We start from the raw sequence: 71,466 nt of genomic DNA on the forward strand, positions 1-71,466 counted from the left end.
CACACAAGAACAATTTATTTCAATCCAGGGAATACCTTTAAGCCTTCCTCTGTATTTGGCTATTAGGAGCAAATTACATCTTGCCAAAAGAATTAAATGTCTCTGGGATTTTTTTTATAGTAACCAAATAATTAGTGACTAAAGGAAGTTGTAGGGATATAGCCATAATACAAAGGAGAACACTTTCTGTATGAATCAGTAACTCAGATCAATCATGTGGTAAAATTGCTTCTGTAATGTTTTTAATAGGTGATCAGAATAGTAATTAAATAGATTATCATCTAACGAAAATCCCAGTTCACACAATTTGCCGAAAAAGGCATTAGCACTTGATTCAGTCCAGTTACCTTTATTGGCATGTAATTAGCACTTGATGATAAAAATAACTTTTGCCTCATTAGATGTATTAGTTGACTCGGAGATTTTAGTAAGAACATTTTTAACCACATCTTAATGGCATATTTCCATGTGAGCACAGTTCAGTTTCTAATCTAATTACTGAGTTGGAGACACAACTGGGAATTCTCAAGATGGCTTGGAAGAAGCTAGTTTGCAGCCTCTCAAGATCTTTAGCAACTGCATGCTGCCATAATGGTGCCCCATATAGGGTTGCAGGTAAGATCTTGGAATTGTATAATTTGAGAAATGCTGGAAAAGACTACCTTTTGCAAAATAATTTTTTTCAAGGATATGGACAAAAGCTGAAAGCTATTTATGACATGTTTTAGATGACTTTTCCGTGCTATTAGAGCATCAAAATGGATGCCCAGATATTTGTAAGAATGAACTTGTTCAAACTCCATTCCTGTCTTCCCAGGGTCTCCTAACAGCAGTATTTTAGATTTATTGTGCTCCATTTCACAATAATTAATAAATTGATTGATTTGTTTTCCTAAACCCTGCCTAGTCAATGATAGTAGTAAGACATTGTCAGCATAAAGCATTATGTTAATTTGATGGCCCCATAACAATGGAGCCATTACATTCACTTTTGACAAGAAAGCACTCAGATCATTTAAGCAGAGTGCAAAAAGTGCTGGAGACAAAATGCAACCCTGCTGCACTCCTTTTACCACAGGTACACTATCTGTTAAAAGACCTTTCCTCAACCACCAGACCTGTAGAGCTGTGCTAGTGTACAGTAATTGAATTAAATACAATCAGCATTCTGAAATTGGATACTTTTGTAGCTTGGCCCACAACTTTTCTCTACTTATAGTATCAAATGCCGATCTTAAATCAAAAAGGCAGCATATAGTCAATTCACCTTTAAATATTTCTCAGCCAAATTATCCCATTATACATTATAGAAAAGCCCTTCCTGAAGCCAAATTGTTCAGGTCCCAAAATATTGCAATTGTCCATCCAGGACATCAATTTGAGTTCCATATGCATGACATACAAATCGCCTAGCACAGAGAGCAAACTAATACGCCTATAATTGTGGAATCTAAGCAACTACCCTTATTTTTGTAGATGGGTACCACAACTGATGACTGCCAATCTGCAGGGATTTCACTTTTGATCTAACACAGTGAAAAAAACAGCCAGAAGCTAAGCCCACCGAGTGAGCCTGAAGAGGAACAGTTCAGATGGGATGCCATCCGGACCTGCAGCCTTTCCAGGTTCTAGGTGATGAATCAGTCTAAGAACCTCATAAGGTTCAACTTCCTCCCATATTTCTGCAACTGAGGCTAAACTATGTTTCAACTCAGAGATCTTGTCACTGACCTCTCAAATAGAAGGTAGGCCACCCAGATTTCTGGAGAGATTTCCTCTTCACTTTCAAGATTTTTTGATTGGGTAATTATCCAATTTTAGCCACATCAGTCTTGTGTGTCTTTGGTTTTTTCACACACAATAGCCTCCTATAAAGTTGTTTCTAACCTGAGGTATGATGGTGGGTACAGCAAGTTTTCATTCTTAGATACTTCCTCTTGAATTTTGATTTAGCCTTCTGACATGGCGATATCATGCCATTTCATCTTTCCCACCCTTCTTACAGTTGCAACATGTTTCAGAAACAAGGTCTGAAACGCTCCCAGTCATTTAGTCAGTAACTGACCTAAATTTTGCCATGTTGTGTGATAATTTCTCTTTTGATGTCATTTATACTGTCATCAGTATAGGGGTTCCACAGCACATGAGCAGTACAGGGGTTCCACTTGTTATACCTGTGATATAATGGCCTACCAATTTGATAAGAATTGGAACACACTTTTTGTTCAACTGTTACGGGGAAATGACCTTGATACAGCTGATCTGGCCACTGAATCCATGCCCCAGTAACATCAAGACTAGACTATGGTAATGTACAGTAGCCTCCCTTCAGAGTCAACTTAGAGAGTCCAGCTGGTGCAGAATGCCACAGCTCAGCTATTATTGGGAGCTAGATGGAGCAGACATATTACCCCATTCTGTAGTCATTCCATTGGCTGCCTATCAGTTACGGGGCTCAATTTAAGGTTCTGACTATCACATACATCTTTCATGGCCTTGGTACCTCATATCTGCAGAACTGCCTTTCTCCCTATGCTCTGCCACAACATCTTCAGTCATCTGAGCAGATTTTTCTGCAGCTGCCAACCTGCAGATGGGCAAAATCAACAACTGCCTATACATGTGCCTTCTTGGTTGTGGCCCCGACCTTATAGAATGGCTTGCCAGAAGAGGTCCAGAAGACTCTCAGTCTCCTGGCTTTTCACAAACTACAAAAGAGAATTGTTCAGGAGGGCTTTTCTACACAGGTAATAGGGTTGTACTGTGTAAGAAAATGGTTTAGAAGGATACTTGAATAAAGGGTTAGGGACTATGGTCTATACTAACGTGCATAGTCTGTTTTCTGTTGCTGCCAGTAGGATCCTACTGTGTAATTTTTGCATCGTTTAATACATCATGTTAGTACTTATGTTTTGCTTCAGCTCTGTTTCAGATTTCTGCTTGGCTTCCAGAATTCTACAATCCAAATACTATTGCATTGTTTATTGGATGTCTCACCATGTTTATTGGATTGACTTACTTGGTGCAATTTGCCTTGAGTCCCAGTGAGAAAGGTGGACTATAAATTATGTAAAAAAAATCTCAAAGTAGAGTTTCTTTGTCTAGACAAGAAAAGGAGCAGAAAGGATGTGGAAAGACTTTCCCTCCTGAGCCTTCAGTTTCCAAGGCATTCCTATGGGCCTCTGCTTTCAGGAGAAAGGCAATGAATGAAGGGTGTGGGAAACATATAAGGCAGACAGAAGCCCTTGGGGTTCACTGTGCTTGGATACGAATCTGTTGCAGTCGGAAGCATCAGCAGCCATCCTTATGCTGCTGCCAAAGCAATTAAGCCCACATACATCCTGGATATCCAAGACAAGCAAGGAGTCAGTGGACAGTCCTGGACTCACGTCAACATGTCCAAGGGATCCTTTTGTGGAAGAGCTCCACTGAAAAGAGACTAGCTTTTGGGAGATCCAAATCTTTCCCTGATAATTTCTCATTAGGTAGCTCACTTCACAGAGATCAGATGTACTTCCTCCCGATGGATCAGTCTGGGACAAGGTATTTGTCTGAAATAAAACCAGGGCTATTTTTGGACAGGAACGCACAGGAACGGAGTTCCGGCTGGCTCCCAAGTTGGCCACACCCAGCAGGAATTCATTAGCATAATAGGCTACACCCAACAGCAGAAACTCATTAGCATATTAGGCCGCCTCCCTGACAGCACAGCTCATTAGCACATTAGGTCGCACCCCCATGTTACCAGAAGTGTGGTCATCCAGCCACACCCACCTTTTGCTTCTTATTCTGTTTACCTTGTTTGTTGTCAAAAACACTTCTGGTAACATGGGAATGCGGCCTAATATGCTAATGAATGGTGCAGTCAGGGTGTGTGGCCTAATATGCTAATGAGTTCTGGCTGCTGGGTGTGGCCTATTATGCTAATGAGTTCCTGCTGGACTTTTTCTACAAAAAAAGCCCTGAATAAAACAATCAGAATTTGCTACAGTTTTTGTACTGTGATGCCATGGATGGCTGGGGATAAGGTATGCCCTAGTTTCTGAGGGATCCAGGCCCTCAGTTATAGGTGGATTTCTGTGGCCACTCCTTCTGGTAACTCTACCTCTGCAACAGTTTTTATGACTTTTGCTTTTGGCCCTAGCAAGGAATATGTGTCTGGAAAACAGTTGTTAGGCTGTGCACACCAATGCTCCTATCCTGTGTCTTTTGTATTCTTTCTGCCCCTTGCTGCCCTGGTACTAATTTTCATGGCATATGTATTTCCTCCTCCTCGAACTGCAGGCTTTATTTATTTACTCAGTTCTCACCATTCAAAATAATACTGCATTTGAACAGACTTACCCCAATGAATTAGATGCCGCATTCCAAAAATTCTACAGTAAAAGGAAGGGATGGGGCACTTGAAGTGGGATTATGAATCTGATCATTCGGAACTGTCAAATTTGTACTACAGAAAACAGACAAATTAATTAGCAGTGCAGTTCTATGCAGTTTTGCTGCAGTTTAAGTACATAGGCTGGAATAACTACATGTGACATAGTAGTAAAAATGGCCCCCTTTCCTTACTCATTGTTTAAATTACACACAGGAATAAAGGCCAGAGGTAGGAAAAGGGCAGCTCCTCGGTAGTGCCTAATGGAATGTTTAACATTGCTTCAGGGTAGGTCCAATGGCTCAGATTCAGCGGGTTGTATCCAAAGCTTCATGAACAGATTTCTGTTCCCACAATGGGCTTTTCTTATTTTCTCCTCCCCACTACAGCCACTGTGTTCTCCTTCTGTGCATGGAAGGGTCATCGTGGGATAAAATAATGTTGTCTACCTTAAACTTGCCAAAAGACATAATAATGAGTCTACCTACCAATGAGGTGTATAAATACCTCTTGCCCGTTTCTCCCTCCCCCCATCTATTTCTCATGCTTGTGTGACTGTTGAATCTAAGATTATCTGGGTTCTTTCAGATTTCGATTCTGATGTTACTTTTCAAGTGGCATGGTTTTTTGCAACTTTGTTTTAATAATGTAAGTTTGGTTGCTCTGTTTCAGCCCCTGTAACTTGACTTTAGAAGGAAGGAAAGAAAAGTGCATGGAAAGGGTTTTTGCTTGCAGAAGACCTTTGGATATATTTTTTCAAAAGAGTACAGTAATTAAAGAGAGGGTCAGGGCAACAGCTGAGCATGAAAAGATTTACCTTTTTGCCCAGACTAACAGCAGGAAGGATTGCACCTTTAAAATGAGATACAAGCTTTTACACAAGAAAACACAAAAGCAAGGGGTGACATTAACAAAACAAGGGGTGACATTACATAACACTGCTTCATCTTTTTAAAGCAATTACTGGTAGTTTGCTTACACCACCAAAAGTTAGTTTGAATGAATCCTTTGAGGAAGGAGAACTGAGGTTGTTGTCTAGTTCTGCTAAACCAGATGGAAAAGGATTTTGCAGAAGGAGGCCAGAGGAAGGAGATTTTTCTTAAGAGCTGAAAATGGTCTGCCAGAGGCATTGCTTCCCAAGGTGTCCACACATTCTTGTCTCATACTACTGGCCCTGTCAAATAGGTTTGCCAGACCTCAGAAAAGACATAATAAAGGGAGAACTACAAGTTACATTATTGTTCTTCTATAGTACAACAACAGAAGCTATGTTTTAAAGGGCAATACCAGCATGTGGGGAGAGAGCCTATTTATTTATGCTGAAAATCACCTCCCCCTAGCTGCTTTTACTCCCACTGGGGAAAATTTCCCTATACATTTTCCTTGGTGGGAGGAAAAGCAACTCAAGAGTGAAGAGCATACAGCAGGAAAATAGCCCAAGGGAGAACAGTTAAATAACCCCTCATTGCCCACCAAAGTCTCCCCCTTTAAACTGCAGCCCCTTTGGCTGTGTTGTTGTTTTTAATCTGGAGATATGATAATATAAAGGTAAAGGTTCCCTTGCTCGAAAGCCAGTCGAATCCGACTCCAGGGTTGCGGTGCTCATCTCCGTTTCAAAGCCGAAGAGCCAGCGCTGTCCGAAGACGCTTCCGTGGTCATGTGGCCGGCATGACTAAACACCAAGGCACACGGAATGCTGTTACCTTCCCACCGAAGTGGTACCTATTTATCTAATTGCAATTTCTTGCTTTCGAACTGCTAGGTTGGCAGGAGCTGGAACTAGAGACGGGAGCTCACTCCGTCATGCGGCAACTCGGGTCTTGAACTGCTGAACTATTGACCTTCCACAGCCTGCAGTTCAGCATCTTAACCACTTGAGCCACCGCAGCTCCTAGTATGATAATATAAATACATATAATTTAGAGTTTCACCCAAATAACCTTGTGGTACCATAACAAATTTATTGTGCCAGAAACTTTTATGAGTTTAAACCCACTTCATCAGCTGCACGAGGTGTTAACATTCATTTGCCGGAATCTCTCTCCCCCTCCCTCGCCCCTCCCTTCCTCCCCATACATGGGTTCCAAAAAGAAGGGCAGGGAGGGGAATCCAAGAGGCAGGGGTGTTACATTATTTTGTTTACAGATGTAAACAAGATTCTTCTATTCATGCCTGTGTCTGTGTATGATGCCAACTAACACTTCATGCATCCAATGAAATGGGCTGTGCCTCCTGAAAGCTAACACCACAACAAATGTGTCAGCCTTTAAGATGGCACAAGACTCTTTTGGCTACAGCAGACTAACACAGCTTCTCCTCTGGAATCTGAAACATTATAAAAAATTTCCAAACCTGATTGCCAGGGTCATGAACGGGATGAGTGTACACATCACAAACAACAATCCCTCTTTCAAACTGCCCTCTTCTGCTGGGGAGTGGGGAGGGAATGATTTGTCTTCAGCTGGAAGTGGTTTATGACAGAGGATGACGCACATGTACCACAGAAACATGGAGGAACCCCCTTAATGACAGAAAAGCACAGTCCGTATCACGATCCTTTTGATCCCTGGAGGGTTTTGACTTTTTGACGCCTAATACCGGGAGAAGGTTGTACTCTGGCAGCTGAAGAAAGAAGGCCATGGCCCTGAGAAGGATCACCAGCCAGTAACCTGTTCTGCAGGGTGGGAGGGGGAAACCCTGTGCCCGAGTGGGAGGCAGGCTGAATGCCTTACAGTAAGAGCTGATTGCAGCCGTCGCAGCAGCAGCAGCCATGAACTTTCCCAGAACCCCGTGCCAAAGACTGAGCCTCTGTTAGCAGAATGCGAGGTCAGAAGGGCTCCGGCGCCTCATTCCACCCCCATTGCTCTCGCAAAGGATGCCCAAGAATGGACAATGGGAACAGCAAATACTGGGGTCACAGCGCTTTAGCAAAAGGAGGCCCTTCTGGGAGTAATATCGCTTGAGTGTCTGCATCTTGCCCCGACAGCGGTGGAGAGCTGGGCCGGAGTGTGTGTGTGTGTGTGTGAGAGAGAAACGGGTTGAACTGCGTCCGCTCGCCACCATCTCATGCTCGCTGGCTCTTTTCGTGTAACGGATCTGTCCCAAATTAATCCAAGGAGCCGGAAGAGCCCCTCAGGTACCCTGGCTTTCCCCCCCGTCATGCTGTCTAATTACGCAATACCTTCTCCCCATCAGCAGGACACCTCTTCTCCCTTCCACAGGCTTAATAGTTTGTGCGTATGGGGTGTGTGTGTGACCTTGCGAAGGCATTTCTGCGTGGGCTGTGGCCACGCAACGCGTACGTAGACGGGTGTCCTTTTGCAAGAACAGTCGACGAGGATTAGTTCCCCGATTAATTTTATACACCCTTCTGAAGACCGTTGCAGTTCCCAGACCCCGTGCACAGCTGAGCCAGCAAAGGGCCGGCAAATCCCTCCGCTCCGACAGTGGCGGGAGAGTCGCGGGCGAGCAAGGCAGCGTCTCGTGTGCACTTGACTCGCGGCCAAGAGAGAGACGGGCGTTTGTCTGCCCCACTTGTGGCTTTGTCCACGTGGAGCCGCACAGCGGGATCGTGGCCAGCAGTCGCCTGAGGATCCGAAGTCCAGGCCGCGTGGCTTGGCTTTGAAGCGGCGAGCCCTCTTCCTCTCCCCTGCGCTCCGCTCCTGCCTTTCCCCTCTGCTGGCTCTGGGCGTGGGCCTGCCCCCTCCCCTCGCTCGGCCCCACCCGGGACTCCTCAGCGCCTGAAGCCTCCGGGAGCCACTTCGGAGCCAGCTCCACCCCTTTGGTTGAGTCGCCGGCGCTGCGGGCTGGAGAGCGCGCGCGACAGAAGAAGAAGAAGAAGAGGGGTCGTCGGGAGGGTGAAGGGCTCCAGGGGCAGGGCTAGCCGGCTACGGGCGAAAGGCGCTAGCACCGCGGACCTGACACTCGGCGGCGGTCTGCGGGGATCCGGAGCGGAGCGGGATCTGTACCCTTGCCCGTAGACAGAGGCAGCGGGACGCCAGAGAGGCGCTCCTCGAAGAGGATCCGGCTACCAGCGTCCCCCCTTGGGCAGCGGCACGAAGAGAGAAAGGGATCGTCGCCCGAGCTGGAGAAGCAGGTGAGCTTCGGCTCCTTCTGCACCCTCTGTTTAGTGGAGGGACGTCCGACTAGACGGCCTGTTGCAAGCCAACCGCCGGGAGGGAGAGTCACGCCAGACTCGGCACCGGAGGCGGGTTTAAGTTCTCCTTTGTTGTGTTGCGACAGTATAAGATGTGTTCCTCTACTAGGGCTCTAAACTGCGGAGAGGGGGGCGGGATTAGCCACTTGGGACTGGGGTTTCCACATGTTGCTGGCCTGGAAATACTGAGACATCCAAACCGCCCCCACCCTAACCCTGTAATGAACGTGGAACAACTTTGGTCCTGAGCCTGGCTTTCATCTTCACTTCAAATTAGCAAACCCACACCATCCAGTTTAGATTGAAAATGACAGGCAAAAGGCACACTCTAATCACCTTGATTGGGTGAATAGAGGACCGGTGAAAATGTGTAGAGTAGACATACTAGTTTGCTTTAACAAAACCGGAGAGTGCTCCCTGAGCAACTTTCTAAGGAATATCTGGTGCCAGGATGAGAGTTTTGTGTGGAAGGATTATGGGCGATTTTACCCCCCCTCCCCCCAAAAGCAAGCTGGGCAATACTTTTTTGAAGATGGACCAAAATAACACAACAACAGTGTGCAGGCTTTAGAATTTTTTTTATCAGGCTGGATGTTGGGAGTGGGGTGGGTGAACAGATAAAAAAGATTTTTTATATCATGATCTATAGATTCATAAACTGGAAGGAACTTCCCGATTGGATGGAAGCACCTTCACACCCACAAACCAAGCATTCCCAGTGTTGTATTTAAGGTGTGAAAAAGCTGGAATAGAAATTAGGATTCCTAGGTTCCAATAGCACCAGAAGGGAAACAAAGAATGTCTTGAAGGTGAAAGGAGGCATTAGAAATCCACATTCCCCAGTTCATTTATTGCTTTTGGCAGGGCGGTTGCTTCTAATGTTTAATAATGTGGATGTGGAAATTGGAATGGTGTGTTTTTGCCCAGGTTGAGAAGAGAGAGTGGGTCTAGCGTGGCTAGCAAAAGAGAGGATGCACCACATTTCCTAGGCTTGGCAGGGGGAGGGGTGGGTCTCCTCTTGCAGGTGACTCACCAGCCCTCAGCTATCATCAGGTGCACAAGAGAGCAGCCTCCAGTCAGGGGTTCTAATTGCACCCATCCCATAGACATTTGTTAGAAGAGTCAAAACGGCAGTATATTCCTCAGATCAGGATTTCTCCCACAATATCCAGCCCAGATATAAAGAGGCTAGGTCCATGCTGGATGAGAACATATAATTTGGGGATGGGGCGGGGGAGGGGTGTTGAAGGCTTAGAGTCCGCTTCTTTCCTTTCCTTTTGTCAACTCTGCCTTTAATTTTCTGCACCATTGAATGGAACAGGGTTGGAAAAGGAGTGTGCATGATTTAAAAGAGTTTTAATGTGCATCACTGCTGGGTCAAAATGAACTCTTATAGTTGCTGTATAGCTTTGCTGTCTGATTAGGGCAGGGAATTATTAAACTACTGATGCCAAATCCACAGTTTAAAACCATTTAAATGTATAGTTCACCCCACCCTAATATTCTGATACTTGAAAAAAAGCATTTTTATAAAACTTCATGTGCCTGTGTGGATGACAAGATATCGTGTTAAAATAATTGAGGACAAGGAATATGTTGGGAGACAGACAATAGTACATTTCAGAGATTAAGGTGATTTGGAAGTGAAAATGCTGCATGTGATATATTCACGCATCTTTCTGTCTGCTAGTTAACGAGGCTTTCAAGGTCGTGTATTCTTTCAGATGCCTGCAAAACTATCAGGCCTGAAATACAGAAGAGACAGTGTGATGAAAGAAATAGGAGGTCACATCATGGAAAGGGATGCCTCCTTGAACCGCTTTTATCTCTCTTCAAAACAAGTGTTTGTCTCAGTTCTCAGATGTTGCAGGAAACTTGTCTGGTACAACCGAACACCTTCAAAATGTCCTACTTCCATGCTGGGAAAACCTCTAGCCACTAAGGAACTGGGGCTGTTTCATTATATTAGCTCACTGCATGTGGATTGGCATCCCTTGCCTGGTTTGTCTCTGTGATGATTGTAAGCAACCAAGTTGATATAAATTTGAGGTGGAAGCCAGTCCATGTCTTGAACTGATACATACAAAGTTGATCTACACAGGGGGACAGGCTGAAGCAGCCTCCATGGGATAAATGGCTTTGTTAGCCAATCTCTGGCAGCCAGTAAAATGTCTCCCCCCCCCCAATGCCTCAATGAACTAAACTACTCCCCATGTTTTTGGAAGGAGAATAATGAGACTCTCAGCCTGTGTAATGGGCGGGCAGCTGCGTGACGAGGAGACTCACACATGCATGCAATGTGGCTGAGAGGGAATATATTTCCCTGGACCTGAAAATGTGAGAATTTAAGTGCTGGATTACATCTGGCAATAAGAGGGTGGGTTTTTTTGGTGGCTTTTTAGGGTTAAATCCTCACATTTGAATTTCAACTCAGTTAATCAGACTGAACTTGGGTCTGGCATGCCTGCAGCATCAGGATTTCATTTTGCATCAGCAAACGCCAGTGAAGCACGTGCCCTTATGCCTAATATGGGCAAGTTCTTTGGTCCACAGAGTTTCTTTAATTACACAGAACATTGCATAACAGAAGCAGAGCCAGTGTTGCATAGTTTGTTCCACTTCAAGATTTGCTCTAGAGGCATCTTTTACTTACTTGCTCTGTCGCCCTCCCTCTCTGTAGAGGGGATGGAGGCTGAGTAGGCAAAGAGTGTTGTCGTACCAGCTGAATTCTGTTCAGCTTGTCACCCAGGCCATGTACAGTAATAAACATTTACAGGCTTGCAATGTTTTTTCTCTGGCTTCATTCCTCAGCAGTCCCCCAGCTTTTGAGTCTTTTATTTAAAGGAACAGTGTGCATATTTTTGAGCTGCTAGAGAGAAAATGTATGTGGCCCGTATTGTTAATGAAGATGTGAAAAGTAGCATAATTTCAAAACATACAGGTTGTGGCATCTGGAATGGTTTACTTTAAAAACAGGTGGCTGTGAGGCTGTGCCTAATGCCACGGCACTGGATTTCTCAATAGCTCAGCAGAAGACCAGTCAATTATACAAAACTTTGAAGTCTTCAGAATTTTGCTCTGCTTGAAAACAAAGTCCTGCTTGTTGGTCTGCCTCTAAGCTTTCTACCATGTATAAAGAAGGTATTTTCAGGATCTCAGAAATACTACAGGAAAGGCAAATTATAATGTAACTTGTTTTGGGGGATGACGTAGCTCTTGAAAAAGTGCTGGCCATGGGGTTCATTAGTCATGACTGTGTGGCTTATTTTTGGCACAGAAAAGGGTAGCTGTAACTTTGCGGGGAGGGGGTCAGCAAATATAAAGACATCAACTGCAATACAGTGCCTCTCACCCAGACAAATGAAGTAGCTAGTTATCTCTGATGTGGCACTGTGGAAGCTGTGGTGCCCGTTGGATGTGTTTCCTGGCTACTGCTGGATTCTTAGATTTTAGGTCTTGCGTGGAATAGAAGAAAAGGGACTTTCCAGTTGTTCCCTACCAGCAGAATGGCTAGCAAAGTGCTGAGAACCTCTCATGCTCTTGCATTGCAGCCATATGCCCTCAACTTGGCCACAGACGCAGCCTTTCTATTTATCTGGGCTTGGCAACTTCTCTTTGAAGCCATACAGGGTGCAACACAAAGCGAAGAGCGTATTTCCCCAAAAGCCAGAAGTTGATCCCAGGTGCAGGGGGTGCTTCTAAAGATCCCAGGAGGCTGCAAATGCCTATCAGGAAGCAGCTAGCTCTGTCAAAGAAGGACCCTTGGTCTGGATACTGCCAACTTTCTGTGGACATCCTAACATTTGGGGACCATGCCTCACTCCCCTGTGGCAGCAGTTTTGTGGTGGCGTCCACTGCCATTTTTCAAAATTCCAACTGTGCCTGCATGCTTAATGTAGTCAGATGGAGACTCCAGCCCAAATCTAGCAAGTGCGAAGGAAACATAACATCCCTCAGTTACTGGAATCTGTGGGATCATTCTATTGCCCTGCGGGCCTGTATGAATATGTCACAGTTCCATCCTTTAGGGGGCAATGATGGGCCTCAGAAACCACTGCCATTATAACAATGTGGATCCATTAGAAAAAATCCAGATACAACTGCAGTGCAATATTGGGATCAACTACTTGAAAGCTTTTTCTACTTTCTAAGATTCTGGCTTCTCCTAATAAAAGTTAACTTACTACTCTTGATAGATTCAGGTGAGTAGTTGTGTTGGCCTGAAGCAACAGAACAAAGTTTGAGTCCAGTGGCACCTTTAAGACCAATAAAGTTTAATTAAACTTAAATTAAACTTAATTAAACTTTGTTGGTTTTAAAGGTGCCACTGGACTCAAACTTTACACTACTGTTGCTTTTGGATGCCTCTAGAGGGCAGTGATGGACATCATATATTCCCTCAATCTGGAGCATAATTGTGGTTGTGTGGAACAAAGCTGGGGAAGGAGTAGGCAGCAGTGTGGTAGGCACTCTGAGTCATTACTATCAGCTGGGGAAGGAGTAGGCAGCAGTAAGTGTGGTAGGCACTCTGAGTCATTACTATTATTGTGCCTGATTTCTGTCAAACACTTCCATTCCTAGTTGCAACATTAGGTATTATGCAATCGGAAAAGGATCCCTGTTGCAGCCCCAGTATAAAATCTCTGTCAAGACAATGTCAGGATAAGAGGCCAGGGTTTCACCACATTTTGTATCACTGAAGCAGCCTGGCTTTCCAAATTCAGTGTCAGACCTCTTGTTAGGGAGCCAAATATTGTGTCTCTGTTTGTATGTGTAGGTTTGTACTGGCAGTAATTGCGCCTGTCTCACAGGCAGAAGTGACGGCCAAGGCACTGACACAGCCAGACAGGACTTTTTACTCTGCCCAGCCATATATTCAGGGACAAACCAAACATGATTGGGACCTGGCTGCTATATGTATTAGTTCACATTTCTTCCTGTTCACATGTAAAGCAGTGATAGGATGGGGAGACATTTTGTTTGTTTGTTTTATAGAAAACAGAACACACAAACAAGGGGAGCTAAACTCTGCCCCATCTACTTCTTCATGGCAGGCTGTTGCTTTGTGATCCACCCCTCCCCCAATCTGTCTTGTTCCTGAGCCTGGCTAGGAGAAAAATGCTCCGTATGGCAGAGTGCAGTGAAATAAGGAGGGAGAGGGGGCAGGGTTTAGCTCCCCTCAGCTGTTTGTGGTTAAAAAGAAAAGAAAAGAATAGAAACCCACCCCCATTTTACACGTAATGGGAAAACACTTGAATTAAAAATCGAGAATCAGTGTGGTATGGTGGTTATAGTGTCAGATTAGTACTGGGGAGTCTCCATTCATACTGTCATGAAGCTCACTGGATAACCTGGGGCCAATTATTCTTTCTCAGTCTAATCTCACAGGGCTGTTGTGAGGTTAAAATAAAAGAGGGCAGAACCATTTATGCTACTTCAAGCTACTTGGAGGGAAGGTGGTATAAAGTGTAAATAAACTTAGATCCTTCTCATCAGTGTAGGAAAATAGCAAGGTATGATGTAGCCCTAGCTGAAGGGTTAACAGCGAGGGGTAATGAATGCCCTCTCAGAATTTTTCTCTACTTCTTACATCCCATGGCAGCCTCTGTTTGGTTTAATTTTTGATACAAAAATTATGTGAGCATAAAAACAGCCATGGCGGTTCAGACCAATGATCTATAAGAACATAAGAGCCCTACTGGATCAGACCAGTGGTCCATCTAGGGCAGTATCCTGTTTCTCACAGTGGCCAACCAGATGGCCACAGAGTGCCTATAAGTAGGGCTGCCAACCTCTGGGTGGGGCCTGGAGATCTTCTGGTATTAGAATGATCTCCGGACTCCAGAGATCAGTTCAGCTGGGGAAAATGGCTGCTTTGGAGGGTAGACTCCACAGCATTGTACCCTGCTAAGTTCCCTTCCCCTATAAGCAGGGCCCAATAGCCAAATCCTGCCCCTGTTGTTGCCACGCAGCAATTGATTTATTATTTATTACATTTATGAATTGTCCAATCCCTACTATTGTAGGGCTCAGGGCGATGTACAACATGGTAAAAACATTAAAAGTATAAAATGAATACGAACAGTATTAGTATTAATACATTAATTTAAAAAAATATCAAGTGGCAAAAATTACAGCTTTCTCCCATTTCCAGACTGTGATCACCTCGTGGGTTTGGGGGAGGAACTAAAAACAGTCTGAGGAGAAGGAGAATAAAAGGAGGAGGAGGAGGAGGGTGCCAGCCAAGATGTCAACCGTCGCTGCCCTCAACCAAAAACCTGGCAGAACATTTCTGCCTTACAGGCCCTATGGAATGACATAAGATCCCTCAGGGCCCTGATGGTGTTTGGTGGAGAGGTACAGCATGCCTCTGAACATGAATGTTTCAGGTGGGTGAACCTATCTTCAGTGAAAGTTTGCAACCCACTTTTAAAGGCATCTAAAGTAGTGGCCATCACAGCATGCATCCGTGTGTGTGTGTTCTGGTGGTAGAGGAAGCTTTTCATAATCCAGGCTGTTTGCACCCTGTTACTTCTGAGTTTTTCACAGTTGCCTTGGGATTGGGAAAGAACAGCATTGGCTCTTGTCCCGCCCTGTATCCGCATTAATCTTGCACCTCCCACTGAGAGAAAACAAAGAGAAGGCAATTTGCCTGCTCAGGGCCTTTCTTGCCAGGATCAGCCCATTCATGCCACAGCTGGAGACGGATTCTTGCCAGTGCAGAAATGCTGATTCCTAATCCTCCTCTCTCCTCCTCCTCCTCCTCCTCTCACTGGAGAAGACCCTGATGCTGGGAAAGATTGAAGGTCAAAGAAGACGGGGACGGCAAAGGATGAGATGGTTAGACAGTGTCAGAGATGCAACGAACATGAAGTTGAGCAAACTTCAGAGGACAGCGGAAGACCATGGGGTCGCGAAGAGTCGGACTCGACTGTGCGACTGAACAACAACAAAATCCTCCTCTCTTGCTCCCACTTCCATCCCAGGACAAGGAGAGAGAAGCGGCTGGATGCACACTATTCCACAGGCAGCATCCTTGGCATAAGCCTGCAGGTACCAGTGTACCTCAGTGCTGGCATCAAGCAGCAAGATCTGGTATGGGGAAGGGTTTAAGGCTTCCTGAAGGTTGTGAAGGAAAGTGAGTGGCAGTAGGAATTTGGGAGTTCCGTACTGCCTAGTGGGCATGTGAAGGTGGGCCTCTGAACTGAAGAACCAATGGGATCCAGTGGCACCAAAATGCTTAGGTTGGCTTTGGTTGGAATGAAGCCTCTCTGTAGCCTATGGGAATCCCATTGGGATCAAGAAAAGAATACATATATTCTGATCTCCTGTTCCTGTGCTTTAAGGCAGTACAGGGGTAGGCTGACAGCTGATTTTAAGCCTTTTGCAAGAATCCCCATGGACTACCAAGGAGCTGTAAATTTACAAAGCAAGAATGTGTAGTCAGGATCTTTTAAGAGTTAAAACGTAATCAGTCTGTGGCAAGTGGTCCTGAGTGGGCACTCTTGCTGAACAAAAACACCTTAGTCTTTCAGACCAAGGTTAATTATCCCAGCAATCAGCAGGCACTAAGTAGAACTCTGGAAATAAAGCCAATTGTGCCTCCCTGGGCTGTCCTCCCTATTGATAACAAGAGCCTCTTCTACTGGATTCTTCCCTGAAAGAATTCTACAGCCTTTTCAATCCAAGAGTATCTGCATTTTGCAGCCTAAAGCATGGGCATTCTCACTACAGAGCAGAGGAAGGTACCCCCTTGCCCAGGAGCAGAAAGTGATAGCACTGCCTGGCCTCTTTGCATTCTTTCAAGTGCTGCAGCACAGTAACTTGAATGAATTCTAATTAGGCATCTCTTGAGAGGGAAGATTGCTTTCTTCACAATCAGAATACAAAGCCCTTCTCTACTGAGGCTTGGAAGATTTCTCTGTTTGATAAAAATTGGTTTGGGCTGGGACACCGCAAAGGGTTCTTCTGCACAGGAAAGGCAGAGCCCGTCCTGGCCTGTACAGATCCAGCCTGGACAATTCTACCTTGTCTGGGATCTTCTCTAGAGTCCATTGCATATTGTTTAAGAGTATCTTCCCACAAACATTCAGGGGTTACAGCCAGAGCCTATTCTAGGCAGCTGGGGGGGGGGGAATCCCACCTTAGCTAAATATTGCTTGAATCAAACCACCGTATGAGGGGTTGGGGTCTTCTTTTCTTCTTTATTCTGTATAGCTTAACAGACTCCCTGCAAAGGGAGCCCTGTGCCCACGTGCTGTCTGGGACAGGATTCATTAGTTGACACACCAACCATGGAGCAGTTACCCCAAAATCCCTTGCGCTTCACAGAGCTTACATGACATCTCCATAATTGCTTTAGAAAGCTGGCATCAGTACATTGCCAGAGATGCAGAGAAATAATTGCAGCAGACAAATGGGCTCCAAGGTGGCCATTTTTCTGTGGAAAAAGAATAGGTTGGGGAAGATTCATTCAGGGAGAATGCTAAAAGGATTGCAGTAAATGAAGACATGGGAAAAGGGGGAAGGGGCCTGTATGGGAGCTTGGCTAGAAGCCGTGCTTTTTCACACAGGAAGAAAGTTTAGTAGGGTAGTTTTTGTTTATGTCTTGTGCACAGTGGGATAGAACTATTGTGGAGCCCCAGGATGATGAGATGGATGATACCTATTGCAGTCCCAGTGACTTGGGGGGTGGGGTAGCCTGAGAAGAGGATCACTGGACTCTGTCTATACAACTCAAAAAAGTCATGCGTGCAAGCCAAAGAACTAAGAATAACAACACGGCTGTTTTAATAATTTGGGGAAAACGCCTAGGAAAGATAATGCCCTTGCTTTCAGAGTAGTAATTGGATCCCATCAGGTAGCAAGATATCAGAGATGCACTTCCCTCATTCTTTCTTTGATTAACTAGAAAGCCCAGAAGATCCATAGGGGCTGGCACAGAAGGCTCGTAGCACAGCCGGAGGAACAAAGTAATACACAGAGAGCTGTCATCATAAATACGCTGATATAAGTTCACCGTGCAAAGCACATGCTCAGCATATATGAGTAGTCACGTTTCATCTACAGTGAAGGCCTCACAGCAAGACAGAGGCCCTTCCCTGATCCTGGAAAGCATGGTCCAGGGCATGACCCTGGTCAGAATTTGCAGTACCGAACTAGATGAACCTTTGTTCTGGCACCATATATGGCTGTTTCTTTTTGCTCCACATTCACTTCTCCCTAAACTTGGAATTCTTTCTCCTGCTGCCTGCCCCCCCATCCCTTTTCCCCTCTGGTTTGGCAGCAGAGTTTCAGTGGGAGCTTATTCCCTGATTAGGGTTCAGTGATCATTGTTGAGGATACAGGAGGCCCCTTGAGTGCCAGAGTCCTCTGAGGAGGCAGAAGAGGCGGGCCTTCCCCTCTCTTTCACAAGCGGTCTACTTGCAGTGTCTCACCTCCTTGATGTCCTCCTTGGGCAGAGCAAAGAAGCCAAGATTAACTTCATTTACTGGCTTCTGATTCATCTGCTTTTTTTCTTGGCCTTTTCCCCTGTCACCTCATGGAGCGTTCTTTCTTCTCTTTCACTACTTCCTACTCTTGGAATTCTTTCCCCTGCTATCCGCCACCCTCCTTCTCTTGTCAGGAGGCCTCCCCAAACATCTGGGCTTTACTTTTATACGCACCCCCAAAAGGAAAGCTCCCTTAACTTGTGGCCGATTTCTGCTTTTTAGAAATAAAAATAAAAAGTGTGTTGCTTTATTGGCAATACATAATGTGTACACACCCTCCTCTCCTTTTTCTGCCTTCCAGTCCCTCTTTTGGCTTGGGGACATATTCATTTGTTGTGCAATGCTCAGTTTATTATAAGTCCTTTAATCTTAATAAGGATTCTCTGTTTTTCTACATTTTTGCCTTGGAACTTTCATTATCCAAGCCTCCAGATGTGTCCGTCTTAGTTCTGAACTGGTTTTTTTAGACCCTGATCAGGTGGCTAAGGCTGAACAAGCTGAAGCTGAATCCAGACAAGAGAGAGGTAATGGTGGCTGGGAAGGCTGATATTCTAGAGGAACTGAATCCCCTTGTCCTAGATGGAGTGGCGTTGGCTTGTTCAGAGTTGGTTAAGAGCTTGGGGGTGCTCATGGACCCTACCTTGCAGCTAGCCCCTGACAGTAGACTGGCTGCCACATGCTGAACCAGTTGTAGTTTCCAGGTTGTCTTCGAGGGTAGCCCCACGTAGAGTGCATTGCAGTAATCCAACCACAAGGTTACAGAAGGTTGGATCATTGTAGCCAGACTGGCTGAATCTAGGTAATGTGAGGGTTGGTGAACCAGATGCAGTTGATGGAAGGCACTCCTGGCCACCTTGCTATCAGTTGCTGTTTGACGTTTGAACTCGTGTTAAGACTGAGACATAATTTTTTTTCTTTTTTTGCTGTTATCTGTTGCTCTAAGACTCAAACAAGAAAATATTGGAAATAAATTTAAATAAATATAAATTTACAATTATATTGTAAATTTTGTAAATAGCTGCAGGGAACATATGCTGTCAGTTTTGAAAGAACTACATAGTTTGTTTCCAAGTTCAGTTCAAGGTGTTAAAGCCTTTCATGACCTGGGACCCACATATCTGAAGGACCATCACCTTCCATATGTCCCTGTGCACCAACTGCAGTCTTCATGTAGCCATATATTGGCTACTCCACCACTTATTGTGGTCCAGCAGACATGGCCCAGAGGGTGGCCCATTTCCATTGTGGGGTGGCCTCCCTGAGGAGGGGAGGGGAGCCTCCTTCGTGGACAGCTTCAGGAGGCATTTCAAGGCCTCCCTATTTGCCAGGGCTTTTGCCAGGGTTTAATTGGCAGGCATCTATGGGGGGGGAAAGAGATTTGGGGTTTGTTTTTAATTGGAACCATTTTAAAACTATTATTTCAAGCTGCATTGAACCACAAGGAAAAGTTGAGTAAAAATGTTTTAATAAATAAACTTTGTCCAAGTCATAGAGTGGACTTGGTATTATCAGACCTTTCTGCTTGAGCAAGTATTTTGTGTCTGAATAGGCGCGAATGCCGGGCGGATTTAAAGGGCGCAGTCAGACGTGAACATCTGGGAAGCGCCCCGCACCCGTCGGCAACCCGTTTTGCTCCGCCGCAGAAGTGGAGTAAAAAGACACCAGGGAAAGTCCATCAATTTCCCGTTTAAGCGCATCGGGAACAAATGGCCAAACCCCCCCCCCGACTCACCTGCGGTTGTGTCTGATCACATGGTGGCAGGCTGCCCCCACAGCTTCAAAGGACTGTGTGATCACACAGCTGCAGGTCAAATTCCACTGGGGAAAATAGCCTCGCTTCCCCCCACATTATCTCGCGTGTCTGACTGCCACCAATGTATGTGTATACAGACAGCAGGCCATTTCTAGTTATGAGCCATTTTTTTATTATTAATGCTGGCTTTTAAACCTAACCACACAAGGTGCTGGGAATCCTTGAATGGATCCCCGGATGCATATTTTATTGCCAAAAATAGCCATGGGGGACAATATGAATTGGGATGATGGAGATGGATGACTTAACTCTTCCCTCTGTTCCCTTTCCCTGATTGGAAATGCCCTCCCATCTAGTTAAAGCCCTGAAAAGGGAAAGAATAGGCATAATATAAGTATTTTTCTCTCCCGGAGTTTAAAGCAGTCTGGAGGAAAATAACGGGGAAGAGTTGGTTCCCCCTTCCCCAGTGCCACAATCCTGATCCAAATTGAGCCAGCTACTTTTTGCAACTGCAGTATACATCTGGAGAGCTGATCACAGATCCCCAGCGGCATCAAATGTTGTTGTCCATAGTTGCACAGTATAAATGAGTAGTTGCTGTGGGAGCAGAATCTAAGTTTCCTGCTGCTTTTATTACCAGACAGCATTGTGCGGCAGATTTGTTTTCCCTATAAACGTTGTGGGTGGGTAACATTAAACAATCGAAGGTCCTCTAGATATAGGGCTGGATCCCACATATCATTTCCATTCATGTGGGGGGGAGATGTTTGCCAACTTCCCCCTCATGCTTTTCCTCTGGGAGCAGCAAATGGGGGGTGGGATTGGGGGCAGCAGGAGGAGGGAGAGGTGGAGAAGATATGCTTGACTGGCAAAAGGATTTTCGGCAGGATCCAAGCCACAGATTGTACTTGCATTAGCCTGAATCACATATTCCTCCTATTTATTCCAGGCAGTCATATTAGCTATTTAAAATATATTTTTGAAAACATTCTTCTGCCCTACCCTTATATCCCATTACGGGGCTATCTGCAGCTCTGATATATCAGCACTGCTCTGCTGCAGAGACTTAACCTCTTAGTCTCTGCTAATCTAATGTGTCCATTTGAATGTATCAGCTGGTCAAATAGTCAACTCAGTTATTGCAAAACTGCACAGCAGTAAACCAATGTAGGATAAAAAGACCCAAACACCTCTGTGCAGTTCCTGTGTGGCAATCTGTTGATGTGCAAAGCAGAGGAGGCTGCCAAGGTTTATTCTGGCTGCTGGCAAATGGAACTGTATTTTAAATTGGGCTGTGCGTTGCTGTTGGACATCTGATAGAGAGGGAAATAAAAGCCTTATGGGCTGCTAGAGTTCTCTGCTGATAGTACTGTAAGTGAGAAGCAAGCAGAAAGAAATGCAGGCAGCTTTCGTCGTTGAGCTTTCCAATTCTGGATTTTTTTGTTCCTGTTTTGGATCTAGAATAGCCTCATACTTCAGTGGGGTTTTTCTTGGGCATGCAACTGGTCCTCTCTGTTGCACCCTAGGACATGGCATTTCAGGAAAGGAATGGTGCTGATCTGGAGAAAGCAGTTTTGGCATGACAACACCTGGAAGGAGGACTGTACCTGCAGCTATAACAGTATGGAGGAACTGCTGCTATGCCCTGATGGGTGACCGCACACGAAGCAGCTGCCATATGTTATGTCACAGGGCTAGTCAAAATGTTACAACCTCCATAACCTCATTCAAGGTTCCTGGCATTGGCATGGAGCCTCCATATGACGTGGGGAATGCACTGTGGTAAGTGCAGAGAAGCCATTGTGTGGGCTGTTTGTATGGATCTCCATCGGGGAACCCTCACATGTAGACTGGCGCTTTCATGCAGTGGCTGAGTCAGTGGAGTTTGTTTTCTGGAAGATGTAAATGGTGAAGCCCCTCATCAGTGAAGCCTTTCAACACATACTAAAGGGTACCTTGTTGATTTAGTCCAGTTTCTTCCCTGAATACTGCTGGAGTCTAGGAGGCAGGAAAAGGAACAGTGGCACAAATTTCTAGGGGATGTAAGGTAGGGTGCTTCTAGGATTCTGGATCTGGAAAGGAAGAATGGTCTGTTTTATTACTATAAATCTAACCTTGACTACTCTGAACTGAAATTCAGGTGGATAGCCTTGTTGGTCTGAAGCAATAGAACAAAATTTTGAGTCCAGCGGCACCCTTAGGGTTGCCAAGTGTATCTTCGCCGGGACCGGGGGGCTCCCGGCCGGCGTCTTGTGCGTGCACGCACGTCACCCGGAAGTGACGGAAGGACGCCAGGACGCCAGGCACGTGGCCCCGCCCCCAGCGTGCCCGACGTGTCCATGTCACTTCCTGGTGACACGCACGCAGGGGTGGGGTTCCCCCCGGGGCCCGATTCTGTGGCGGCGGAAATCGGGCCTCCAAAGCGGGGGGTTACCCGCCACCTGCCCCCACTTGGCAGCCCTAGGTACCCTTAAGACCAACAAAGTTTAATTCTGGATATAAGCTTTCATGTGCATGAAAGCTTATACACAGAATTAAACTTTGTTGGTCTTAAAAGGTGCTACTGGACTCAAACTTTACTCTGAAGTGAGACAGCTCTCTTCTGAAAAGACATTTGTATCTGGGCTTGATTTCACAGATATTGACAAAGTATTTGGTTGGCTACCTCCATGTCTATTCCAATACCAGCTATTGTGGGGCAAAAAACCCACTTATTTTGGCTTGCAGGGCAATCCTAAACAGAATTACACCCTTCTAAGCCAAGGGTATAACTCTGTTTAGAATTGCACTATTAAACTGCTAAATTTACACTGCTGCAAAGATTGCAGCAAGCAGCAAGTTTAGTCTTCTCAAAAATTCTTCCGCACAGACACAGTTCTAGTAAAAACTGACTGGTATCTGGATATCCTCAGCTGGACAGAATCTCATTTGTACCTTTGGGTGTCATAAATTGCAGAGAGATGAGAGCTACAGCTCATTAAGAAAAATCATAGGGGTTCTTGGCTTTGTCTTACCCGAATCACACATTCCTCTGGCAGCCCGGTTCTTTATGACAGCGGTAGCACATCTGCCATGCGGTTTTATCCCTGCACTTTCCCACCATGTTTTGGAAATACTGAATGAAACATTTCTTTGCCATTCATTCTTTGTCACTACCCACTGCTGTCTGGGATGTACAATGGTTTCCTGGCTTACTTTTTGGGTAAGATTTTGGTAAGGTGGGTAGCTGTGTCTGAGGTTGCGTGCATGCACACGAAAGCTTATATCTTAAATAAAACTTTGTTGGTCTTAAAGGCGCCACTGGCCTCAAACTTTGGGGGGGTTTGCAAGAGTTTCTGAGTTGGGCAATTCATTTCCTTATTCAACAGGGGACATTGTTATCACCAAGTCTATAGGTCCTATATAGAAAAATAGATCCTTCATATAAAAATTCCAGGAAAACATGGTTGATGCTAAAATAAAAACTCATATTACCCAGTGACTAGTCTGAAGTTACTACTTCTTTGTGCACTTTGCCTGTGTCTGTGTTGTAGAAGAACAGTGAAATAATGGACATATTTCTGCTGAAAAAGATACTTTGCTCACCACAGTGCATGCTGATCACTGATCTGATCATTGGATAGAGTAAAAATAGCAAGTTTGCCTCATGGTTCACTGTTAGTACTTAATAAAAAGAAGAGCACCTAAGTGTGCAATATCTCTTCCAAACAAGACATTAACCCAAAGTCCCCCGGCAGTGTTCACACTTTCAGTTCCTTCCAGCCTGTCCTCACAGCAACCTTGCAGAAGCAGTTGGCTTGCATCCAAAATGTGGTATTCCGCCTTGGTAGTTCATTGTGCTCCACTGTTCTCATTGGTGTTGAAGTGCAGATGTGGCAGCAGAAGGCAGGGAGTGTATCTCAAAAGCTTCACCTTGAAGAGGGACCCTGATGGGGCTTTGGGCTGAAGATGAAGATGTCAGCTTGCCAGATAAATGTAGGAAAATAACTTGCAGCCGCATCTATGGCAGTGGTGGCGAACCTATGGCACGGGTGCCAGAGTTGGCACTCAGAGCCCTCTCTGTGGGCACACGTGCCATCGCACCAGCCAGGCCCAGACCATCATTAAAGTGTCAAATTCTCTGCCAAATTTTAAGTAAATGAAAGCATTTGGGATTGCTTTTCTTACTTTGTTTGGATCATCTTAAGTTAATGTATGAGTTGTTTTTTCTAAAGTAAAACCTCCGTATTCAGGTTAAATTGCTGTGCTGGCACTTCGCGATAAATAAGTGGGTTTTGGGTCGCAGTTTGGGCACTCGGTCTCTAAAAGGTTCGCCATCACTGATCTATGGAGTGCTGTAGAGTTCTGCGGAAGTCTTTGAAAAGTAAGGGACCTTTTGGACACTGCGGGAACATTCATTTTAGGATCCCTTGATCCTGTACCTGCCCACCCAACCTGCAGCACATTTGAGAAGACCTTACCAAGTCATTCATTTTGTCTTGGGTTGTGACAAGAAGCAGAAAATGGGAGGGGAGGGAAACCCAGAGGAGATCAATATTTGTCTAGGGTCCCTCCTTCCCCCTTCTAAAGCAAGCTGAGTTCCCCCCCCCCATGCCTTCTCCTTTCCCCTCCCACACAAGGGACTGTTGTAACCCGATCTTGCGGATTGTCTCACTCTCTCATCTCTGCCTTTCAGCCACCTGAGGTTCAGAGTCCAGTGCTTGCAAGGGGGAAGAGGCAGCAGCTGCTATGATCCAGGTGTTGGCGCTGCTGTTGCTGGCTGGAAATGAAGCTACGGCTGCCAGTACTAATCCTCGCTTGAAGCTCTCCTTCCAGGGTAAGTAGAAAACAAACAAGTGGGGGCAATAGATGGGAGTAGGTACGTGGGGGAGAGTTTGCCGCTTCATATCAGAAGTGTGAACTCTGGATTAGTTCTGTTGGGGATTTTGGTGGACAGGTTGTACCAGTTTGGAGTTTAAGCAGGGGTGGAGGCCTGGATGGGATAAAGGGAGATCTGTCAGTGAGTCTGCTGCTGCTTTTTTACACTTTTATTTGCAGGTGCATAATCTCAATTCAGATTGGGACATAGCACTGAGGAGGAGGGTTAGGCCCCTCTCTCAAGCCATTTTTACTGTTTTGCATGTCACTGCAAGTTCTTTGCAGCCCTCTTGACTGGTGTTTTTTTTGCAGAGGGATAACTGTAGGCCCTTGTGCAATAGCTGTACGCCCCTCTCCTCCGTGCAGACATATGTGTGTGTTTGTATGTGATTCAGGGAGAAAAGTTGAATCAGAGGTTCATACCGCTGCAATCCACAGTTTAAAAAAATAGCATGAGTGTGCCAAAATCAAAAATGTTGTGAGGATAATGTGGGGAAGGAGATCCTACTTGTGCCGACCTGACCACCTGACAGGATAGGCAGGACAAAAACCATATAGACAGAATAGGTAGTACCTCTCAGGGGACAGGACCATTACTATGATGGTGTGAACAGTTCTTTTGCATGGAGCAGATCTCAGGGAGATGGGCTGTGACATAATAAGGAAAACTGTGTGTGTGTTGGGGGTGTGTGTGAGATGGAGTCGGGAAACCCCTGAAATAAATTTGACAGCTACCTTTTATTTTAAATGGAGTGGTTGCATGTTATGTTCCATTTGACACAGTTCATGTTTTTTTCTTTTCTTTTCTTTCTGTGACACAACAACTAATCTTTGCAAAGACACACACGGGCATGGAGAACTGTAGCCCCATCCTCTTGCAGTTAGGGTAGTGACTTTCCAATCTGTGCTGCAGGGGCAAGGAAAGGTGCGATAGAAAGGGCAAGACCATGGCTGTAACCTGGATCAATTCTGCTCTTAGAATAGTGTCTACACTTGTGTAAAGCTGGAGAACAATTTTCCTGAAGTCAGCAATATCACTGCAAATCTACGTGCTGATGTCACTAACTTGCTCTCACCTGTTGTGCGTGTAAACCACCACCCATAGAGAAAAAAGAAGACAGATGAGGTCTAACAAATTTTCAGTACTTGGGATTGAATATTTGTTCATTTCTATATTACAACACAGGTTAAGGAGTGCTGATAATATACTCCTTTATATATTATTTATAATAATGTCTGGAGCATATTTAGTCTTATCAGGCCATTGGGGTGTCGCGCAGCGTTTTTGGTAGTATGAACCAAGTCTAGTATGCTAAGTCTAAACCGGCTGAATCTGGATTACTGCAGCTGTCAGATAGATCCTAGAGATCTTGGTGCTGAAGCTTACACACACCGACATTGGGGGGGGGGGGTTTAGTCCTTTTTATTTTGGTTAATTCAGAATTTTATATTTTTTTCTGCTTTATTCTTCCCCCCCAACTCCATGATGCTTTGTTATCATCCCCAACTCCATGATGCTTTGTTATCATCCAGCAATCTGTTAGACCTAATGAAAAGTTGAGACTTCTCATATTTGAGGTGTTTTCTCCAAGCTGCTAGGCAGCACCTTAAGGTTGCTCAAATAGCTTGTACAATGTTAAGTCTTTGAATGCTCCTGACCAGGTTCTTCAGTGGCATGTGGTCACAGAGATCACTGAAGGAGATGAGGCAAAGGGATGTTGTCCATGTGAGTGGGGAAGGGTATTATGATGAATGTTCAGGAAGGAATTCTGGATTGTTTTGTGAGCATTTCTCCCAACTGGGCTTACTTGGAGAGCATTAGTCACTCTTCTTTTATTCCAGTAACCTGTTTGTGACATCTAAATATAACCAAGGCAAGGCTAAGATCACCAGATTTCATTCTTGCCTTTCAGCCCCTAAAGGGATACTGCCGACTGGTTCTTTATTACTCAAGTGAATCAGAGACCCAATATAGAAGCCAGAAAAATCTGTGCCTCCTTTTCTTTTGAGCCCATCTGTTTTTTCTTCTGCCACTTCTATTGTTGAACTAATAGCTAAAGCAGGTCATTGTGGGTAAGTCAGCTATGTTCAGAATAACCACAGAAGAGAATGTTTACATTCAAGAAGCCTTTTTATTTATGAATGACAGAGAAGCAGAAGAGTTTAGGGAACTGAAGAAAAGAAATTGCTCCATTGGCTTCTCTTGTCCCAGCTGTATGGCAGAATCCATTCCCTTTCCATAGTTAAATGATGTTGATTCCCTTGCTATTTGAATAAAGAGACAGGGATGTACAGTGACAAACATCTGTCTCATTATAGGTGTCATTATCTCATGGCTGTAGTGTTAGTTAAAGTAGGGTTAGCAAAGCTAGTGCCTTTCCATTACCTAGCTGTAATTTGTGTGTTACCAAAATTGTGACTCGAAGCCAGGTTGTCTATGTGTATCCCAACCATCACAGCCATGGGAAAATCTCAGTTTTTTCCAAAGATTGGAAAAAATGAGGGGGGGGTCACCTTCCTAGGAGCCCCCTAAAGTAGACTACCAGCATTAAGATACCACTCCTATGGACAATTCTGATGCTATATTGTGTTAAAGGAGTGACTGTACTCAAATCCACTCATTTTACCTGTATACATTCCAAACTGCTGCTTGGAATGGTTATACTGGTTAGGGGCTGGACCTAATACCCCCCTGAAAAGGGAACGAGAAAGTACTTTTATTTGGTCTCCCCCTCTACCACCACACACTGTTACATTATTTTTAACCCGCTGCTCCCTTCAGAGTCCCTGGAGTGTCTTGTGAGTGACATGGAGAGAAGAGGAAATCCTGTAGATAACCTTATCAGAGTCCAATAAGATAAAAAGCCATTCCCAAGAAGGTACTAGATAAGGCTTCTCCCTCCCTTCCAGTAACATACTTGCCCTAGTTCTCTTCAAGTACTTTCCATTTCCTTGAAAATTAGTTCAGGATATGAAGAATGCAGAGGAGCCCATCCTAGAAGTGAAATGTTAGCACACAGATGCATAGATTGTTAAGGTCAAGGTCAATGCACGTATTCAATCAATGTGCTAATTTGCATTAAGGCTTGCCACACTCCTGATAGGGTTTAGTCAATAAATGTGGGAGCATGAGAATGATACTTCCTTTCAAAGTAGGGTTGCCAGGTCTTTTCATCGCTCCGGCAGGAGGGATTTGGGGGGCATTCTGCCTCAGGTGCCATTTCAGAAGGGTTTAATAATAAGACAAGATGGCTCCTGTATTTTCCCTCAAGTTCCTGTGCTGGATCAAAAGACTCAACAATTGTCTTTGACAGGGTGGGACAGTTTAGGTTATTAAGACAAAGAAGACATACACGCTACCTAAGGTCAACTCGGTCATTGAGAGGAACTAAAGTTTTAGTTCCCTCTAAGCTCTGGAGTCTTGTGAGCAAAAATTCTACTTTCTGAGCTACCAGCATTAAAGTTGTGAGCAGGTGATTTGGCTACTGTATAAATTAGTTTGCTCTGGAGCCATCCTTCCTGAGCTAAGACAAAAATGTGTGAGCCGGAGGCTAAAAAACTGTGAGCTAGCTCACACTAACTCAGCTTAGAGGGAACACTGCCTGGGAGTAGGAAAGAGACAGGGGTCCGTCACAGCATTGTACCCCATTGAAGTCCCTCCCCTCCCCAAACCCTGCCCTCCTCGGGCTAAACCCCCAAAATCTCCAGGAATTTCCCAACCCCAGCAACGGGCAATTTTTTTTTTGCTGGGGGGTTACTCTCTGAATTAGACATAGATCTAGTAATACCTCATGACCCTGGTTCAAGCCTAGCATAAAACAATTTTTTGTTGTTTAAAGTAGACAAGGCAGGTAGGGACAAGAGAATCAGGTAAGGCATGGTTGCTGCTTAAGGCTAGGCAGTATCAGATTATCCTGTCATTTGTGGTATAGTCAGACCTGGAGAACACACAACAGAGAAGGAGGTCAGGACCATAGATGGTGCTACTGGACCAGAAGGGTTATGCCAATGAAGGCCCACACTTTGGGGCATATTAGGCCACACCAGTCCTGTGCACACACGGTGCAGCACCCCATGCGCCCAAGATGGGCAACAGCTCATTAGCGGGTGGATTGCTCCCCTGCCAGCCACTTTCTTTCACTTCCCCACAATGACTTATTTGTTCCTGCCGCCGCCAGCAGATTAGTCTCTGTGGACAGAGAAAGGGCCCTTTCTCTGTGCAGATGCCTGTTGTGCTGGGAGATTAATGTCACGCTGCTGCTGAGGCTGCTAACCTGTTAAAGCTGGTGGGGCCGATTGGGGCGGGTGGGCTTCAGAGGGGGGTCTGCAACAGGCTGAAGATTGGATTTGGACAGGGGAGGGTGAGGAGGCAAGATCAGGAGCATCTCCTGGACATCCAGCCTCCTTCCTTCTAACCGCGTTCATGTCATACAGACAGAGCATGAGTGTCAACAGGAGTCATGGGATTATAGCCGCTGTTGCCATATATTTTCAAAACAGCAGCACCCTCTGGAACACAGAGGGTTCATATCTGCCTTTTAGGTTCCAGAGAGGGTTGTCTTCTGTGGAGCACACTGGATCTGGAGGGGGGGGGGACTGAGGTTGCCTGTTGGAGAGGAATTCGAATGGCTTTACTTCCTGGCCAGGTTTTATTTATTGCAATGGGGGTTGCCCTGTTAGTTTGTCATTGTAAAATACAAACAAGAGTCCGTTGGCACCTTAAAGATAACATTTATTTCAATACGAGCGTTTGTGATTCACAGACCATTTCCTCAGAGGCCGGTTTCAGATAGGGTGTGGTGTGTATGTGTGTAAATTTAAATACTGTTTCAGTAGTAAGCAGTTTGATTTATTTAGATTTGTCAGCAAAATAGGCTGAGCCGATTATTTTTAGGCATCAACCCATTACAGAGGCTGTGATAGCACCATTATTAGGCTCCTGGTGCACCAAGGCCCACAGTGCTGAGTTCAGCGAAGTGACAGGGAATCTTGCTTCTTTAAGGCACTTGCAGGTCGAATAAACAAGAGGGTGTGAAGGGCTCAGAGGCCTAGTGAGGGGCCTTGCCTTGGCCCAGGTCACACGAAGGTCATTTGCAGAGCCAAGATTTAGATATGGATCTCCTATTGGCTATGGCCAGAGTTCAAGCTGCAATGTTAGTTCATTTGCTTTGTGAAAGAACTATCCAGTATAAATTGTAGTTTTGCCAACTAGCCATTTTCTTAAATCTGACTTCAGTGTGAGGGAATTTTTTATTCTTTCTAGGCTCCGACAGCAGCATGGATCTACTGTACCCATCAAACAGTACATCAGTATTAACAGAGCAATTAGTACAATGAAATTGGCTGTACTGTACAGATGTTAATATTTCTTGGAATGCATGTGTGGAAACTGTCACTTTGAGCTGTCTGTAGTTGTTTGTTTATTTTAGCAGTTAGGAGTCTCTTTTCTGTCTCTGTATACAAGGTAATGTGTAACCAATTAAAGGCAGATTACAAAAGAATAAAGCAATCACTTCAGTTTTTGCATTCTTTATTTGTGTTTATTTGGCTTCAGTAATCCTTTCTAGTTTTGCTCTGAGAACTCAAATGGAATCTCTTCCCTGAGGCTGCAGTTCTCCTTCCATCTCCTCCCTCCCTCTTCTCTTCAGATCTTCGAATGCGCCATGGACTGCGTACCTATGAGCTGGAGCGCTCTTGTTGCTACGACTCACTGCTGCTGGATGAAGAGAGAGGACGACTTTTTGTGGGAGGAAAAAACTATCTTGCCTCCCTGAGCCTGGACAATATCAGCAAGCAGGACAAGAAGGTAAGGTGCCTCTGCACTGTTTGGGGCTTGACACCCAAAAAAGGACAGGGCTCCTTCTCAAAAGCAAAAGACGTTGAGTTATATCGTCTTTCTTCAACTCCCTTTTGAGGTCCTTAGGAGCTCTTTTTGCTATAAAGAAGTATCAGGAGGGGGGCATTTTTTTTCTCATCGTGACAACAGATCTAACATTCCTGTCTGCTCTGTGAAATTGCCTTTAATAAACTTTCCTGGTTAATGGAGTTAAATGGGGCGGGAGAGAACGTGGGTTGAGACGGCTGACGCCCTCACTGCTGGGCTGTGGATGAAAGTTGCATTCTCATCCCAGCAGGAGCAATGCTTTGGGGACATAATACATCTTCCTTCCTTCCACAGCATTTGTTTGTATGTATGAAGGCTGGCAGAGCATGGCTTTCTGCTCTGAAAGGCTGCTGTCTGCTTCTTTGCTGCATGGCTAACAGCCTTATCCTGTGAACAGATTTGATTTCTTTAACTTAAACAGAGTTTTGTGCCATGAAGTGACATCTAGTTTGTGATAAATGAGCTGCAGGCCACCCCTCACTGCTGGGGAGCAGTGGCGTTCGCTTGTTCTGTTGTCCCCTGATGGTGCCCCATCTGAGGCTCGGATGGAGTGCTGGTACAGCAGGAACCGTTGGTTGCCACTGCACCAGCAAGGTGTGGGGAAATAGGGTTAGATCCAGCAATGCGTGATCAGAAAGGAAAAGGTACTTGGCACAGTTCCACTTGGTAAAGTAGTAGTGCAGCAGCTGCAGCAATACATAGTGCTTTAATCTAAATGGGCATATGGAGCAAAGGAATGTACAACATATGGTTCACATGATTTCATTTAATTTGGCTTTGAAATTATACCAGAGGAAATACCTTGCATTATGTCCTGAGCATGCAGAAAAGACAGTGGGGATAGAATCACTTTCACTAGCGCAAGTGGGCAGGGAGTGCTTCTGTTTGTGCAAGGACTGCTGCAAATGTAGAAACCTTCCATGGGATCCCACCCAATAGTTGGTCTCAGTGTGTGGGTTCATTGGATCAGTCTTTAAGGCATGGAATGATCTTGAGGGAAGAGTGCCCTATAGGACCAGGTTACTAGTGTAAACATATCTGGTACTCCTTCTAGCAAAAGAAAATCAATCAGTGGTGAATTCTGGTGTTCACAGTATTTGCTAGGTTAGTACTGGGGATATTTATTTGTTTGAAACATTTCTATGCAGCCTTTCTACCCAAGTAGGGTCCCTATGGTGGCAAACATCAAAATATTAAAACATTCCTACATTATAACAGCGTCTAAAATATGTGTCTATAAAATATTTAAACAACTCAATAAAACATATAAATACGCATAATGTCATAAGGGAGGAGGGCCAATAACAGTTAGTAGGGGAACGCCAAACAAAACAAAAAATTCTTCACACACTGGTGGAAGACAATAGTAGAGGAGAGAGTTCCAAAGTATTGATGTCACAACCGATAAGGCCCTTTCTCAGATTGCCACCTGTCTAGCCTTCGAGGGCAGAGGTACTTGAACCAGGGCCTCCAAAGCTTACTGGAGTAGAGGGGTAGATTCATATAGGAGTAGGCTGTGGTTAAGGTATGCTGACACCAAGCTGTATAGGGCTTTAAAGGTCAATACCGGTACCTAGAATTGGGCCAAATTGGGAGCCAGTATAGATGGGCCAAGACTGGCGTGGCATGGTCCCTACAACCCAATCCAGTCAACATTCTGGCTGCAGCATTCTGTACCCAACAGTAGCTTCTGGACAGTCTTCAAGAGCAGCCCCATACAGAGTACATTGAAGTAATGTAGTCTAAATGTTACCAGGGCATGTCCCACAGTAACCAGATCTTTCCCACCAAGGAATAGATGGGCCAAGACTGGTGTGGCATGGTCCCTACAACCCAATCCAGTCAACATTCTGGCTGCAGCATTCTGTACCCAACAGTAGCTTCTGGACAGTCTTCAAGAGCAGCCCCATACAGAATACATTGAAGTAATGGCTGCGGTCACACGCAACATTAGCCACGCAAGAGATACGGAAGACAAGCGGAGTTTCCGGTCGCGATCTCACCAGCACATCTGGGAAGCGTAGCGCTTCCGTGGCACAACTGAGGCTTCCTGCCGAAAAAGCGCAGCAAAAAACTAGTACCTTGGAGGTACTAGTTTCCAGAAACTGCGGGGCAAGGGCGGGCGTCTGATCGCGTTTCCGGTGGTATCCGGCGCCCGCCCATGTCCCCTTGCGGAAAAGGGTTTTTTTCCCCCACGTCTCCGTGGATGCGCACACGCACCCAACGGAGCATGCGCATTCGTAGTGTACACAAAAAAAGAAAACCAGTTCGCCGCGCCGCGCGCTTCTTCATTGCGCGCAGGCGTGTGTTGTGATCGGCACCTCTCCCTTGCCATGGAACCTCCACAGTACCTCCACAGAACCTCCACAGTAGGTCTGATCGCTTTACTGCATGTTAGTTTGCCCCGGGGCAAACAGCCACACTTCTCCTCTGCAGTTTCCTGCCCGTGTGGCAGGGGCCAATGTAGTCTAAATGTTACCAGGGCATGTACCACAGTAACCAGATCTTTCCCACCAAGGAAGGACTGCAGCTGAGTTACCAGCCAAAATCGATGAAAGCTGCCCCTGGCCACTGCAGCCACCCCAACCTATAAACCCATTCCTTTAGGGGTCGTGCAGCTCCATCCAGAACAGGAGGTATCCCAGTTCCTGGGTCAAACTCCCCACCACCACAAGTAGGTGTCAGGAATGTATTTCAGTTGACTTTGTGGCCCAGCTTAATTTGGTTTAGAATACTAAGAGTTCGAGAGCTCTAGGTCTAGTCCTTGGGGCATACCCATCAACATCAAATATAATGGCCCCTTTAGTCACTATGCCACGGACTCAATAGCAAGAAGACCTGGAGCCATGACCAAAGGATATCAGGAATATAAGTGTGTGTTGGTGTGTGTGGGGGGGATCTTTACAGCCTGTCTCCTGTAATGTTTCACTTTCATCCTCAAAGTATGATGAACAACTACACTAACATACTTCATTTGCTAATTATCTGCCTATTCTCTGTTCCTACAGATTTACTGGCCGGCGCTTGTAGAGTGGAGGGAAGAATGTAACTGGGCAGGTAAAGACATCAATGTAAGTGAACCCAGATGGGAAATCCTCTGTTCAAGCCTTGTGTTAGCAAAGGGCACAGAGTGAAGGAGACACGAGGCATTCGCAGATGTGATGTGAGTAGGGTGCTTACGGGGGGAACAGACCAACCAGTTCCTTATGGAGCAGCTCAGAGAGGTTTAACTAAAATGGAACCCCGATACTACTTACTGAAAGGCCTGATATTCTAGCTTGATCCTTCCCCTGGTTTCCCCCCGACCTTTCATTGCAGCTGGGGATCTCAGCACCTTGCAGGAAGGAGCTCCCTTTCACAGGAAACTGTTTTCTCTGTCCCCAGTCTTGCCCAGAGCCCCCTCATGTCCCAACCCTGTGAGGCCCCATGAGGGCTGAGAATCATGTCGCTGTAGAGGGACCGGTTGGTGCACTTAGGGATTCCTGCTTAGCAGCGACCCATCCTGACCTTCCGGGAGATAAGAGGATGGTTCCCACCACTTTTGGCAGGAGGAGAGATGAACCAGGACACATTCAGATTTGCTCCTTGATAACTGTGGAGCAGCATGAAGAAGGGTCTCGGGCACCTTGGCTATAACTCATACAGGTTTTCTAGGGAGGAGGCAGTGCTGTGTCAAGTTTGGAAATACGAGCTTTGTGAGCTGAGGGGAGGGGAAGATGGTTCTCTCAAAGGCTGTTTGTAGCAGCTCGAAACTCCCAATGCCAGAGTTCAACATAGCCTGCCTGCTGGTCTCTGTAATGCTGCTCCAGGTCTTGGGATGGCTTTACCTTCTAGGTGAGGGCAGGCTTTGAGAAAAGATTCACTCATCCAAGTCAGAAGGGAGATGTTTGGCTTGAGGACTTTAAACACATTTAGAGGGTCAGTGTTTCTTAGTGGCACAAAGTTCAAGTCCAGTGGCACTTATAAGACCAACAAAGTTTTATTCAAGGTCTACGCTTTCGTGTGCATGCACACTTCTTCAGATACATTGAATTTTCTTAGTGGTTAGGGGAAGGGTAGGGCACCTCCTTTACATGCAGAATCTTCAGCAGCCCTGGTAGAAAGGATCATGTGGTAGATGACCTCTACACAAGACCCTGGAAAGCCATTGCAGGCCAGAATGCACAATGCTGACCTTGAGAGACCAGTTATCTGACTCAGAATCAGATGATTTTGTAAGCATCAGTCTGTTGGACTGAGACTTGGGTTCAAATTCCCACTCAGCCATAAAACCCACTGGGTAATAATGGGGCCAATCACTCTCTGTCAGCCTAACCCACCTTGCAAGGTTGTTTTAAGGATAAAAGGGACCAGGGGAGAGCCATGTGAACCACCTTGAACTCCTTGGAGGAAGGGCAGGATGAAAATGTAATAGGTAGGTGGCTGTAATGTCCTGTTTGAATACCTCTGAGACCCATAGTCCCAAGTCCATGTGGAGAACTTCAGCCCACTCCAGTGTACCATGGTTGGGGCTGATACATGGCAAATATGGGCTGTACTGTTCAGTGGCTGGCTCATTACAAATGGTGCCCAAGGGGAAGAAAGACCTACCTTGCCCTAGGGCATGGCTGGTCAGGTGCTACATGGCCAGTTAGGTGTTGCGGCATTGTGCATGCTGTTATGAATTGTTACTGATGCTTTGAGCACATTCAGGAGTCCATGAAGAAATGAGATGAAATTATGATTGCTTCAGTGTCACAATTAATTAATTATTTGTTTGATGAACAGTAGCTAAGTAAGAATGAGAACCCCCCAAAAAAAGTGTCTTGTGTAGCAGAAGCAAAGGATGGGAAATGGGGGGAATGAGGCAAGGAGTGACAAATGAATGGTCTAAGATCGCTGGAGCTCTGTATGTGTTAACTGCTTTCTGCAGCACTAAGTCAGAAAGTTGTTGGGGTGTTTGGCACCAGGAGCAGTGCCAAGACAGGAACTGCTCAGCGCATCAACCCCATTGTAAACAGAACCTACATGTTTTGTTTTTTTAACTAATCCTGCTACTTCAAGTGAAAGAGCAGCCAAGCAGTGACAGTACAGTGATGCCCCCAGTGACGCGGTGGCAGAGCCAAGCACTGAATTATGGGTTCAATGCAGTGTCAAGGCACTGGTTTTGTCTCACCAGGACCTGACCCTGTTGGGGGGGGGGGTGTACCTCATGCTCTGCTGAACACAAGTAGGTTGTGAGTGGTATGGAATGCAGCTGGCCAGAGCTCAGAGTGCTAGGTGAGGAAAGGCATCAGGGAGAAATTTCTCTCTGTGATGGAGGCCTGTCTCCTTTTGCTCCCCCTGTCAACAGCTCCTGGTGCTTTTATCCCTCAGGGTAAAAGGGCAGGACACCAAAGAGCCCCCGAGGTTGTTTGTCTTCCTGGGCTAGCTCAAGAGTGATGATAGGGATGTGACAGCCCCTGGGCCTGTCTCTTCAAGGACCTGCCCAGCAATGGGAGGGAAGTTTGGCAAATGGTTTAGCCCCCAAGGGCTGTTCTAGAAAGCACATCTCTCTGTGTGTGTGATCATGAACACGCCCCCCCTCCCCAGTGAATCCCAGGAAAAACCAAACCCATCCCCTTCATTGACACAGTCACAGTAGTGCAGGTTTGGACATTCATACAAAGGGACTATCAGCAGAGGTAGTTCTGTGCAAAAAATAAAAAAGCCGATTTTTCCAAGTGTGGGAAGATCCCGCCGGATTTGTTTTCTCCCCAGCAGCACATTCCATGCCGAGTGCAAATCCTTCTGCCTTCCTCCATAGAAGGCATCTGCAAAGAATGGGAGTAAATAATGGAGACACCCCCTTTGTTGTGCAAATGATTGGGAGGCAGAGCAATTATCATCACAGGAGCAAAAATCCCAATGTATCTTTAGTAGAAAAAAAAGTGTGTGTGTGGTGTGTGTGTGTGTGTGCCCAGAGCCTCAGTGAGCAGCAAAGTGCTGGTAAGGCTGCTGCAGCCTGTAGGGAAGGGGCATGTTGGCTTTAATAGGTCTGGGAAGGGGTCCAGGCTCTTTAAGAGCTTAGCTGCCCTTATGGTTGAAGTTCATTTAAATTCAGTGATACAACTTGACGTCACTGTCTAGGTTAAGCATTACCAGAGTGTAAGCTGCAAGATCACACTTTCAGCTCCCCATCTGAATAGGCATGTAAATCAAGATGGAAAGCCAGAGCCAAGAGTTGGGACGCCAGAGATTTCTGGCTGTGCATTGAAATGAGGGGGAAGGAAGAACCTGGTAGGTCTGAGGCTGGCAGAGACAGAGGATTGGGGAGTGTTTTGTAGAAGGTGGCCCAGCCATTTCCTTGGTTGTGCATTTACCTGGAGCAGCATTCTGTGTCAGAGCACAGGCACTCAACCTGTGGCTTGCTTTTGTCCTTATAACCTGGCCTGTCTCATGCTGCATGGCATGAGACACACAAACTCACTGTTGGCTTTCTGCCTTGTTCTTCTGTTTGTGGGGCATGACACCAGGGCCGTTAGCTACTCATGTCTGTGATGGATGGCTTGAGAAATATAGACACGGGGAGGCTCAGCAGAAGCTCAGTGGTGCACGTCTGGGAGAGCTGTTGAAACAGCAGTGCTGGAACATCTGGCCGGTGCCTGATGCATTGATCCATCAGTGTTGCATCTGACTCATTTCCCTTTTCCATTTGCTGCACAGCTGGGCGGCCTGACAGGACAAGGGAGGCCAAACCCTTTCAGTTTATGAAATATTGTCCCCATTCTTGGGTTGCATCTTCCTTCAACCTAAATCAGAATGCTAGCTATTAGGTGTCAGAGTCAGCACCTCTTGCTCCCTAAGGAAGAAAACCGGATGGTTTCTCCAGACGGGAAGTCCTGCTTACTCAGTAGGAACAAGTGCAAGAGTCTGGATAACCAGGCTAGCCTGATCTTGTCAGATCTCAGAGGCTAAGCAGGGTTGAACTTGGTTAGTACTTGGATGGGAGACCAGCAAGGAAGTCCAGGGTTGCTATGTAGAGCCAGGCAATAGCAAATCACCATCTCCTGCCCTTGAAAACCCTGCAGGGTCACCATAAGCTGGCTGTGACAAGACAGCACATTACACACACACAACACCCGCAAGTGCAAGGTGACAGGCCGTGGGCTGCAGTCTTGCCTATAGGCTACAGAGATTTCCATAGGAGAGAAAAAGTAGGGACATTGTTGATTTTAGAGGATGCCACTAATTATTCCTGGTTTCAGGGTGCAACAAGATTTGATGGCAGGAAATCTGTGAGCTGATCTCCCAAGGCTTTCGTAAAGAGTTAACTGTGGCTTTCTTAAAGAGTTAACTGTGGCTGTGGAAAGATGGCCCTGTTGGGCTCATGATGCTGCAAAAGGGGGAGGGGAGGGTAACCCTTTGCCCTCACATCGTTTCCCTAGTTAAATCATCCTCCTTCCCCTGAGCTGCTATTTGTCCCATGGAGGGAAAGATATAATTAACTCTATGTGTCCCTCCCTGGGGGGAACAGATGCTTCTAGAAAATAACTTTTATTTCTAGTCCTATACATATATGCTCAGAAGTAAATCCCAGTGGGTCCAATAGAGATTATGCCCAGTTAGGTGGAGAGTATGATAGAAGCCTACCTGTGACACACAGTTTTATTTCTTCTTGTACTTAATAGTATCGAGCAAATTAGACTGTGCTTGGCTGATAGTATTTCTAGAGTTGCATTTTTAAAATCTGGTCAATAACCAAAAGTAGCAGGAGGAACTGTTGTCAAGAGCTCCATGATTTATCTGGTCTTCCTGGCTGCAGCCCTATTCCCCACCTGCTTCGTTTTTAGGACCCTCTTTCCTTTAGAAATTATTATTCTGTTCCTTTGTAAACGGACTTTGTGCAAATTCATTCGTCAGCCATTAACACCTTGCTAATATTTTCTGCTAATACCTTTCTTTGAAGTGGTTGCTTTCATTCCTGCAGAACGGTGTCTCTTTCCAGAGGAAGCCCCTCCCTTATTTTGATGCATTCTACATCAGGCGTATGGGGGGGAATTGCTCAATGTTGAGGAAAGATTTAAAGATTTAAACATTTGACCCCCAGGTTCCCAGAGGAGAAAGAGCATATGCAAGAAAGAAAATGAGCATTGGCACCATTCCTGGTTTCAAAGCTTGCAAATCCCAGGACATTTATTTCTAAGACTTGCCGCTGAGCCAGTGATAGGGCTGTAACTCTGGCCGTCTAGTTCCCCCTGCAGCCCTCGAAGCATTGCATTGACTATGGGCTTCTCCTTCTCCCTCCTCTCCCAGCCTCCTATTTGCTTTTTGGTTCCCAGCCACCCATGGCTGTTTGCTGAGCACTGTCTCTCCCCCCCCCCCCATGCAATTGATGGCCACGTGTGAAAAGACTCTTTCCGGAGTGCCGCATTCAGCCCTCTTCAGTTGCTTGTTTGCCTTGGCTGTTTCTTCGGCAGGCATGCTGTCTGTCGAAGAGAGCTCAGTGGGGCTTTGTCAATGAGTCCAAGGCTGAACCCCGTGAGTCCCCAGGGCAGTTGTACACAAGTAACCAAATCTTTAGTAGATTTTATTTAAAAGTTTATGAAGTTCATGTAGTTTCTAGCAGAATTAAAGATTCAAACTACAAGCAACACATTATCTCAGAATCATACAGCAGGAAAACAAGAAAACTAGCTTAACTGTCTAACGTTTTGCAGGACTTGCGTTCGATGGCACAAACCTTAAGTCCAAGAGTCAGAAGGCCTTAGCACCGGCATTCTCTACATTGCTAGCAATTGCAATTCAAGCGTGACCTTTAGTCCATCAGAATCCAAGCTAGTTTTTTTCCTCCAGGTTCTTAGCGCAATTATATTTTTGGTCAAGCAGCATCAGGTGATGATGACACCCAATCAACATACAGTCTTGCTGGAATCCTCTAGAAAATTACCTCACCACTCCTGACCTCCCCCCTCTGCAGTTTCTCTTGAGAAGCCAACTCTGGCCTTGAAGATGATAAGGACTATGTAGGCAGAGAGATCAATTAGTAACACCTGCAGAATGGATGAGCCCGTTACCATTCACATTAATCCTTGAGGGGAAAAGTTAGGGGTACTTTCCCTCACAGGGACCCTCTAGCTTCTCAAGCTGGGACCCTCTAGCTTGTCAAGGTGCCTGGCAGTGCAAGATGGGGCCTTGACTGTCTTCCGCTTTCCCACCACAGCCTGTTGCTCCCCCAGCCTCATATTTACTGCCCATTTATCAAGGAGGCATCACTTCTGCCTGAGTTATCCCAGACTTTTTTTTTTTAAATCAGCCCCTTTTTAATGGGCTGGCCTGGCAGGAGTGATCTGTCAGTGGGTAATTGTGCTGAGCAGTAAGTCAAACAGATGTTCAACTCCTGACAGGCCTTGGAGGGGTGGGGCTGCTGGGGAGCTTTGCTTTGCAGGGAAAAGAAAACAACTTGGAGGGTGAACTGGGGTCTCTGTGTCTCCTTGTGACTAGCACGAAATCTCTCCCCCCAAAATCATTCCCGGCCCCCTTGGATGTAGCATACAGCCAAATCCTCCTTTTCACAAACCCCCTGCTGGGAGAAGCTGATGGTGAAACATGCAGGAATTCTAATCAGCCGTGGACGTGGAGGCACCCCCATTCCCACCCGGCAAGCATAAGGCAGTACAGTGCTGAATGCAAAGAGAGAGGCTCCTACAGGCTCTGGCACTTCAGCAATGTCAGGGGAGGAAATTCAGAGGCTAGGAAAGCACCAGCACAACAAATGCCAGCACTGGAGGCCAGCAAGTTGTTGTACTCCATTTTCTACATTTTCTCCTCTGTTTTTGTCTGTGCGCAAGATGTCCATTTCTGGCAGGAGGGAAGGCGCATCTGAAAAAAGAATTTGGGTGAGGAGTAGGAGCCACTGGGTAGAATGTAATAGATAGGGATGGGGGAAGCATCTTCTTGACAGCCCTCCAAGCCTTTGGCTCCCTCTCTCAGCTCTGCCGGTACCTCCCAATCCTGGCCTGTAGGTTCTCATCTGTCCATCCCTCTCATTATGCAGCTTCCCCAGCCTTTGAATGAAAAAGACACCCCTTGAACTCACCCAGCACTGTTTTTGCTTTGTAGGCCGAGTGCATGAACTTCGTCAAGATTCTACACCTCTACAACCGCACCCACCTGTACGCCTGTGGCACAGGGGCCTTTCACCCCATCTGTGGCTTCGTAGAGGTTGGGCAGCGTGCGGAGGTGAGTTTGGTGGTGGACCCTGGAGCTGAGGGCTGGACGGCTGGGACTGGAGATGGGGCAGAAGTGCTCTGTCTGGCCCTGTCCTTCTGAAATGTTGCTTCTCCGTCTAGGACTCTGTTTTTAAACTGGATCTTGGGAATGTAGAGGATGGCAAAGGGAAGAGCCCCTATGACCCACGCCACATGGCTGCCTCAGTACTTGTAGGTAAGTGACAAGGCCTGGATGGTAATTATAGGGAGGTTTGGTGGTATGTCCCATTAATACCTAGTCTCTTGTACACACATAGTAGTTACACACATGCACACACGCATACACACACACTTCTTGATGAAGATAATAATAAGAAAAATATGATCCTTCAGTGGCCATTAGCAAAGTCCCCAGATCCAAGCAAGATGAATTTCACCTGATGCTCTTTAATATTTGTCCTGGCCAAGAACCCTTAGACTTCTCCAGCATATGGGGACTGCCCTCCATCTGATATGGGAACAGCTTGTGTCAGCTGGTGCTGTGCATTAAGGATGCAACTGCCCTGTGGCACATTTCGTCCTGGCTTCAGGCACCCACTTAGCAAGGCTCCAGTAGTGGCAGCTGCTCCCGTGTCGCTGGCTGGCAGTTTGAACAGAGTTAGCTCAGGGTCTTTCCATGTTTGGGGGAGGAGGACTTTGGGGGGGGGGGAAGGTGCACAGGCCAGAGAGAGCATCTTGCACATGCTCCAGTTTGGATTCCAAGCTGGGCTTGGCCTAGACAAGCCAGGAGGCCTTTTAACCCTTTATTCCTTTGCACCATTCAGGTAAAGAGCTCTATTCCGGTGTGGCTACTGACCTGATGGGCCGCGACTTCACAATCTTCCGCAGCCTGGGTCCGAGGCCTTCTATCCGTACAGAGCAGCATGACTCTCGATGGCTCAACGGTCAGTGATGGAGAGGGAGAGGAGAATCCTAGAGAAGAGGGGGGTGAATAGGTCTGTGGAGAAACACCATTTTGTGGGTGTGTTTAAGTTGGTGGGCGCTGGATACGAGGAGACCATCAAACTTGGGGTAGGCCTGGGCTTGGTCTCCTCCTCATTCCCCCCCTCCCCTCCTGTCTCCAAGCAGTAGTCTGAGGGCAGCTCCCTAGAGCTCCATCAAGGTGGTGAGGTGCTGCAGGAGGGAGAGCCACTTCCTGGGTGGGAAACTGCTGTTTGATATAGTGGAGCTTTTTGGGCGGGAGTCCAGTCAGCGGTCTGTGAGAAGTCTGAAGCCAGTCAGACTATTGGTTGGAGTCTGCAGGAGGCAGAGGCCATGTTGGGAGACATGCAGATCTAACCTTCTCCACTGAAATGAAGTTATGTGCCTGCCCTGCAGACCATCTAGACAGGGCCAGGAGTGTAGAGAAGGGAGAGATGGAGCGGTTTTGTGACCTTTATTTTGATTCTTCAGTTCACTCACTGTTAATATGCCTGTAAATAGTTGAGTTTTCCACTAAATCCTTTTAACGTTGATGGTGAGAAGTCCCTCTGTACCACATAGTTCCCCCAGCCGCTTGGACATGCTAGGGGTGGGTCGGGGACTCCCCAAGGAGGAGAACAGGGACAAAATGGCCAGTTGCCAACTCTCCAGGGGAGCCCGAAAGATTGTCAGGAAGCCCCGAGGTGGGTTCCTAGCTACAACGGAGGGAGGTTAGGAGACTGTCCCACCTAACCAGAGCCCAAGACAGGGACAGTGGTGGCAGCAATACCCGGAGGCAGAGGAGAAAAACTGCCCCTTCAGGTGCCAGGTCAGGCAAAGGAGGGGTGGGCAGAGCGGGGCCTGCCAGCTGACACAGGCCCATTCCGCCACAAGGTCAATGCTGAAGAAGGGAGCTACAGGGACCAATACTTCCATGCACTCAATCTGTTGTCCTTTTCCGCTCCTTGGTGGATCACTGGCTTGCTGGCCCTGGAAGAATGTTATTCTCAAAGTGCCAAGGAAATCCACATTTTCATTAATGCTTTTAGTGGGTTCTAACTAGGCCAGTCCTCCAGTCATCTCACTCTGTGACTTGTGAAAGTGTGTTGCCATCTTGTGGTCAGAATCTGATTGGCAGCTTCCTGAACTATCAGAGAGCGCCCAGGATGGCTAACAAGAACAGTGACGTGAGCGCTGCAAAGAGAGATTTCAGATTGATACCAGTCAAGCAAGTTAGATCAGAGGGCTGGTGTCATCCTTGGGCAGGGGAGCCAAGGCACAGGAGCAGCCAGGGGGCTAAATAGCAAGTAGATTGTGCACAGAAACTCATCACCTGCTTCTGCTTTAAACTTCCATTCCAAAAAGCATAGCCATTTCCTTGCCCTGCTGTGACATTCTCCCATCTGTCTGACCCAAGAGCCTAAGTTCATTGATGTCTTCTGGATCCCGGAGAGTGAGAACCCCGATGATGATAAGATTTTCTTCTTCTTCCGGGAAACGGCCGTGGAAGGAGCCCAAGGGTTGGGCAAGCACACTTTTGCCCGCATCGGCCAAATCTGCCGGGTGAGACACATGTGCCTGTCCGCAGCTGAGGATGGGGCAGGATGACAGATGTGGGTGAGGTCTAGCCAGATTGATACCAGTCAGGCAAGTCAGATCAGAGGGCCAGGTGTCATGCTTGGGCTGAGTGGGGACCAAGGCTCAGAGCATCAGGTTAAATGCATGAGCCTACTTGCAATGGGGCATGAGACCAACACTGGCTGCTGAAACACACAATGGCTATTCTGCCATGGAAACCCAGATGGTCTGTGCCTCTACCATGCTGATGAAGCATTAGAGGTAGAGTGGGGAATGGGGATATGCAAACACATGAGGAAAAGGAAATCCTGCCCGAGTCTTTGATAAGCCTCCTCTTTTCTTTGCAGAATGACATGGGCGGGCAAAGAAGCCTGGTGAATAAGTGGACAACATTTCTGAAGGCCCGGCTGGTGTGTGCAGTGACAGGCAGTGACGGAAGCCACACCCACTTTGACCATCTTCGTGAGTGACTGTGACTAATTGAGAGCTGGGTTTGCCCTCGATGAAGCAAATACTCCAAGGGCTGTCTGAATTTGTTGCACAGCAGAACAAGGGGAAAGTGAGACTGTGCGACTGTCCCCAGGGCCTTCCTTCAATTTCTGAATTTCCTCTTTGTTCATCTGCCACAGCCTGGAAGCCACATTTGCTCTCTTATGCACCAGCAATTAGACTCGGGTGTACCAAAAAAGAAAAAGTCCATGAAAGTCAGTATTGTCTTCTCAAACTGGCAGTGGCTTTCCAGGGTCTCAGGCAGTAATCTTTCACATCACTCACTACCTGATCCTTTAAACTAGAGATGCCAGGGATTGAACCTGTGTGCACAGCAGAGGTGCTTCTACTGAACCACAGCCCCTTCCTAAGGGGCATTAGAACTGATGTAAGGCCAGTTGAGAGCAGTGACTTCTATTGCCTGATGAGTTTTGTGGTGTATGGCTGGGATGGGAAGATATCTAGAGCAAGACCACTCCCTCATCTGAATGGGAAAGAGATGTTCACTCTCAGGGTTGAGGATTGCAGGCTGGTGATACCTTCCTTCCTTCTCTTCTTCCTTCCTTCATCCCCAGGTGATGTCTTTCTCTTGCCAACCAGGGACAAACGTAATCCATTGCTCTATGCTGTTTTCACAACGTCCAGGTAAGTTTAGCAGTCTCCAGTGAAGGACTTACTTCGCTTTCAGCACAGACTGCTTTTCTGACCAGGCTAACTTAGGGCTGAGCTTCTGGTAAACGATGCATGGTTTGGGTTGGGATGGGATGGGAGATGCACCGTTTCCACTCTAATATACTGCCAACTTCTTTCTTTAACCCTTTCCCCGAATGCCTGTTTCTTTGTTCTGCTCCTACAGCACTGTGTTCAAAGGCTCTGCTATATGTGTTTATCACATGAATGACATACGCAGAGCTTTCCTGGGACCTTTTGCCCACAAGGAGGGGCCCAACTATCAGTGGGTGTCGTACCAGGGCCGGGTCCCTTATCCACGCCCAGGAATGGTAGGTGCTTTGGATTTGAGAGAGTTCAGTGAAGTAGGCCTCTGTGGCTTGTTGTGATATGGGCACCCATAAACCAAGGTGCTTTGAGAGCTTATGGCTAGAGAAGCAAGCAAGAACAGGTTGCACTGAGCTGATGAGAAAGGAGATACCATGGCTAGGGAAGACGAGGATCTGGACTGTAGGACTATGCCAATATTATGAGATGTCAGTACTGAAATAAGGAAAGGTGCTCCAGGTCAAAATAGTAGGGCATAAGCAGAGTCACATAGAAGGATGGGGAACTAATGCTCAAAGGGTGGGATTGAAGCAGAGCCCTGTGGGATGCATGGAAGGGTAGGATGGGGGGAGTTTCCAGGACTTAGGGCTGCTGATTGTTTTGACATGCCACAGCATCTCCTCCTCTCCTGTTCTTCTTCCTTCTGCCTCTCCCAGTGTCCCAGCAAAACCTTTGGCACTTTTAGTTCTACTAAAGATTTCCCTGATGACGTGATTCAGTTTGCCCGCAACCACCCACTGATGTACAATCCAGTGCTGCCGCATGGCCAGCGTCCCATCTTCCTGCAAACCAATGTGGACTATACCTTCACCCACATTGCAGTGGACCGAGTAGCTGCAGCTGATGGCCACTATGATGTCCTCTTCATTGGCACAGGTGTGTTTGCATTCCTCCCCTTCTGATGGAAAAAACAGCCCATACTGCCTGGTTCACACCTGCACCATAAAGCTCCATGCGATGAGGTTCTGAGATCAAGGGCCAATCAAGGGCACATGCTGTAGCTCATCCTTCATAGAGCACCCCTGAGACCAGCATGTAGCCTGCTATTTTGACAATGGAGCAAGGCCTGCATTTGACAGGTTTAATTTCCATATTAAAGTGAAGGCATGCTGTCATCTATAGCAGGCTTGTGAGGCACCTTTGATTGGCCGACCGAGCCACTGCTTCTCTTCTTCACCTCTTATTGCCATGGATTTCTCTGCAGCCTCCAGTGGCCATCTGTACTTAACCTAGTCAGGATGTTTCCTTATGATGGTGTGCATGTGCAGCGTCATAAGAAAGTGCATTGGATGGGACTGAGTGCAGGTGGTCACTGGAAGCAGCAGAGCACTGTAGAGCTTGGGAAAGGCTTGGTGGGCCAGTGAAGGATGCTCAGCATGCCACTTGGGAGGTGGCCATCAGTTGCCTTGAGGCACACTGCCTTTTTCACTGCCGAGGACAGATGACATCCTGTTCAAATATTATTCTGGTATAAGATTGTGGGAGTCTTTTAACATGGTCTTTGAAACTGAAGCAGAGATTGGAGGGCTCAGAGGCAAATCCATGCTACAAGAGAACTTTAGATGGTCCTTTTTGACAGCCTTGCCCTTTTGTATGAACTGAAATCTCAGTTGCTCTCTCGGGTTGTGAGAAGAGCAAATGGGTGGATAATATTTCCAGAGTCACCTTCAGAACATGGAAGGCCTCAGCTTGCAGTGCCTTTTTGTGTTAAATTTTTCCACTTCCCCCCTTTTTGTCAGACATTGGTACAGTCCTGAAGGTGGTCTCTGTGCCCAAGGAGAGCTGGGAGAATATGGAAGAGCTGCTACTGGAAGAGTTACAGGTGTTTAAGGTGAGAATCATAAAAGGTGGTTTAGCCTATGCTGAATACAGCTACGCTGGGGAAGGACTGTAATGCTTAAAGATGCTGTCATGCCTCCATGTGGGGCTTAGCAATTTTAACAGTTCTTTACCTTTTCCATACAAAACTATGATGTTGGAAGGGGCCTTTGGGTCTTCATCTAGGTAAAGGAGGCAATAACCTGAGTGTCCTGGGAAAGTTCTTGAGACCCTGGAGCAATACCTGAGATACTGTCTGCCTTTCATCAGTGCATTCACGTTGCCTTTCCTTTATTTCTTTTTGGCAGGACTCCTCTCCAGTTACCAGTATGCAGATCTCCTCCAAGCGGGTATGTAGTACAACAGGAGTGGGAATGGGATGAGGAGGTGAATGTCAGTGAGGGTTCTTGCATACAGCTGAGAAGGGAGAGCTGTAACATGAGATTACCTGTTTTAATCCACACAATTGTGATGATGCTAGGGCTGTTCCAGCTCTTTCTGAACATCCTAACTCATCTCGTTCTGTGTCGCTTGAGCAGCAAAAGTACAGACTTTCCCTGAGAAATGATCCCTGAGTGAATCCAGTAGATTCCCTCTATTCCAATAGATTCACTCCAGAAAGTGCTTTGGGAAGTAAATGTCAAACAGTTTTCCTGTCTGCCCATATCCTCAGTTCTATGTATCATATTACCCCACCCAATGTTGAAAAGTAATCCACCCCCTCTGCAAAGTTTCTGTGGCTCACTGCTGGATCTTTTATTTATGATTTGAGCATTACTGGTTTATATTGATTCACCTGTCATTAAATATGTTCAGTACAGGGATGTCTAAAAGCCTCAGCGAAGGTATATGATGGTCAATAAATGAACGAAGCACCCCATATTTAGGAACAGAAGGTAGTGCTTTTCTGGAGAGCTGCTTCTGCTGTAAAAGATCATGCGGAATGACTAAGAACAAATATGCTACTTCTGTTCTTTCTGTCAGTCAATGCCACAAAAACCGGGCCTGCTCCGTAGTCTGGCTATCAGTTTCCATGCTGGTGAAAGGGCTCAGCTATATGGGAGTTCTGTAAACAAACTCACAATGTCTTTCTTTATTTAAATATTGGGCACATAAAGCTCCAGCTTGGGTTGGAATCACAGCATGGTTGTGTGTGGGTGTGTGTGTGTGGGTGTTAAGCTTCCCCTTCTATGTTGGTTTCCTGACCTGAAATGGCCCCAGGGAACTGCTACTTGCCCCAGTGGGGTGAACATGCATGTACTTCATGGAACTTCCAGTATCCTGTGAAGCTGAGCCAGCGTCATTAAGACTATTACTGTTTATAAAACATCTAACAACTAAGTGCTGCACAACAATCCTTTACTGCAGGCATGCAGTCTTTGAAAAAGAGAGAAATCTACTGGCTCTGTGGCTGAGAGCTTTGTTTCTGGCCTGAGCTGAGTGATCCTTAGGCAAGCCAGGAAAGACAGTGAGCGGGTGGCACTTAATGGGCTGTGTGGCTTTATTTCCCAACAGCAACAGCTCTACGTGGGATCCAGGACTTCCATTTCCCAGCTGCCCTTGCACCGCTGTGGCATCTATGGCAAAGCCTGTGCTGAATGCTGCCTGGCTAGGGACCCCTACTGTGCCTGGGATGGCAGCAGCTGCACCCGCTACATGCATAACACCAAACGGTATGACTGACAGACTGTAATGCCCAAGAGTGACCTCCTCTTGTTGGCAGGAGTGGAGGGGGAGGGGCAGCAAGGGAAGGAGCCTGCTTTTTTTCTGGCTTGGGGCCATTCATTCTTTTGCTGAAGCTCCTTGTGAGCCTGTTTCGCAGATTTTCTTTTTTTAACCATTGCCCCTTGGCAGCCATCAGCAGTGTTGTGTTGCACCCAAAAGAAAAACTAGAGGCACACAGACCTGGATGCTGACTTTAATAAAAAAAAAAGAACTTTATTGAAACAGCTAAAATCTTGGCAGCCATCAGCAGTGTTCTGTTGCACCCCAAAGAAAAACTAGAGGCACACAGATCTGGATGCTGACTTTAATAAAAAAAGAACTTTATTGAAACAGCTAAAAGTTTTACGGTAAGATCACAATAACAACGTACACCAAAAATTAAAAGTCAATATGTTAAGAAATGACACATATAAATACAGAGCAGATATATAGAAAGTACACCAAATATAATGAATTTGACAATTATATTTCCAATTTAAATAAACACTAGTCAAAACTACTAAGCTTATTTATGATTGTATTTAGAGCTATAACTACATATCTGCACTGCAAAACTAAGAACTGTTTGGGGTGGGTGAAATGGAAGAGAGAATCATTATTTGCTATACATTCAATTATAGGAGACCACAATTCAACAAAATTAGAGATATTTTGATTTGATTTGATCTGCATCTGTTGGTCCAAAAAAATTTCCATGACAAATATATCCTAAATCTTCATGTACCAATCTGATGCTGACTTCATCCCCTAATCAGGAGATGTGATAACTGATTGGCATGCCCAGTGTCCATACTTATCTGCTGAAGAGTATTGCTTGCAGGGCAGATGTTGCTGGTATCCAGAAGCAGTCTTGCCCCCCCAATAGCAGGCACATGTACTGCTTGACCACCAAGGACCTGCAAATGGTTCCCAATCCCAACCTCAATTATGATTCCCTGCTACAGTAGATGGCTGGATATATCTGTCCAAGAGTTATGCTGGATGTGCACAGTGCAGTCTCAGGCTTCAGGTGCTGTGGCCTCCAGGGCACCTTCATGGAACAATGATGGGTTGCTTCATGCTCATCTTCTAGAAATGTAACACACTCCTTTATTATGACATACTGAGAAATCTTTCTGCTCTCCCTCCTCCCCCGTAGGCGGTTTCGGCGCCAGGATGTGAGGAATGGGGACCCCAATACATTGTGTTCTGGAGGTGAGTGTTCTCAAGCACCCACACATTGCAACACTTGTACTCAGTTCAGTGCATCCATAGCTGCGAATCACACAAGTCCTAGCCTTTGAATAGGATGTTTATTGCACTTTAGAGCCAGTTTGGTGTTGTGGTTAGGAGTGCAGACTCTAATCTGGGAGAACCAGGGTTGATTCCCCACTCCTCCACATGAAGCTGCTAGTGTGACCTTGGGTCAGTCATAAGTTCTTTCAGAGCTGTTCTCTCAGGAGCAGTTCCTGAAAGAGCTCTCTCAGCCCCACCTACCTCACATGGTGTCTGTTGTGGGGAGGGGACGGGAAAGGAGATTGTAAGCCGCTCTGAGACACCTTTGGGTAGTAAACTGCTTTGAGATTCCTTCAGGTAGTGAACGGTGGGCTATAAATCCAATCTCTTCTTCACTGGATTGAACTAGTGCTACATAGAGCAGACTGTGTTTCTCCTACATACCTTCCATAGACACATGGACCAATCCTAAGAAGGACTACTTGTATGTAAGGCCCATGTTATTTAATGGGGCTTACTTCCAAAGTGTCCTTATGATTGCAGACACACACACAAATTCTTTCTCACATATGAAATATGAGACTTTATGCCAGAACCAGAAAGTGTTGACTGTGTGTCTCTGTGTTGCATTGTTCTGTAGAGAGTACCCTGACGCTGGGCCAAAGAAAAGGAATGAACTTAAATCTAGCTTCTGTTAATTGCTGTTTCTTTCCCACTAAGAGATTTAAATAATAAGGAACTTTTGTTTCATAAGATTCCTTTTACAGAGACAGAGAGGGAAGCATGGAGATGAAGGGTGGGGGGACACCAACTTTACTAAGCCACGAAACACAGTCTAAGCCCACTTAAGGATGAACCATATTCTGCCCCTTTTGTCTTAGAGAAATACCTTCCCTTAACCGTCTTCCCAAATTCTGGGGATATAGCAATGTTAAACATATATCAGAGTGCTTTGGAGGGACCTAATCTTAGATCCAAATATTCCACAGATGGCAAGGGAACTCTGTTGTTTCCCTTTGAGCTATACTCATATGGCCATTTCTTCATGTCCAGCTTCACCTTTGAATTACAAAATGTCCAGCTTCACTTTTGGCCTGGGCATATGTGCATATTTTTTCATGTTTTCCCTCACTTGTACGTGTTAAGTGTAAATCAGACGCAAGAGCCAGACTTTGTGTTATCTGTGTGCAGATCCCCAGCGAAGTAGTGTGCCTGAAAAGAAGGTTTTTGGAGTGGAAGGCAGCAGTGTCTTCCTGGAATGCCTCCCTAAGTCACTGAAGGCCCAGATTTTATGGACATACCAGAAAACTAGCAGTGCCATCCAGAAGGAGGTATGAGCTTCGCAACTGTGTGCATGTAGAGTAGGTGGGGAAAATGAGAAGCAAGACTGATAGAATCACCTGATTCTTCCTGAAGCCATGTCACCTGTCCTTCTGGAGGGAGGTGCCTTTTCAGCTTTTCCTGTCTCTCAAATATCTTCCTGCTTCCATTCCAGCGAATGCCATACGTGCAATACATTGTGCAAGATGCGCTGGCACCCATCTCCTTTTGCATTTCCTTTCTGAGGCTCTTTGCCCACCTTGAATCCCTTTGTTGATAGTCTTGTCTCCAAGCAGGCACTGAGAAGTGCCATTGAGGGGACCTTCCTACTCCAGACTCCTCAGCCATTGTTCTTGCCTGCCTCATCTCACCCTTCCAGCCATCCTGACATCCTTTCTCCTGTTCTCATCTCCATTCCTCCATGTTAACCTGTAGGTATTGCTGGATGATCGAGTCATGAAGATGGAGCGGGGAATCCTGTTGCGCAGCGTGCAGCGCAAAGATGCTGGCCTCTACCACTGTCATGCCACAGAACATGGCTTCACACAGAATTTGCTGCACCTTCAGCTTGAAGTGATCCATGCCCAGCAGGCTGAGTCCCTCTCCTTCTCCTGGGAAGAGGAACCCACACAGCCCTTCCATCGCAAGCTCTGGTACCAGGATTTCCTGCAGCTAGTGGATCATCCCAATCTCAGCACCATGGACCAGGTGTGTGAGCAGCTGTGGAGCCACAAGAGCCACCAGCCCAAGAAGAAGCCACCGCTACCCCCTCCACTTAGTGTCAAGGCCAAGAATCAAAAGTGGAAGCACCTGGGGGAGAAGCGAAAAGCCCGCAGTCGGAGAATGCATGAAGTGCCCCGTGCTGAGCGAGAACCCAGGAGCACTGACATCTGGTGACCTATGAAGAACATAAAATGGACAATCTCTGTTCTGGCGGGGGGCCAGGGGAGCAGGGTGTGAGTGTGAGAAAAGGGGAGGCAGAGAGAGCTTCTATGGTTGACTGAAGAGGGCTCCCTTCCACACAGGCCTGATACTTCTGGCTGCTGCTTGTGTAGTTTGTAGGGGAAGTGTTGTTGTCATAGCGATTTTAGCATCCATTTTTTTTAGAACCAGGTGCACAACAACCCGACAGAAGTGGGGAACTCTGCAACCCTTGGCCACTTCCGTAATGCACAACCAAAGATGGAGGCTACCAGTCTCCAAACGAACTGAGAAGCAGGAAGTAAAGCTGGCTAAAATTCTTGCTTGCAATGGTATCCACTGCTAGCCATCAAGGTGTAATCTTGAGACTGAGGAACTCTCCAGCTCTGAAGCTTCTAGTTGTAACTTGGACATCTTCCTCTGAACAGAGCAGCTCCCTGATGCCTCTTTCTGTAACAGGCAAATCCCCTGTCTAGGACTCTTTCTCAATACACAGGGTGTTAACCCTCTTCTTCCCATAGCCAAACCTACCCCACCAGGTGTGCATACGTGTAGCATTGTGCTCTTCACTGCCAGAGACATAACAAAACCACTGATATATTTATTAACAGACTGTTTACTGATGAATGTAAATCCACCACCAGGTGGCCCAACAGGATTTAGCCTCTGACAGGAGGGGGCGGGGCTGCTGTTGCCCAAAGGACCATGGGTACATTTCTGGCTGACATTTCCTGGACAAGTGTGTATTAAGATGTTGTATGGGACTGTGGTGATGATAACAACAGAGGAAATAGATGAGGGACTGTGCAGCATACTCCATTTCATCTGTTCATTGCATTATTGTTTGTCAGCCTCTCAGGTGACAAGCCAATATGGGGAAGATCCCTGCTGTGAGTAGCGCGTGTGGGGGATATCTTCCAGTTGTGGGAGATCAGTGGGTACTGGGGATGGATAAGGGTCACTGGATACAGCTGAGGCTCTGGCCTAGCCATAGCCTATTCATATCTGTATGCTCACATCAGTTGTGCAGCAGACAAGCAGCCCCTCCTCAGAACCAGTCTCTGTGTCCTTTTGTTCTTGGTAGGCAAAGGACGACGAACCAAGTTTCGGTGGTAGGGAAGAAATCTGTTCTTGGGCCCAAGCCATTAGCCAAAGACCACCTGTTGCAAAGTTTGAAAAGCCAGTCCCACACTGGGGGCCTACACAGAAAAAGTCATCGAGTTTCAGCTCCTTTTGAATCCTCCATTTTAGGAACTCCTGCTGAGGCGCTTTTGTGAAGAGGCAAGAATGATGCAGCCATTTCCCAGGCGTTTCAGGACACCTGAGCTCTCTGTGCTGCTTCTTAATTTTGAAGAAAAATAAGGAGCTCCAGAACCAAATGTACCTCCATGTTTTGGCCTGGTAGCAGCAGTATGTTCTTATAGTGTACTGGGGCACGGGAAGCAAGGCTCTGCCTGTCCTTATTTTATTGTTTGAGGCCTAAGAGCAGTTCCACAGGGTATGAGAAGGTATGGTCAGTACTCACCATTCCAGCTGAAGGCAGCCATCCAATAAGGAACCAATGAGAAGATTGGAGCCCAGAGGGTTCATGAAACAAATGGTTCACTATTCAGTTCATTGTAAAAGGGTAGTACTCATAACGGGAAAACGAGTCTTGCAGCCTGTCTCCCTCTGGACTCCATGATGCACATGTGACATTCTTGGGAATTCCCTGACTAACTCACACCATCAGTGAGGGAAGCTTGACACGCTCAAAATAGTGGTTATCTCGATTTCCATCAGAAATCTTAATCCTGACACTGTATGAAACTCTAACAAATGAGATAGTTCTCTGCTTTTATTGTCCGTGCTCTAGGCCTCTGAGTTTACATTTTTACTTGTGTAGACTCAAGGACTTATCTGCATAAAATACTTGGAACAACTTGCAAATAGTCTACACATAGACTGCTTCATTGTGATATTTTCAGTTATGAGATAAATTGCTGCTCTAAAACAGGACAAATATGAACACACATTTCGTGTATTTTAAAAGGTTATTTTACAATACTTTGCACCATGGCACCTGCAAACATCTTCCTTGGCGTTCAGCAAGTTTTTTAGAAAGTGGGTGGCCTCTTGCCACTGGCCACTGAAGATCTGTATGCAGATTAAATTAACATCGTTTCAGTGGCAGGTGCCACCACAGTGCTTGTTTTATTCTCTCTCACCCCTCTTTTCTAGTGTATTTTTAAATTATCTCTCTCCTCTCCTGCCATTTGGGCTTCCTTGGTGTACATTGTGCCCATAAGATTGCCAGTTTTGGATTGGGAAATACCTGGAGATTTTGGGGGTGGAGCTTGAAGGGCGTGGGGTGAGGGGAGGAACTTCAGTTGAGTACAGTGCCATAGAGTCCACCTTGCAAAGCAACCATTTTCTCCAGTTAACTGTTCTCTGTCACCTGGAGATATATTGTAATCCCAGGAGATTGATCTCCAGCCACCATCTGGAGGTTGGCAACCCTTCATGCCCACTACCCTGTGTCAGAATTCCAAAGGTGCTCACAGGCTCAAAAAGGTTTGGAACCCCTGCTGTAAACCACCCTGAAGGCTCTATAAAGCTATGTGGTAGGGTATAAACTGCCAAAATAAATACATAAAACACATGATTTCAGAATCTATGGTCTATCCATGGCTACCAGCCAGGGTAGTCAAAACAAGCCTCCATGCTAACTTCTTGTTACTAAAAGCCAGACAACAAAGAACTGGGGATTTTCCTCAATAGACAATAACTCATCACATGGTAAAACTGTTCCTGGACTCTCCACTTTAGATAGTTGTATGATTGCGCTGGTGCAAAAACTCCCTACACCCAATAAAACTAGGTTTATTTGCCAGAATTTATAGGCTACGTTTTAGCCACTTCAAAAATACAACAGTATCAACTATTACAAAATACTATTCATAAATACTCACATATTTATGACATAACAGTAACATTTAAATCCGTAAGAGGATGTAATCGATATTTTAAAAGGCCATTCTGAATACAAATATTTTTTAAAGATTGAACAGGTAAATCTTTCAGGGAAAACATTTTACTTCTCAGGCCACTGAAAAGGCCCAGTTGTACATGCAGGCCAAAGTGGCCTTCCTGAACAATGGAACCTGAAGCAGGGCCTCATTCGCTGATCTCTGGTTTTAATATGGTAGTGGACACTCTCTGAGATTCCCTAAACCATTTAGGGCACTGGTTCCCAAAGTGGGCAATACTGCCCCCTGGGGGGTGCTGGGACGATCCAGGTGGGCAGTAGGAGCCCTGGGTGCAATTGGGGGGCGTTGAATAAAAATAAGGGGGCAGTGGAAGCATAAAGAAAGAAGAGTCCAGAACCCATCTAAAGCAGCCCTTTCCTGCCTTCTCCTGGTCTTCCCTGGGATCAGGGAGGGAGGGGGAGAGGGGTCCCCACAGCCAATCACAGTCATGCATTTGCAAATGCATGTGCACCCTTGTAAGACTGGTGTTGCTGCCGGGCTATTGTGTGGTGGTTGCTGCTGGCCTCTGGCTTCAGGCCAACATCTTTATTTACCATATGCCAATTTGTCACTGCATCTTTTTGTCCAGTTCTTGAAGGTAGATTTCCAGGGGGGTGCTGAGTAATTTTTTCCCTGAAAAATGGGCAGTAGGCCAAATAAGTTCGGGAACCTCTGATTTAGGGCTTTAAAGGCTAAAACTACTCGGGGGGGTGGCCTAGAAAGAGATGGAGCCAGCATAACTATTCCACTATTAAGTAAATAGGATCCTTCTGCCTTTGCCAAGGTCTTGTGGCAACACAGCTGGAGTTTCCAAACTGTGCTCAAGGACAAGTCCACATTACAGTAATCTAATCAGTTGTGAGAGACAAGGGGGTTTATTTTTTGTGTCGAAGAACCATTTTTTTCTCATGAGGAAGCAATCATACAGTCCTCCACCTGCAGCCAGAAATGGCAAATCCAAGTACAGTTTAGTCTTAAGAGAACCTCACAAACTTCTAAATGGGCACTGGTGTGGTCGGTTTCGCCTCTAGGAGTAGACAGCTTGTGGATGCACACACCAGAATTCCAGAGGAGCCCGCAGGCTCAAAAAGGCTGGGGACACCTGACCTACACAATAGCCCCTGAAAATCCCCATATGGAAACCTAAAGTGGGCACAGGGTCCTTAGCAAATAATTATTTTATCATGTGCCTCTGGTAAAAATAAATAAAAAGACAGAAAATTAATGTTAAGGAGGTGGGAAGCAGGAGGAGGTGTTAGAAGCAAGCTGTAGGTTTGGACTGAGATTGTCTTTAGAAACTGTCAGTGCATGAATGGCAACAAACCTCTTGGGACAACCAGTAAAGCATGCTGGGTCCTCTGAGGAGGGGACGTGTAAACAGACTGAAGCAGTCATTTTAACTTGGGGTGCGATTTTCCATAAGACGCAGGAAGCCAACAGTGAAGAGAGCTCATAATCTATTTCAGATGACTACATTCTCTGTCCAAGCTAGAAACAGAACATTTATTAGTGTCAGACAAAGACCTGTCACTTAAAAAAATTATTCTATTGAGCACAATACAAGAGATCTAGTTTCACAAAGCCCAGCTAGGGATTGCTGCCACCTAGTGGGCCACAAGCTCTCTGCACTGATTGTGTATCAAAATAATTCTGGTGGGAATCCATTCTTGTTTTTTTCTTTCTAAATAATTTCTTTAAATCAAATGATACATAAGGCTGTATGTTATCCAGAAACAACTTCTTCCAGTATGTGATGAACTGTATCCAGTTTTTTACAGATATATTATTTTGATTTTTTTTCTTTCTTTCTCTTTGCTTTCTTAACAACATGATATTCCAGGTGGGTAGCCATGTTGGTCTGAAGCAGCAGAACACAGTTTGAGTCCAGTGGCACCTTTAAAACCAGCAAAGTTTTATTCAAAGTGTAAGCTTTTGTGTGCTGTGATAAAGACTTGTGCATTGCACACGAAAGCTTACACTTTGAATAAAACTTTGTTCGTCTTAAAAGTACCACCAGACGCAAACTTTGTCATGATATTCCAGATTCTTCTATACCAGTCCATCATTGAAGGCAAGATTTCAGTCTTCCATTTTGCAGCAATACATTTTCTTGCAGCTGCTAGTATTACATTGACTAGTTCAACATAGTCTGTTCCCATACAGATTTTAAGATAGCCTATAGAGGTAGATTCATAAATACAGTATTTTTTGCAAAACAGACATTTTGAGCCAAACTATTCAGCCCAGCCACGACCAAGGTAATCTAGACCAAAATTCCATTTTACCTGATACTTTAGTCAATAATATTGTGTGGTTGTAACAACTTATTATCTTGCTATTTTCCTGTATCCATACACCTAGATATTTTCCTGTCCTAGTTTTACAGGATATCCCTAATTGCTTGGATAACTACATATTTAAATCTGGATGTTGTTTTTCTTAGAGCATGTCATTGGTTTCTGTGGTTCTATGACATGAATAGCGGCCCCATAGGCAGAAATATAGCAAGGGAAGCTTTTGCTTGGATAGAAAACAGTGGGAAATAAATATATGCCATTATCTTACACAGTCCCCCCCCCCCCAATTGGTCCACTTACCTCAATATTATCTCTGACAGGTAAGGTCTTTTTATACCAACTGTTTGTTACCTAACCTCCTTTAACGGGAGCTGCCAAAGGGTTAACCTTGGACTGCCATACCAAGTAAGTGCTCTACTGCTCAGATGGTCCCAATGAAATTCTTCACCTGCTTTATTTCAGCCTGTTAAGTTGCTCCTAAAAGCACATGAGCTTGTGGGAAAGGTAGCAACTTTGGCAGTAGGCTACATGACTGGCAGGGACGTTCTCAGCCTTTTCATGTGATGCTTCCAGCCATAGGCCAGAGTGAGGTGGGGATCTGAGGAATTCGAACATCATCAGTGCACCTGGGGAGGCTTGCTGTGATAAAGACAACCCTTTGAGATGTCTTATATTATCACTACATAGTGGTCAGTTTCAGCAATTGCTGGGCAGGAAGTGGACCAACCAAATGAGACACTGAGGTATTATGATCAAAGCACCCAACATTCTTTTAAAAATGCGAGATCTGCAGGGTCCTAATTCCAGCTGGGATTGTAGTGTGAAAGCCTGCTGATTTCCAACCTGAAATGGCCCTGAGGTGCTGATTTTTGCCCTGCTGGGGCAAATATACAGGTACATGTGTCTACACCCATATATTTTCCCAAAAGGGGACACACAGCAACTCCTCCGAGGTCATTTCACATTGACAAAATGGCCCAGAGGGAAAAGAACCACCACTTTCCCATTGTGTCACAAACTCTATTGGAACTGCACTCCCATCTTCCCATATGCTTGATTATTACGTTAAAACAACAACAACACAACTCCCAATATCTTGTCTGGTTTGGCCCAAGCTTGCTGCATACAATCTTTTGAAACTCAGCAGATAGGAGTTAAAAGCATCAATGGAAAATACTGATCTTCCCACATGATACTTCAAGCCACATGACAGAGTGCCAGTTGGGCCCCCCCAGGAATTTGCACATGATCATAGATACACTGTCATTATGACTTGGACTGGGGGCAGCCTTTTGATTATAAATTCCTATCTCCCACCATCTAACAATAGAAGAAAACTGGTGGAGGCTAGAGCAATATGTGAAGTCTCTCATTGTTAACTACCCTGAAGCTAAGGTTCTGGTGGCTGGTGACTTAAATGCGCGACTAGGACCTGATGACTTTTCCTTGGCAACAAAATATAAGATGACTTCGGAAGAGGTCAGAAGTCATATTTATCAACCACAAAGATCCAAAGATAAGAATGCAAATTATGCAGGGGTTCTGTTAACAAAATTTGTGTCCAGATTAAGCATGTTCATCTTAAATGGTTCGATCAGAGGAGACATCCCTGGTGAATTTACATTCATGGCCGGGATGAGAACCAGTACAGTTGATTACATGATGGTCGATAGTGCCTTGCTTTCACAGGTGCCTAGCTTTCAAATTCTTCCTTACCTTGAGGGAGACCACTTTCCTTTACTCTTGCAGACCTGTTTAGGTACTGAAGTACTACAATCCATACAGCCTATACATTACCCTTTGTTGGAATGTTATGGTCGTCAGGTGAGATGGTCCCCTATGTTAGAACTAAAGGTAAAGGAAATTCTGACAACTGAAAACCTGCAGTCGCTCTGTCAAGTATTTAAGGCCCACTTAGATGCAAATGACCCCCTAAAAATGTATGACGACCTGGTACAGAGGCTGAGGACGTTTTTGGTCTGCCCTTCAAAAGGAAAACCAGCCAAGATGAACATTCCGTCAAAACCATGGTTGGATCAAAGTTGTATCCAAGCAAAAAAAGGCTTTAATTCATGCCTACAAGGCAGCGCAGAGAGCGAGAAATGAGACTAGACAGGAAGCATATCATCTACTTTCGGTACAAAAAAAAAAAGAGTACAAATCATTGGTCACCTGCTGTAAGAAACAATACATTAGAAAACTGTGGGTGAATCTAATTGCTGCAGCTAAAGCCAAAGATACACCTGAGTAGGCTTGCTGTGAAAAACTGAAAAACACAAAAGATGATTAACAGTTTCCATCAAGCTGATTAAATAATATTAGCAGGTTACACTTTATATGCGAGATATAAATGGGGTATGATTTCTGTACCATGAAATTGTTTTTAAAATGCTTGTGTTAGTGTAATATCATAACCGAAATGCAGGACTACAAACAGCTTACAAATTCTGTACTCAGAACCTGATATTACTATCCAACACTTTGGCTCCTGTGTTGAGCATGAAAGCAGCAAACTCAAGACAACCCCAACCCAACAGTTTGGGGAATTTTTCTCTTCACGAAGGTGTTCCAATCCTAATTGTATACATGGGGGGAGGGGGAAAGATTGCAGTACATGACAATTGGTTACAAATTTGCTTTATTTTGGAACAAAATATCAGAGACTGGTTAAATGAACATAAATTGTTATCCAAATATATTTACTCTGCAGACTGAGCATTAATATTTCCTCATTAAGTTACGCTTGCTTTAATATTAACCTATACAACTAAACACACATATGATGCGGCAGGGGGCAGTAATAAAGAGAGTTACTAGGAGTTTGTTTCTGCTGGATCTTCGTGGTCTCTGTGCATCACACCCATGGGATTATGCGCCTGCGCTGATCCCTATCGGTGCTATGCAAAGCTCACAAAGGGATTTTCGCGCCTCTCTTCCAGGAACGCAGGGGAACCCCACTGCGCATGCCTCTTCACTTTCTGCCATTAGGGTGGTATTGCCTGCTAATCTTATACTAGTTATTATTATTAAGATTTCAATCTTGAGGGAGTACTTGTTAACCAGTAGAAGGCAGTGAAGAGCTAAGCTTTGTTTTAAAATAACTTTTTGTTGATGTTGGTGCATGTGCGAGAGCCCACTGACCAGTTTTAAGCCATGCCACTTTTTAAGGATGTGGGCTGCCCTGGCAATGCCCTAACCACTCCTCATTCCTGCATTCCTTGTGTCCTGTTGTTTTAACAAATGACAAGATGCCTGAAGAAGGCCTATTGAAAGAAGAAAGGCCTACTGACTTACACGGGCTCTATTTAAATACACTGGAGAAAAGTTGTACATCCCAATATGTACTCCCCCCCAAAAAAATAACTTGATCTGTACCTGGGCATACTGCTAGTGAAACTGAATCATTCACTGAGTAGAGTGCAAAGGATATCTATTTAAAACATTTGAATCCCGGACTCCGTAGAACGTTCTCAAGATGTTTTGCAAGGGTAATTAAACGCTGATTAAAGCATTATAGCGCTTTCGGTACTCCGGATTAGAACTAAATTCGAGTCCAGTGGCACCTTTCAGACCAACAAAGTTTAATTCTGGGTATAAACTTTCATGTTCATGCACACTTCTTCAGATACTCCGGATTGTTTGCTACAGTAAACTACAGATTAGGTGTGTGGCTGTGTGCGTGCTGTATAAAGAAAAAAAACTCTTCCCTACTTACTCTCCCCCGGGATTTAGCCATTATCCTCTGAGTGTACAAAACTCTCACGCTGCAATCCCTTACCACTGTCTTGCAGCCGATGACCTTTTATTCCCGTCCTTGTGTTTTTATTTCCGGTAAAGAAGAAACGATTATTTACTTAACGTGCCAGCCATGATTGTCCGCTTATAACAAGCTTAAACAGAATGTCTAATGAGGGAGTAGTCCTAGTATTTCTTACTCGGAATTTCCCACTCGGAACGTCAAAGATTCCCCCCACCACCACCTTGCTTCAGCTACGCTCCGTGCTGAGCGGAAGTGACCCTTTGTCTACGTCGCTTCAATACCACTTCCTGGACTCTGAATTTTTCTTAAGGTGGATTTTCACAGGGCTTTGAAAGCAAGCTGAAATCTTATTTTGGGACCAGATAAATGTTCAAGAACACAGAAGTTCAAAATTCTAAACAAATACCAATAGCAATGCAATCCCAGTCTTAATTTTATTTTGCAAATTTTTATCTGCCTTTTTTTTTTAAAGGAAACTTTCTAATAAGGAGACTACAAAGGTTCTTTTATTATATTGTTTTCTGTCCCTCCCCACTACAATATATGCATTTTTCATATTTTATATTGAAAGCAGATAGTGGGGAAATGTTGCAAAAATGACAGTGTACTCTACCTTAACTGCTCGCACATGACCTCCGTCTCAAACAATCATATGAGAAGAACCGAGCTGGCCGCGCCTGACACAAGCGGCGTAGGAATAGAAGGTGCCAGTCGGGAGCCATGGAACTCTACCGAGTCTCCTCTTGCGAGCTGGATGGGTGGATTGCGGCCCATCTCCAGCCTAGCGAGGAGTTTCTTGAGAACGTCCAAGCTGCTGTGCAACGAATCTGCAATTACTTGAAAAAGAATTTCTCCATAGAGGCCAGAGTAATCAAGCTGGTAAAGGTGAGTCTGTCCCACTTCCAGAAGGAATGGCAGCTTCACATTTCCTAGGCAGGCGAGCAGCACGATTGACTTATATGCTCCAGCCCCGGTGACGCTGTTTATTTTCCTTATTAGCAAAGAGATCTCGAGGCAGGTTCCGCGCAGAGTTAATATCCGATCATTAGAAACCCAATGCAGATAAAATTAGCACTGATCCTTATTGAGGGGGGCGGGGGAGATGGGCAGCAAAAGCCAGTACCAGATGAGGCTCGCAAAATGTGGTCGATGGGGGGAGGGCTGATTAACACCCGGCTGCCTGAGAACCCCTAACCAATGCTTGTGTTTGTTACTTGGAAGACTAGCTTTCCGTCGTTTATCGTTACCTTGGTGACCAAATTGGCCCCCCCTTCCAGATGCTCCCTTTCTAAACAATTTGTTCTCTAGCAGCATGAGCACTGCACCAGATCAGTGTTAATAGGCAGTGGAGCTATAGGAATCAAAAGTATCTCATTTTCGTCAAAACAGAACAGCAGAATGAATGCTGAGAGCATAATGTAGCCACCAGTTTCTCTCTCTCCATTTTCTTCTATTAGATCAAATTAAACATCGTGGCAACCATATTGGAGACCTTGAGTTTCAGGGTAGCATTTGAAAGCAGTCCCTCCTGGCCCCACCCCCACCCCCAGTTCTGAATTTCATGCGGTTTTTGTTTGGTTTTGCTTTTTAAAGTATCTCTGGAGGGGGAGATACTCTGGAGGTGGGGCCATAGGGTGGGGAGAAGCAGGAAAAATAAATGCTCACTCAGCCTGGTAGCTGGTTTTAATGATTAATTGCAAGCCACTTTACTGTAACTTGGCTTTGTAAATAAACATGCAGAATGCCTCCTTCCTAACTGAATTGCCACTGTCAAATTCCTCTTCTTCCTATCAAAAATCTGGGCTCAGGGCTAAAGGACTGCAGAGGCATAAAGCTCCAGCTGTCTGACTCCAGAACCTTCACAACCGAAAAAGAAATATTGTACTTTACGGCAGAAGGCTAAAGAGCTATGTCTAGGCAATCACCTCTCACTACTGAAAAGCGAGGTCTTTCAGAGGATCTAAATAAATCTCTGCCAAAAAAAATCAGTTCTCTGAATGCTGAGACTACAAACACTCTGCACATGTGCAGAATGCTTTTCCTTCACTGCACACTAGCTACTTGCATCTCTTTACTTGGGGTTAGTGGATAATTTCTAGGTTTGAAGAAGTGGTTTGCAGGCATGTGTAATTTAGGGATTTCCCATTTGATCAATTAAGACACCAATTAATTGCAGTCTGCCCCACCCAGTCAGTGCTGTATTGAATCCTGCCCAGCAGTCTTATCCCTTGCAACATCTCTTGAGGAAAGAATGTAGGTATATTCATGAAATCAACGAAGAATTCATAGCATGGTCAGAAGCAAATAACTTTTCCCTGGATAGCTGATGGTGTGCCATATCGCAGATGATGATGATGATTTGTGTACCGCCCATAGCTGAAGCTCTCTGAGCAGTCTATATCAAATATAAAACAATAAAATACATAAAAACATTAAAATTAATTTAAAATAACATAAAACATTAAAAAACAATACACCTGGCCCAGAAAGATCTAATCCAAAGTGACAAAAAACACACCTGGCTAATCACATCTGGATCCTGCATGACCCGGGAGGTCTTTAAAGGCCTCTGTAAAGAGGGCTGTCTTGTCTTGGCACTGAAAAGATGGCAAATTTGGCGCCAGGCAGGCCACAGCAGGGAGGTTGTTCCAAAAACGGGGGAGGCACCACCAAAAGGCCCTTTCCCTATTTGCCACCCCCCGAGCCTCTCAAGGGGTTGGCACTCAGAGGAAGGCCCCAGAAGTTGAGTGTAGTGTCTGGGTAGATTGTAGTTGGGAGAGGCAGTCCAACAGGTATTGTGGTCCCAAGCTGTGTAGGGCTTTATAGGTTGAGACCAGCACCTTGAATTGGGACCGGAAACATACAGACAGCCAACGCAGGTGGGCCATAACTGGTCTTATATGTTTGGACCTCCAGATGTCTTCAAGGACTTCTATGCATCCCTCCTTATGATGACAGCTGCACATGTAAATTGGTGGTAGGAAGCAATAATTGACACTAAAAAGCTCAACTATACTTTACATTTAGGACATAGTTAATGTCCATGCCATTTTTTTTTTCAGTCTAGTGAACAGCCCATTGCTTCATAACCACTTGATTGTGACTATGCACTGATATTGTGCGGTACACACATAGTGGTGCATGGAAATACCGCTGTTCATACAACTGTTTAGTGAGGCATCACCAGGCCCCACCTCATATCTACTCATGACATTATGAGGCCCCACCCAATGAGTTCCAGAGTTTAGGAAGATGGGATTCTGGCAACCCTGCACTCCCTCCCCCAGTATACTTATAGTCCCTTGCTGTAACATTTCTGTCTATGGGTCTGCACATTTGCTTATTCACATCTGTCCTATTTACAGATAAGCGGGAGTAGGAGGAGTTGGCTCCTCCTTGTCGTACCTCTCTGTAGTCCATTGTTTAAAACATCTTCTCTATATCCATCTGGTTCAGTACAGGAGCCAGCTTGGGAGCAAAGTGTTTGGGTGATGAAGCACTAGCAAGAGGTAAGGCAAAGGAAGGTTCCTCTCCCCTCACCTGTTACTCCATTTTGCTGGGGGGAGGGGAGAAAGGTAGACACACACATCCTGGATGCCCTCATCATGGGGAGTTTGGCTCTAACAATTTAGTTAGAGGGCCAAACCGTACATTAGCTTTTTTAAACAGTTGGGTCCAGCTTTCTTGGACCCACTCAGATTCCCCACAGTCCATAGCAGCAGTGGGGAATAGCTATTTAGAAACAAAGCAGAGACCTTTCCAAACACCACCGCCTGGGTAAGAAGAGCTCTTCCCACAACAGTTAAGGAGACCTTTCCCACCCCACAGCAGCGTTTGGAACTGAAATGAGCTTAGCTTTATTTCCAAATATCCATTTTTAAATAGCCAATAGAAATCCAGACCCAACTCTTAAAAAAAACCCTGAACATCTAGTTTGGCCCAGAATTCTTAACAATGTGATAATATACATGCTTACTCAGAACTAAGTTCTGCTGACATCAGTGGAACGTCTTCCCAAGGACAGTCGTTGGTGGCTTCAGAGCCAATAATACCAACAACTCACACACAGTTATCAGCACCTAAGGTGGAAAAACTCAAAGTGTGTTCCCAACGTGGCTCCCTCTAAGCTGTGGAGTCTTGTGGGCAAAAATTCTACTTTGTGAGCTACTGGCATTAAAGTTGTGAGTGAGCAATTTGGCTACTGCATAAATTAGTTTGCTCTGGAGCCATCCTTCCTGAGCTAAGACAAAAATCTGTGAGCCAGAGGCTAAAAACCTGTGAGCTAGCTCACACTAACTCAGCTTAGAGGGAACACTGCTCACAAGTAAATCTGCCAGTGGAGGCATCTTTATGGCAAAAGATCCATCAAGCATCTTCCCAAAGAATCTTCCCTGCAGAGGTTAGCCATATTCCATCATAGATGGTGGTGTGGTTTTGGGCAGCATATATGGGATACTGGACATCCTTTTTAAATTTAAACACAGCCTCTCATCTAACTATACTCTCAGGAAGATGACTTGCATTTTCCAACGGCCTATGAGTCAGTGGCCTGCAACCATTTATGAGTCAGTGACCTGACTCATATATGGATGGTGGTGTTTTGGGCAGCATATATGGGATACTGGACATCCTTTTTAAATTTAAACACAGCCTCTCATCTAACTATACTCTCAGGAAGATGACTTGCATTTTCCAACGGCCTATGAGTCAGTGGCCTGCAACCATTTATGCGTCAGTGACCTGACTCATAAGCAAGTTGTGGAAAGAAGTCTATGGAGTTCTTAAGAAAAGTGAAAAGTGCATTAAGTCAAAGCTGTATAAAGAGAGCAGATTCTCAAACTGCATATGAGTAAGTTGTCAGGAAGCTGGTTTTACACATACAGGACACGGACATGTTCAGCCCTCAGAGGTTGCCTTCAGGTTATCAAATGCTGTCAGATTCATTTACAGTCTTTTTCAAGACTTGAATCTGGCAACATAACTAAACTTAACCATCTTAAAAGGACAACTTCTTTGATTCATACCTCGTGTAATTTCTAGGGTAGCTGACAGCCATCTAAGGAAGCCAGGCACCTTTTTAAAAAAAGAAAAAAAATCTGTGTGTGGCTGGTCAGGGCTCCCCACAGAGTTTGGCTGGCATCGGGAGACTTCTGATGCTCCAGCAGGAAGTAAATATGGACCAATTTCAAGGGTGGGTCCAGACTTGATCACTGCAGCCTTCAAAGGTCAGTGATGGGCCTGCAAGATGACAAGGCTGAGAAGGGCAGCTGTGGAAAGGCTTCAGGCTACCTGCAGGAAGAGAGGATGGGTACAGGTCAGGGCTTTTTAAGCGCAGGCAGACTGAAGAAAGGCAAACATCAAATTGGGTAGTCAGTAGCAAGCTCTAGTGGTGTGGAGAGGCTTCAGGCTACCTGCAGGAGGAGAGGATGGGTACAGGTCAGGGCTTTTGAAGCACAGGCAGACTGAAGAAAGAGCAAACATCAAATTGGGTAGTCAGTAGCAAGCTCTAGTAGAGTTTTTGATCCAACGATCACCTTGGCAGGAATGAGCCTTTTTCTCCCCCAAGGTGAGTGCATACAGCTGTCACCAGGGTCAGAATCCTGCTGGTACTTTACAGATGTACTTAGTGCAACATCCTGCAGAACCTCATGATGGATCTCAATTGACACAAACCTTTTGGGCAGAAGAGAAGTCCCGAGCAGGCAGCTGGGCACTCCAGCAACAGAGCAAAGCCTCTATCCGGGCTCTCTGTTTCCTCTGCTCCAGGGGCCCTGGGTGTGTCCAGGGGATCCCTGACAAATGGCCGATTTTCACTAATGGACACTTCTTTGGCCCTCATGTCACATAATAGCAGCAGCATTGGAGGGGGCTTGGGAAGCTGAAATTGAGCTTCTCAGGCAAAGGAGCTGTTTTTTTCTGCTTCTACCACAACAGAAGATTGGAGCTCTGGGCAGTCATGTATTCCTTTGCTTCTTTCCCACAATGCAGCTGTCATACTTTGTGTCTTTATGGTAACCCCCCACCCTTTAGTCACCATGGCTAGTAGCCACTGAGAGACCTGTCCTCCATGAATCTATTTAAAAGGGGATTAGATAGATTCATGGATGAGAGGTCTGTCAGGGCTACCAGCTATGGTGACTAAAGGGAACATCCAAGTTCAGAGGCAGTGAGCCTCTGAAGGCCAGTGCCAGGAGGTAACATCAGTCAGCCTCTGAAGCCCGGTGCCGGGAGGCCCTGTTGTTGGCCTTCCAGAGGAACTGGCTGCCCACTGTGTGAGACAGGATGCTGGACTAGATAGACCACTGGTCTGATCCAGCAAGGCTCTTCTTATGTCCTCTTGACTCTAGATATGTGAAGGAAGGCGAGAGCAACACATCTGCCCCAGCTCCACCCAGCACAGCAGCGGGAGGCTTAGAGTCCTGTGCTGAGTCACCGCAAGGGTGAAAAGGTTCAATAACGAGAGACAGATTCCCTTCCTCTCCCGCCTTGCAACAATAGCATAAGCAACCAAGGATATGAACAAACACTGGAGTTCCTAAGAACTCTTCGTCAGGCTGTATGCAAAGTGAGGAAAGGGCAATGAGAGAGAGAGGGCAGGGCATAGCGTAGTCACTTTAAAGGGAGATGACAGTGAATGTAAGACAACCATCCCTTTAAAAAGTTATACGCCAAGAAAAAGAAATAGTGGACATAACTGTAACTTGTATGCAAATATAAGTCAACCCCCTCTTTTTGGGGGGGCATATCTGAGAGCAAAACCTAGTCTTGCATTAGAGTAAACACTGTGATTGAAAAGGCTCAGCTGGCCGTTTATAATGGACTTAAAACAGAATGAAGGCACTTCTGAGGCTGACACTGAAATCCTGTGCATGTTTACTTGGAAGCGATTCCCACAGTGACAGCAGGGCTTACTCCCGGCTACATATGCCTAGGATTCTGCCACACGTGGCAGCATTGTGTTGCGCAGAGGTCTCCAGCGTGGTGCCCATGGGTTCCTTGGTCCCAGCCAATTATTTTTACAAAGTGGGTGGGGCCGGGTGAGGCCTTTGCTCAGCAGGGCTTCTGATTGGCCATTGGAGATCTCATTGGCTGTGCAGACTTTAAAAAAATGCTTTTGGCAGCACCTGCCACTAGAACATGAGGATCTTCACCGTGTGGCTGAAGCTGTATGCAAGAAAATATTTTTAAACAACATGTTCATTTAAAAAGGCATCTCTACCTGAATTTGGCATAGTGGTTAGAGTGTTGGACTAGGACTGGGGAGACCTGGCTTCAAATTTCTACTGAATCATAAAGTTCACTGAATGGCTTCGGCTAGTCTCTCCCTCAGTTTTACCTACCTCACAGGATTGTTGTAATGATACAGGAGAGGATTAGACAGCAGCACAAGCTGCCCTGAGTTTCTTACAGTAAGGACAGCATAAAAATGTGAGAGAGAAGTTGCAGCTGCTGTTGTACATATATGGGTAGTAAATATCTGACTTATATCTGTAACTACAAGCATGCCTGTTTTGTATTGCCTGATAATTAGGTATCCCTTCATAGACCCCTTTAACAAAGAGTTCCTGGCTGTGGGCCTGATGTGTTTCCACAAAGAGGACCCTTGGCCCTTCTTTGACAATGAGATCACATTATGTTGTGAAAGGAAGAGAGGGGAGGAGGAAGTATGCAAAAGGAAAGCTTGAGCACTGCTGCTGCAGTTGTTTGTAGGTGATTTTGCCCCAAAACTAGAGTGTCACTGTGTGACGTTGGTGACATGATGACGCCAGGTCTGGGTGACATTGTCACAACACCTTTCGGGCCACTTGGGGGTGGCATTTCCCCCCATCTGCCAGCTGGCCGGCAGCGAGGGGAACACCCCACAAAAGCAGGGGTTCCTGGCAACCCTGTAACTGGGCTGGAAGATTCCAGTTGCTTATCACTTGCCACCTTCCCAATGCAATGACAATGGACGGGCCACTCCATTCCACACCCCGTCATGGTGTATTGGTATATTGTAGCCAGCAAACCTCTCTCCTCCTAGAAAGCCCAGTATCATGTATTGTCCTCAGTACAAAGTTACTACTTTGTGCTTGTTCCCATTCCCAAAGTGGAATGCTCAAATATACACAAACGCTTTAATTGCTTGTCTAATTGTTTGGAACTTGTGGGCCTGCTAATGCTTTCCCCAGACAAGAGATTATTATACAACCTGCAGTAGTGAGTGGGCTCCCAGGGCTGGTACAGAGTTTCTTCCTTGAGAAGCTGCCTAATGTCCCAAGATGTTAGGACCTGATGGAAGGGCATAACTGCTGTGAGAGTACACAGACTCACCTATAGTCTGTTAAGAACCTCTGTTGCAGCCACTTGTTTGTTAGAGGTATTGGCTGAACAAATCACAAGCCTGAAATTTGCTTTCGTTCTCAGATTTGCAAAACATGTACAAGTTTTACTCTCTCAGCTCTCAGTGTTCCATCCTTGGAAGGGAGATACTTTGTACAAAAGGATTGATGCCCGGGAAAATCTCTGAACAAGTCAATCTAATAGTACACAGTTTTGATACATATGCTTCTGTGGAAAATTTCTTCTAAGCTCAGAGAAGCAACATATGTTTCCATGGAAAATTTCTTCTAAGCTCAGAGAAGCACTCACCTCATACCATCAAAAGTGACAACTTGGAAGGTTTTACTCATTTTAAGAATAATTAGACTGATTTTAAGTAAAAAAACCTTAAAAGATAAACATAAGTGATCTTTGGCTGGGATACAAGGCTTTCATTTGACACCTGGAAATAAACTTCAGACTTCTGTTCAGTCGGAAAGCTGTAATATAGAGATTTAGTATCAAAAAGAGTAGCCATTTCAATATAGCCCTGTGATTTAGTGGTTAATATGTTGCTTTGGGACAGGCAAAGAGACCTTTCATTTCCATATGTCTGTTTTAAAAGGACTATGTCCCTTGGGTGGCTGGGGAGAATAGTTCACCTATTACACCACTTTTTCAAATAGTTAAGGGTTGTTGGACCTGGCAGCAACTCCTAGGAATGTGTAGTGAGAGACTCACCTCCTCCCATTTCTCCAGTTCTCACCAATTAATGGGAAACTTAAGGGGTTAACACCAGAGCAGGAGGGGCTGTTGCCAGTGGTGACCTAGTGTTTTGTGGAGTCATTTTTCCATGGAAGATGAGGAGAGTCTACAGCAAAGGAAAATAACTTCCTGTAACTTTTTCACAACTCTCATTCAACATAACATCCTCTGTCTTATCTAATCCTGCTGGTAGCACCATGTGATGCTGAGCTTTAAAGCAAACATTTGCCTACATAACTAAAATAAGGCTAAGAACCTTCATTTACAGAAATCTTTCTTTTCAGTACCAGTTTGGTGTAGTGGTTAAGTGCGCGGACTCTAATCTGGGAGAACCGGGTTTGATTCCCCCACTCCTCCACTTGCACCTGGATGGATGACCTTGGGCAAGCCGTAGTTCTGATAAGAGCTGTTCTTGAGAAAGAGCAGTTTCTGTCAAGAGCTCTCTCAGCCCCACTTACCTCACAGGGTGTCTGTTGTGGGGAGGGGAAGGGAAAGGAGTTTGTAAGCCGCTCTGAGACACCTTTGGGTAGTGAAGGGCGGGGTATAAATCCAATCTCTTCTTCTTCTTCTTCTTCAGTATCCTGGGCAGCCTCTTAATCCTACTGTGAAGATTTCACACAAAAAAACACAAACTATGTAGCTGTGCAGGAAGATTGCTGCTTGATTGTTCGTGTCAGATTCTTTAAAAAAAACCCATTAGTATTCTCCCTTATGGGGTGTGAATATAAATGTGGCCCTTGCCTGATTCACAGAGAAAAGAGCAATGTATTTACAGGTATGATAGATCCTAAGGATGTGTACAAAAATCCACATTTGCACAAAATTTTCCCAACTGCTCCTTTTCACACGTTACATTATGGTAACTCCAACTATCCGATGGAGTGATCGACTATAACAGAGTCCCAGACTGAGGTATGGATGAGCTTAGGGACTTTCTCTGTCCTGGAGAGTGGATGGAGGAAGATCTAGAACTCAGAAGCTTTGCCATTGTTTTTCAGTGGGGGAAAAAAAAACAGGGTGGGATGAACGGAAGGACTCCACTTTACTTGAGAAGCTATTTGAAAGGACTGTTGGGGGGAAAAGCCATTGACAGTGATACCCTGTGTGCCTGTTGCTTGTTGATGACAAGGCAAGTGCAGCTTATATAATGGACTGGATACTGAGCAACAGCCCTTCTGCTTTCTTTCCAGGGAGGCTCTGCAGGGCAAGGGAAAGTGCTGCAGGACAATTCAGACGCCGATCCAATTCTGTTTCTCCACTGGTTCTCCAGCTATGACGATCAGAGGGAGAGGTCTGAATGTGTGATTGATTCCCTGAAGCAAGCTCTGGTCCGGGATGAACGGACTATTGCCTACAAGGTTCATATCTTACCTCCAGAAGCAAAGGGGAGACCACCACACTCTCTGTCGCTTACTCTCCAATCAAAAAATAAGAAGGAGTCTGTGGAGCTGGACATCCTTCCAGCATACGATGTTTTAGGTAAGGAATCTCCTTCTCTTTAGTTTATGTCAGTGAATGAATAGAGGTTACTTCCTGTCAAGTGGTAGAACTTTGGAGGCATATAACAATTTTCTAATCTGGTTGTCAGAATTTTCTGCCAAGTGGTAGAATTTTATTACATGTGTTGGAGAAGCTACCTATAATTCAAACTGGCTCCACGATTGCTGTAAAAACAACAGCTCTGCTAGCTACTAATGGTTTATATTGTTCAGCATCTCCTTTCCCACAGAGGGAGACAGATGGTCTGTAAGGCCCTCAGAAGGGCCACAGCCTTCTCCAGTTGCTCTGCCCTAGCCTGCAACATTGAAAGATATACTGCCTGTGAACATGAAGGTCCCCCATTCATC

General features: G+C 45.6%; 2 protein-coding genes across 2 annotated transcripts in view; both read left to right on the forward strand.

Moving 5' to 3' along the window:
• Positions 1-8,154: 8,154 nt before the first annotated feature.
• On the forward strand, positions 8,155-52,293 carry SEMA3B (semaphorin 3B). Its single transcript, XM_015412941.1, has 18 exons — positions 8,155-8,471; positions 24,451-24,591; positions 30,281-30,438; positions 33,525-33,587; positions 40,597-40,716; positions 40,827-40,920; positions 41,510-41,629; positions 43,063-43,208; positions 43,571-43,685; positions 44,288-44,357; positions 44,569-44,713; positions 45,146-45,365; positions 46,229-46,320; positions 46,616-46,657; positions 47,823-47,980; positions 49,171-49,226; positions 50,439-50,578; positions 51,003-52,293. The coding sequence occupies exons 2-18, from the start codon at positions 24,504-24,506 to the stop codon at positions 51,462-51,464; spliced, it is 2,289 nt and encodes a 762-aa protein (XP_015268427.1). The 5' UTR covers positions 8,155-8,471; positions 24,451-24,503; the 3' UTR covers positions 51,465-52,293.
• Positions 52,294-61,220: 8,927 nt separating this feature from the next.
• The window catches only part of LOC107111896 (2'-5'-oligoadenylate synthase-like protein 2), a 22,061-nt gene continuing 11,815 nt past the window's right edge, over positions 61,221-71,466 (forward strand). Inside the window, exons 1-2 of the mRNA XM_015412940.1 lie at positions 61,221-61,438; positions 70,810-71,098. Of these exons, the coding sequence (XP_015268426.1) occupies positions 61,274-61,438; positions 70,810-71,098 (454 nt within the window). The 5' untranslated portion in view covers positions 61,221-61,273. The remainder of the gene's footprint in view (positions 61,439-70,809; positions 71,099-71,466) is intronic.

This window comes from Gekko japonicus, unplaced genomic scaffold (genome assembly GCF_001447785.1).
Source record: "Gekko japonicus isolate JY-2015 unplaced genomic scaffold, Gekko_japonicus_V1.1 scaffold1800, whole genome shotgun sequence".
Lineage (NCBI taxonomy): Eukaryota > Metazoa > Chordata > Lepidosauria > Squamata > Gekkonidae > Gekko > Gekko japonicus.

Bases quoted from the DNA above. Each gene is read 5' to 3' on its own strand.
- SEMA3B (XM_015412941.1), top strand. From the start codon at position 24,504: ATGATCCAGGTGTTGGCGCTGCTGTTGCTGGCTGGAAATGAAGCTACG. The intron at 46,658-47,822 runs GTATGTAGTACA...ATTTCCCAACAG, and splicing joins TGCAGATCTCCTCCAAGCGG to CAACAGCTCTACGTGGGATC. The intron at 50,579-51,002 runs GTATGAGCTTCG...GTTAACCTGTAG, and splicing joins GCAGTGCCATCCAGAAGGAG to GTATTGCTGGATGATCGAGT.